This window comes from Leucoraja erinacea, chromosome 12 (genome assembly GCF_028641065.1).
Source record: "Leucoraja erinacea ecotype New England chromosome 12, Leri_hhj_1, whole genome shotgun sequence".
NCBI classification, from domain to species: domain Eukaryota; kingdom Metazoa; phylum Chordata; class Chondrichthyes; order Rajiformes; family Rajidae; genus Leucoraja; species Leucoraja erinaceus.
Genome location: NC_073388.1, coordinates 2459016 through 2529715, shown reverse-complemented (window position 1 = coordinate 2529715; position 70700 = coordinate 2459016). Strand labels below are relative to the sequence as shown.

The window sequence follows — 70700 nt, the reverse complement described above, 5'->3', positions numbered from 1 at the left end:
GGGGGTTCAGTATTGATGTGGATAGAGAACTGGCTGGAAGGCAGGAAGCAAAGAGTAGGAGTAAACGGGTCATTTTCACAATGGCAGGCAGTGACTAATGGGGTACCGCAAGGCTCAGTGCTGGGACCCCAGCTATTTACAAAAAATATTAATGATTTGGACGAGGGAATTGAATGCAACATCTCCAAGTTTGCGGATGACACAAAGCTGGGGGGGTAGTGTTAGCTGTGAGGAGGATGCTAGGAGGCTGCAAGGTGACTTGGATAGGCTGGGTGAGTGGGCAAATGCTAAATGGTCACCAATGTCCTTATCCTTAATTGGCGGAATCAATGCTATTAAAATGTTCATTTTACCTAAATTTCTGTATTTATTTCAGACGATACCAATTTCTATTGCCAAATCTTTATTTGATATTATAGACTCCAAAATTTCTTCATATATATGGCAAAATAAAAATCCCAGACTAGGTAAAAAATACTTACAGAAATCAAAAAAAGATGGTGGTTTGACTTTATTACTGGGCAGTCAATGTTCGTTATTTAACATTTTGGTCAAAAGATTTAGAAGATACCCAATGTCCAGGATGGATAAACCTAGAACGTGATTCCTTACAAGGGCTATGATTGGCTTCTATTCTAGGGGCCTCGTTACCTTTTACAATTACGAGATTGAATAAATATATGACTAACCCAATAATAAGACATACTTTCCGAATATGGTTTCAATTTCGTAAGTTTTTTGGACTAAATGATTTTATCTTATCTAGTCCTATTTTATCCAATTTTCTCTTCCAACCATCTAGTACTGATCAAGTCTTTTTATTATGGAAGAGGAAGGGATTAGTAGCTTTTCGTGATTTGTTTTTGGAGGGTTGTTTTATCGAACAACTCCCCAATAAATATAACTTACCTAATTCACACTTTTTTAGATATTTTCAAATTAGACATTTTTTGAAGGCTACTCCCCATTTTTCCGCTACCACATCAAACATTTTAATACAACATAACTCCCTCTTTAACCGTTATAAAAATTATTTTACCTCTATAGGGTGGAACGGACTTGACGACAAACAGACTTAAATTGTTGAAATTCTCAGTTCAGATTCGGTTTTGCTTTGCTTTGTTTTTTAATCTATTTTATTTTTATTCGTATTTTATTATTATTAATTTTTTTTTTAATTCTTTCTTTAGTTTAGGGGGGTTTTGTTTTTTTCCTTTTTTCCGTTTTCTTTTTGTCTTTTTATCTCTGTTTTTTTTAACATTTATAAGTTTCCTTTAAAAAATTTAACTATATGTACATGGAGACCAGGGAGGTCTATATTCATTGTGTATTTTGACACTGGTCTCATATTAGGTTATACCTGTTATTAATGTAATCCTGATCCCTATGTATCAATATCATTGTTATGTTTATCATTATTCTTTTTGCTCTGTTTTTTTTAATGTTTTATTTTTACTTTTTTTAGAAAAAAAACAATAAAAAGATTTTAAAAGAAAGAAAGAATTTTTCGCACGGTTCACGTTTTGTATATATTTATTACCTGAATAAAGTCTATTTTGAAATTTTAAAAAAAGAAGAGGTAGTTGAGGCAGTTACTATAACAGCATTTAAAATACATTTAGACAGGTATACAGATTGGAAAGGTTTAGGGATATGGGTCAAACAAGGGCAGGTGGGACTAGCGTAGATGAGGCGTCTTGGTTGGCGTAAGCAAGTTGTGCCAAAGGACCTGTTTCCGTGCTGTATGACTCCATGACATACAGAGGGATCTCATGGTGCAAACTCACTAGTGGAACTATGAGTAGAAAGGATGGTAAAAAAAGGCATGTCACATATGCGGCTTCATTGTTTGGGACTGAGTATGCAAGTTGGGAAGTTTTGCTGCAGCTAATTAAACCTTGATTGGAGTATTTTTTGCAGTTCTGGACCTATTTGGGAACTTTGAAAAGGGTGTAGAAGTAATTCATTGCGATATTGCCAGAATTAGAGCAGGCAATGCGATTAGTTTAAATTGGTGACATGGTTGACACAGATACTGTGGGTCAAAGAGCCTGATCCTGTGCTGTACTGTTAGAGGTTCTATATCCCAACAAACTACATCATGTTTATAAAATGCAAATCAAGTACTGATATTTATAGTTGGTGAGTTGTGCTGAACAAGTTCTTCCTCCCAGGCATTCCACTAAGGCTGGGAACATTGGCCTCTGGACATTTCTGAGGTGTCTGAAGAATCGCATGAGAGATTTTCAGCTCGTGTCACAGATGGGAGGTGTGGTGTCTGATGGGGTGAGTGAATCAACTGCAAATGTTGTTAACTGTTTGCATTCCCATTAAAATCTTAAGACTAGACTAAGTGGGACCCATTGGGTCCCATTGTCACACGGGAGGCCGAGTCACACAACGCAATATTCCACCTCTCCACCAATTCCAATATTCCACCACTCACGCATAGCCCCCAACTGCGCAGGCATGGCTGACAGGTTCCCGTTGTAACGCCCCGGATCCCCCTCCTTCCCTCATCCCACCCCCACCTCCGCCCCTCGCCCTTCCCTCCCCCCCTGAACCACCCCCCCCCCCCATCCACTCTTAGCGACTCTCCGGCGGTACAGCCATTCCCTCCCATTGGGTTCCCATTGTGACATAGAACACGCAGGTATTACAGCACAGGTGCAGCTGACGGGCACGGCAAGTGGAAGAGGGATATATTAAAGCTTAAAATGTGAATAACTCAAAATATAACAACAATTTAAACTTTAAAGAGGAGATTTATTCAGTCTATTCTTTCTTGTTGTGTCTCTTGTTGCATTCTGTAGCTGGTGGAGAGGGTCGGCTTCATGCGGGGGCTGTCGGGGGCCGGTGGTGGAACATCCTGCAGACTGGGGTGGGGCACAGCTTCAGGCGGGGCTGCCAGGGGCCGGTGGGGGAGGGGGGAGCGTCCTGCAGTCAGGGGAGGGAGATGGCTTCAGGCGGTGACCAGTGGGGGGGACTGGACTTTCTGGAGGTCTAGTATGGGTGTTGTGTGCTGAAGGGACTAGTTTCCAGTGGGCTAGTACGGACATTGTGGGCCGAATGGATTATTGGGCTCACAGTTCACTCACTCACGGCTGGTGGGCTCACAGTTCACTCACTCACGGCTGGTGGGCTCACAGTTCACTCACGCATGGCTGGTGGGCTCACAGTTCACACGGCTGGTGGATCCCTGGACGTAGGCTTGACTTCTGGACTCGGCGCGACTTTCAGACTCGGTGCGACTTCCGGAATAAGCGCGACTTCCGTAATCAGCACAACCTACAGAATCAGCGCGACTTCCGGACTCAGCACGTCTTGTGGACTCACATTTCTGGACTCAACTCTCAGTCATGGCTTCCCAGCTGACTGACTCATGCCCGGCCTCCAGGGCATTATTCTCCTCGCCCCCAGAAGGGGCGTTACCTTTTTGGTGACTGACAGGCGAGAAGACCAATCTGCTGATCTCATGATAATTTAAACCTTCATAACTTTTCTACTATTCCACCGTTGGAACAAAATTTGGTGTGCCTGGAGCAGAGGAGGACGGTAAGTAAGGTGGCAAAAAATCCTAGCAATATAGGGTACCTTTTTTGTGCAAATTTAAAAGCAACGCAGACTGGAAGTGGTCAAGATGAGGGTTTTAGTAATAGTATAGATGCTTTGGCACTGAGCTGACCAAGTATTGGCAAGTGGTCAGACTAGACATTGAGACCTGAACATCATTCTGGTCATGATATTTTTAAAAGGACCCAGGACAGGAGAGGTACAAAAAAATTACTACTGCAAAGACAAAGAACAACGAACAGTTCCACATCAAGAAAGTTTCAGTTTCATACTGGGTCTCTTTGTTCTTGAAGAGAAAGCAGGAGACTGCTGGAGGGGCTGTTGGAATTAACAGTGATGTTTTATCAGTTCCCCTGAGACTTGTAGAAAATGTATTAAACGTGATTGTCCTTCCATAAAACCATATTGTTGATCATGATTGTCCCTCACATTGTCCCTGACATTATTTCCTAAAGTGCCAGAATCCTGTTATGTTACCTGCATCTCTCCTTTTTTGAATAAGGGTGTTGTGTTTCCAATTTGCTGGGTCCCTAGCAATGTTCAGAGAACTCTGGAAGATCACAAGCGCTTAATTCACCATCTTAGAACCTTTAACTTTAGTTTTCAGGTCCAGGGGATTTGTCAGCCTTTAATTCCATCACTTTTTATCTATTAATCATAATTGTGTTAAGTTCCTCCCTCCTTGGCCCTCCGCATTTTATAATGGCATTTTACACTGTGAATGTTTCAATTATAATCACGATTTGTCTTTCCACTGACTAGTTAACACGCAGCAAAAGCTTTTCACTGTATCTCTGTACACATCATAATAAACCAAACTAAACTATCAAAACAATTGTGTTTTTAGTTTCACTTGCTGTGAAGTGCACAATGTTTAGTTCATAAGTCTTCGGAGCAGAATTAGGCCATTCAGCCCATCGAGTCTACTCCACTATTCAATCATGGCTGATATATCTTTCCCTCTCAACCCAATTCTCCTATCCTTAACCTTTGTCACCCTTAATAATCAAGAACCTGACGATCTCCCCTTTAAAAATACCCCTAAACGACCCTGACAGCTGTGTGACAATGAATTCCACAGATTCACCACCATCTGGGTAACTCAATTCCTCATCTCCTTTCTACAGGTACGTCCATTTATTCTTGCCCTCTGGTCCGAGACTCTTCCACTAGTGGAAACAACTTCTCCACATCCACTCTATCCAGGCCTTTCATTGTTTAAATCTTCATTTAGACAATGAATGTTTGAGGTCTCTGTCATTACCAGTATTTCTCACCATCTCAGCCTCTAAAGGAGCAGCATGTGGGGTTCTGGATGTTGACAACTTACCATCTGATTGCTGTAAACTGAGAATAGCTCAGTGTGTGAACAGTGGGTGGGAACTGTTCTCATTGCTTGAGGTCCGACAAGGTGAAACTCCCACGATTCCATTGTCTGTTTCTCCCCAGTCTGCCGCCGATGGACACGTGGGTGAAAGTGACGAGAACGTGGAGCGAAGCAACTGGTCCTCGAAGACCGACTACCTGCTCTCAGTGATCGGCTGTGCTGTGGGTCTGGGCAACGTCTGGAGATTCCCTTACCTGGCGTACAGGAATGGAGAAGGTACTGTAGAGGTTTCACAATACTCAAGAAAAAAGGGCAGAAAAGGGCAGGTCAACAATATATTGATTTATGATTAGCATGAAATTCAAACATAAATGTATTATGCAGGGTAAAAGTGTGGTTTCAATAATGTTGATAAAATCTCACAACTTTAAACCGTACATTTTTACATTAGAAACATAGAAACTAGGTGCAGGAGGAGTCCATTCGGCCCTTCGAGCCAGCACCGCCATTCATTGTGATCATTGCTGATCGTCCCGAATCAATAACCTGTGCCTGCCTTCTCCCCATATCCCTTGATTCCACTAGCCCCTAGAACTCTATCTAACTCTCTCTTAAATCCATCCAGTGACTTGGCCACCACTGTCCTCTGTGGCAGGGAATTCCACAAATTCACAACTCTTTCGGTGAAAAAGTTTTTTTCTCACCTCAATCTTAAATGGCTTCCCCTTCATTCTAAGACTGTGGCCCCTAGTTCTGGACTCGCCCAACATTGGGAACTTTTCCTGCATCTAGCTTGTCCAGTCCTTTTATAATTTTATATGTTTCCATAAGAACCCCCTCATCCTTCTAAACTCTAGTGAAAACAAGCCTAGTCTTTTCAATCATTCCTCATATGACAGTCCCGCCATCCCAGGGATCAATCTCGTGAACCTACGCTGCACTGCCTGAATCACAAGGTTGTCCTTCCTCAAATGAGACCAAAACTGGACACAAAACTCCAGATGTGATCTCACCAGTGCCCTACACAACTGCAGAAGAACCTCTTTACTCCTACACTGAAATCCTCTTGTTATGAAGGCCAATATTCCATTAGCTTTCTTCACTGCCTGCTGTACCTGTAAGCCAACTTTCAGTGACCGGTGTACAAGGACGCCCAGGTCTCGCTGCACCTCCCCCTTACCTAACCTAACCCCATTGAGATAATAATCTGCCCCCTTGTTTTTGCCGCCAAAGTGAATAACCTCACATTTATCTATATTATACTGCATCTGCCACGGATCTGCCCACTCACTCAACCTGTTCAGGTCACCCTGCAACCTCCTAACATCCTCTTCACAGTTCACACTGCCACCCAGCTTTGTGTATACATGGTAAACAGTTGCGGCCCCAACACCGAGCTTTGAGGCACTCACTCGCCACTGCCTGCCATTCTGAAAAGGACCCGTTGACTCCAACTCTTTGCTTCCTGTCTGCCAACCAATTTTCTATCCATGTCAACACCCTACCCCCAATACCATGTGCTCTAATTTTAATCACCAGTCTCCATTGCGGGACCTTATCAAAGGCTTTCTGAAAGTCTAGATACACTACATCCACTGGCACTCCTTCATCCATTTTACTTGTAATATCCTCAAAAAATTTCAGAAGATTAGTCAAGCATGATTTCTCTTTCATAAATCCATGTTGACTTGGACTAATCCTTTTACTACTATCCAAATGCCCCATTATTACCTCTTTAATACTTGACTCCAGCATCTTTCCCACCACCAAAGTCAGGCTAACTAATTCCCCGTTTTCTCTCTCGCTCCTTTCTTGAAAAGTGGGATAACAATAGCTATCCTCCAATCCACAGGTACTGATCCTGAATCTATTGAACATTGGAAAATAATCACCAATGCGTCCACTATTTCTAGAGCCACGTCCCTGAGGACCCTGGGATGCAGACCATCAGGCCCAGGGGATTTACCATTCTTCAGTCCTATTAGCCTACCCAATACTATTTCTCGCCTAATGAAAATTTCTTTCAGTTCCTCTACCTCCTTCGATCCTCTGTCCTCCAGTACATCTGGGAGATTGTTTGTGTCTTCGTTAGTGAAATCAGATCCGAAGTACCTGTTCAACTCTTCTGCCATTTCCTTGATACCCATAATAATTTCACCCATGTCTGCCTTCAAGGGACTCACATTTGACTTTGCTACTTTTTTTCCCTTAACATATCTAAAGAAGCTTTTACTGTCCTTCTTTATATTCCTGGCCAGCTTCCCTTTGTACTTCATCTTTTCAGCCCGTATTGCCTGTTTTGTTTCCTTCTGTTGACCTATGAAAGTTTCCCATTCCTCTGGCTTCTGGCTACTCTTTGCTGTGTTTTACATCTTTTCATTTAGTTTTAGTCTATCCCTAACTTCTCTTGTCAGCCACAGTTGCCTCCTACTCCCCTTAGAATCTTTCTTCCTTTTTGGAATGAAATGATCCTGTTACATTCGAGTTACATTCTGTCGAGTTACTTTTTGAGTTACAATCATTTCAACGTCATATGGGAGTAATCGCATTGTGAAATAAATGTGTTGTCTACCAAGCCAGATGAATTAAAAAATGGGTAATCAAAGTGACACCCTTTAGTTTATTAACAACAAAAATATAACCAGAGTTTTTTTTGACATTCAGTGTAAATTGGATATCATGAGGTGAAATTGATGAAAATGAGATTGAATCTTACTGAATCTAACCTAAATAAGTGCAAGTCCCAGGTAAAGTATGTGATTAAGTAACATTCTTTCATTTTTTTTTCCATTTTTTTATTATTTATTTAATTTATTCCGAACAAGTAAAGACATTAAAGATATTAATAGTAACAAAATCGAAATTATCAAACAATTGGACATTACAATCAATATTTACAAGCAATGAAAAGAACAAAAAGCAAATTTCCAATGTCCTGTGTCTGTACAAGCTCGAAAAGGAGTGAGAAGAAGAATAACTTATTAAATCTCACCCCTTTTCCCCAACACTTCTACCATATTTAAAAATCAATTAATTAATAATAATAATACTACCCCAGGCAATTTCCCATAATACCTACAGACATCTATATACATACAACTATTATACACATACAAACTTCATATATGAAGTAACCAAACATAAGTAAACAATTGTAAAGCAATAGACAAACATTAACCCCCACTTGTCAACCATCGCGGTACCCCTTGAAAATTATTTTTTTATATATCATTTTAAAATGATTCATGTTTGTACATTGCTTTAATTCCTCGTTCAATTTGTTCCACACTCCCACTCCACAAACCGAAATACAAAAGGTTTTTCTAGTCGTACGGACTCTTTGTTTCTTAAAATTAAATATTCCTCTTAAATTGTAACTCCCCACACGCTCGTTAAATAATTTTTGAATGTTTCCAGGTAAATTTTTATTTTTGGCCCTAGACATTATCTGAGCTGTTTTGAATGTAACCAAATCTTCTAATTTTAATAATTTTGACTCTAAAAATAATGGTTTTGGATGACCCAGATACTTGGCATTATGTATAATACGAATTGCTCTTTTTTGCATCATAGTTAATGAGTGTATCGGATTTTTATAGTTATTGCCCCAGACTTCTGCACAATAATTTAAGTAGGGTAAGATTAATGAACAATAAAGAATACGGAGTGATTTATAATCCAGAGCCTGCTTGGCTTTGTATAATACAGAGATACTTTTTGACAATTTTAATTTTACATGTTTAATATGTGATTTCCAGCTTATTTTATCATCAATTATAACCCCAAGAAATTTATTTTCATGCACTCGTTCAACTTCCACCCCATTTATCTTTATACTTACTAGTTTATTTATTCTGCAATTACCAAATAACATTATTTTAGTTTTACTCAAATTTAATGAAATTTTATTCCTATCAAACCATATTTTCAATTTACCCATTTCTTTTATTATTTTATCCAATAGCTGTTTTAAATTCTCCCCAGAACAAAAAATATTTGTATCATCTGCAAACAAAACCAGCCTCAAGGCATTGGACACATTACAAATATCGTTTATGTACATGATAAATAATTTTGGGCCCAGCACTGACCCCTGTGGTCAAGAGTCAAGAGTCAATTTAATTGTCATTTGGACCCCTGGAGGTCCAAACGAAATGCCGTTTCTGCAGCCATACATTACACACAAATAGACCCCAGACACAACATAATTACATTTTACATAAACATCCATCACATAGCTGTGATGGAGGCCAAAAAAACTTATCTCTCCACTGCACTCTCCCCCCCCCCCCCCCCCCCCCCCGATGTCAGAGTCAAAGTCATAGCCCCCGGCTGGCGAGGGCGATTGTCCCGCGGCCTTTTGCCACGGGGGGTGCTAGGACTTGGACTCTGACATGGGGGGGGGGGGGGGGGGGGGAGAGTGCAGTGGAGAGAGAAGTTTATTTGGCCTTCCATCACAGCTATGTAGTGTTCTTTGTCTCCCCTTTTGAGATGAAGTATTGTCTTTAAACATCTCCGCATTGGACCGTCAGACATTTCGAAGTTCACAAAGGGTCTGAAGAAGTGTCTCGATCCGAAGCGTCGCCTATTCCTTCTCCACATAGATGCCGCCTCATCCGCTGAGTTCCTCCAGCATTTGTTCACACTCAAAGTTTAAATGATAATTGTACCCGCATCAGACAGTTTTAAGAAATTCTCCCGTGAATTTTATTGAAAGGAACGTGTCATACTTGAAGCAAGGTCAATTCACACAATTATATTTACTGAGGAATGCATATCGACGTATCGGTTGGTGACCATTATAATAGTGTGTTACAATACGATGTTAACAGTAGCAGTTAACTAACAGCTAATGTATGGCTGCAGTGACAGTTAGCAGTGACAGTCTCAATCAGAGGAATGAAGTGACAAACGACTTGAATCATTCTGCAGTACACTACTTATTAAACCCAACATAATAATTTACAATACAATACAACACATAATCCTCCGCCATTTCCGCCACCTCCAACGTGACCCCGCCACTCGCCACACCTTCCCATCTCCCCCCATGTCTGCCTCCCGCAAAGACTGCTCCCTCCGCAATTCCCTTGTCAATTCTTCCCTTCCCTCCCGCACCACCCCCTCCCCGGGCACTTTCCGGTGCAACCCCAAGAAATGCAACACCTGTCCCTTCACCTCCCCACTCGACTCCATTCAAGGTCCCAAGCAGTCGTTCCAGGTGCGACAAAGGTTCACCAGTATCTCCTCCAACTTCATCTACTGCATCCGCTGCTCTAGATGTCAGCTGATTTACATCGGGGAGACTAAGCGGCGGTTGGGCGATCGTTTCGCCGAACACCTCCGCACAGTCCGCAATAACCTACCTTAACTCCCGCTGGCTCAGCACATCAACTCCCCCTCCCATTCCCAATCCGACCTCTCTGTTCGGGGTCTCCTCCATTGCCAGAGTGAGCAACACCGGAAATTGGAGGAACAGCACCTCATATTCCGCCTGGGCAGCTTGCATCCTGATGGCATGAATGTTGTATTCTCCTAATTTTGCTAGCCCTTGCTGTCTCCCCCCCCTTCCTTAACCCTCGAGCTGTCTCCTCCCATCCCCCCGCCCTCGGGCTCCTCCTCCTCCCCTTTTTCCTTCCTATCACCTCCCACCCCCCATCTGTCTGAAGAAGTGTTTTGGCCCGAAACGTCGCCTATGTTCTTCGCTCCATAGATGCTGCTGCACCCGCTGAGTTTCTCCAGCAATTTTATGTACCTTCGATCTTCCAGCATCTGCAGTTCCTTCTTGAACACAATAATTTACAAAGCTTGTAATGAATATGGAATGGATGAGCATTTATCATTAACAAGGGATGACATTTTCAGAGCCCTTTCTTTTCAGTCTGATTCTTTTCTGAGCCAGCTGACCATGCATGCGGCCGGGCCTCCACAGCGCGCGGTTGGATGGGAACTGATTGCAAAATACATGTTTCATAAAACATGGGGGGGATTGCCCCCCACCTCGCAAAACACAGGGGGGCACGCCCCATGTCCCCCTGGGAATTCTGCCTGAGGCAAGCAAGCGAGCTGACCTGGGCGCTTCAGCCAGACCTGCCAGCCGACCAGGGAATTGCGGCCAGTCCCGGGGCACAGAGGTGACCTGCAAACTGCAGCCAGACCTGGGGCATGCAAGCCGACCTGGGACTGGCTGTAGCCCCCACCTCTCAAAACATGGGGGGTAGGGGGGGGGGAGGGGAGTGGGACAGGTCCCTCCGTAGGTATGTTACAAAACTTACCTTCAGCGGAGCTGCAGTTCTGCCGCTGCCCGTGTGCGCGACTTTGGCGCCTTTGAGAGGGGGGCGGGTTTAAAATGCGATTTTTCTGCAGCCCATTCAAATTGATCTCGGTTAGGCTGTTTAGTTGCAAAAGAAAAATTGCTTCGACTGCTGTTTTATTAAGTTTATTAAAATTAACGCTGGATAATTTAATTGTTAGAGGGAATTAAAAATCATCTTCTAAAGCCGTGAACGCCGACAACCGGACGGATCTCACGTAGGGGACAAGGCAAGGTAGGCTGTTTATTTTTACAGTAGAAAGTACTTCTTAAGATGCCTTTAATCAAAATTTTAAGTTGCGAGAAGGTGACTTGGAGTCCATCCGAACCGGCAGTATTTTTCATGCCGACATGGAGTTCAAATTCACCGCAACTGCAACGTTCCAAACCAGCGCGTTCCACAAAATCCCACTCGCAAGATGATTTAAATGGCCATTAATTTACAGCAATTAAACACTAAATTCCTTCCATTTGACCTATAAATTTATGACAATGAGATTTTTAAATCATGCTATATTGTGAATTATTGTGTGAATGTTATTTGAACATTTAGGCTATTTAAAAATGTAAATCTTTTCCTAAGAAATGGTTAGATGTTTAGATCTAGTAATTGAATTTTGGAATTAGCTACAATGGGGTAACTAACTAATTATATGCTTTAATTTCAGGTAAGGTTGGTTAATATTTGTTTCAGAATGCTTCAATCTATAATAACTGATTTTTTTTCAGTTCTCTTAATTTTTTAATAAAGTTATGGCCATTTGACTGTCCTTGATCACAGCTTTTGTGTCAAGTCAGTGGAAAAGCAATGGGGAACAAGATGCTGATTTCCGAGTATGAAAATGGCCATAACTTTTTAAATACTGAAGATATGAGAGTGAATTATGTGTCAAATTAAACTTCTTTTCATGCTTTATCTGATGGGATAAATTGTAGACTTGATTTTTAAAATCTCAAAATGTTGTAACATTGCTACTATCCGTCCTCATCCCCCCCCCCCCCCCCCCCCCCCCCCCCCCCGGATTTCCTCCCATGAGGGCCTGACTGCTCCGCTCCCTGAAGCATACTGGGTGTGTCCGGGGAAAGAAAGATGTCGTTGTGAGTCAGGAATCAGAATGAATTAACCATCACAACCTCCTTCCCTGCACTACCGATCTCTGTTAGTGAACATTTTGTGGCCTTAAACCAACCTGCCCCACTCACAACAATCCTCTGCCCTCCCTCCTCCCCCCCTCTGCCACAGATCTCCCTCAACTCGACACCTCATTTCCCCTTCCACCCACCAACACCCTCCCATCTATCTTTCAAGCAACATAATGAACCTGTATCTGAGACACCTCACACATTCTTCAACAGTCCACTAACTTCCAAATCCTCGGCCTCCACTTTTCCATGGACTTCCAGTCCCGTTACACCTCATTCCCCACCAGGAATGTCACAAGGCACTCCAGTCCTTCCTTGAATGGGAAGCTAAGAGAGGAGAAGTTGCCGCAGAGCCAACGGAGATGCCGGTCAATTCAGCATGGGGTTGAGGTGCAGGGAAAGCCGTCTGGGCATTGGTGGCACTTTGGTGTGATGCTCTGCGGAATTCTACAGGCAGTTTTTGTCTCTAAATCTGAAGAAGGATACATTGCCTGGTTCAGTGACTCGAACACCCAGAAACCAAGGAGATTGCAAAATGTGCTGCCCAGTCCATCACAGGCACTGACCTTCCCACCATGGAAGGGATGTACAGAAGGTGCGGCCTCAACAAGCCAGCAACATCAAAGACCTACACCACTCTGGCCACAATCTCGCGGGCCGGGGTGGAACCTCACGGGCCAGGCCTCCTGGGTTGGAGGTGTAGCCTCGCGGGTCAACGGAGCCCGCGGCCATCGGAAAATCACCAAACAAATTGCATTGGAGACAAAATGAACTGCAGATGCTGTTTAAAAATAAAAAACCCATACAAAGTACGGGAGTAACTCAGCGGGACAGCAGCTGGAGAACATGAATAGGCGAGGCTTCAGGTCAGGACCCTTTTTCATTTCTGGACATTCCCTCCACAGATGCTGCCTGCCCAGCTGAGTTACTCAAGCAAATATAGTTTTTTTTTTGTAATTCAGTCCAGCACCTGCAGTTCCTTGTGTCGCCAGGGAGTTTGTTTTGTACTGTTCCAGTCATAAGGCTTGCAATAGGAAGTTTTGCCTTGCAGATTATTTAATGAAGACTAAAACAAGATGCCCCTCTCCCGCACAGGGGCGTCTGTGGATGGATTGCGGACGATGTGACGCTGGAGGCAATCCATGCCCGGAAGCCGTAGAACGCAAATATCCTATAGCGGAGCATAGTGGTAGAACGATCAGTCTGAAGAAGGGTTTCGGCCCGAAACGTTGCCTATTTCCTTCGCTCCATAGATGCTGCTGCATCCGCTGAGTTTCTCCAGCTTTTTTGTGTAACCTTCGATTCTCCAGCATCTGCAGTTCCCTCTTAAACATAGTGGTAGAAGGTACTGGCCTTATTTTTAATGGGGCAGGCGTGGCTTGCTAAAGATTTACGACTCAGCCATCCTGAAATGCACGTTCTTGCTGCGACCACGTTGACAAACACAAGCCACTCTCCAGAATGGACAGGGTCGATTTGAGTTTGACACAGTGCGAGCGCCCACCACGCTCGGATGAGAACGCAGTGAGTACCTAATCCGAGGATCAGCCACAACTTGGAGACCCGTGAACGTGATGGACAGACCACGTTTCGTGTCGGCACCCTTCTTTAGGCTCTCACACCCGCTGAGTTCCTCCAGCTCAAGGCTCCAGCATCTGCAGTTCCCGGTGTCCCCAACTTGTCTGCGAAAAAATAGGGTGGACCTGCCCTGCTCCTTCCCAGCCCTCCCCCCCCCCCCATCCCTCCCCACCCCCCACCCATCCCTTCCCACCGCAAACAGTCTGTAGAAGGGGCCCGACCCGAAAGTCACCCATCTATGTTCACCAGGGATGCTGCCTGACCCGCAGAGTTACTCCAGTACTTTGTGTCTATCATCGGTGTAATCTTGTACTTTGGTACAAATGCAGTTCCTTGTTTCTTTGTTGCTGTTCCTTAGTTGGGAGTTTTCCAATAGCGAACCGAGCGGTGGGTGGAAACTGTCCGATAATCTCCCTCCTTCTCCCCCAGGCCGCCACTGATGGAGATGTGGGTGAAAGTGACGAGAATGTGGAGCGAGGCAACTGGTCCTCGAAGACCGACTACCTGCTCTCAATGATCGGCTTGGCTGTGGGTCTGGGCAACGTCTGGAGATTCCCTTACCTGGCGTACAAGAACGGAGGAGGTACTGTAGATAGTCCACGGGTCTAAGGCACGGACGCGGAGTTCAATAGGTTTGGTTAGTTGAGCTTTCATCGTCGGCAGTTAGTGTCAGGAGCCCAGCAGATCGCGTGTCACCAGAAGACATCATTCCTCTGACTTCACCCGCTTTAGGGCATTGGACCACATTGACCTAGGAGAGATCAATGGATTCCAATGAGATACACATTCCCGGGATAACATAGCTATTAAAACCAGTGATCCTCGTCCAGAACGCCGTCGGTCCATTTCCCTCCATAGATGTTGCCCGAGTCGCTGAGCTCGTCCAGCGGGTTGGGTTTTAAGGATTCCAGTAGCTGCCATCTCGTGTGTCTCGCTTCTCCCGCCCACCATCCCCAACCCGTCGCCCCTCCCGAAATCCCAATCTCCAATCTCCCCTGGAGGAACATCCCCGTCCAAACGGCAAATCGATGACACGCGACGCCGGTGTCCATCCTCACCAGAGTGTCTACCTCCCCTCTGTCCATCCACTTTCACAACATTGCTCCAATGTGTCCATCCCCTTCTCACGGCGGCGCACTGCCAGAGACCCGGCTTCCTTCGGGCAACAAAGAGTCTGTACGGAGTTTGCACGTTCTTCATGTGACCGTGTGTTGTTCCTCCGGGTGCGTTGGTTTCCTTCCACATTTGTAGGTGAATTGGCTTCTGTAAATCGTCCATTGTGTGTAGGGTGGTGCTAGTGTACGGCGATGGACGGCGCGGACTCGGTGGGCCGAAGAGCCTGTTTCCGTGCTGTACCTCTAAACTTAACTAATCACCTGCCCAGTCCCTCTCTCCTACTGGCAGTTTTAGCCCAACCCTTCACCGCAGTCCCACATCCCGCTGAAATACTCTCAGGTGGTCGACCTGCCCCTGCCCACAGCGCCGCTCCCACGCCCTCTCCTCTCGGGCCATCTCGGAATGCCTGGGGACTCTCCACGCTGCTCATATCCCTCTCTTCCCAACGCCCATCCCAACCACATCTCCGATCTTTCTTCCCTCTGCCCAAGATTTCAGTTCAAGGCCCATCCACAATCACTCAGATCCTCGGGACTCCCATCGCTGCAGGGATCATGGCCCTAGTTCCATCCACTGTACCCTGCGCTTCAAGTCTTCTGCAGACCCCTTCTATAGCCCAATCCTTGTCATCTCTGATGAAATTGGCCAGACCATATTTACTACTTTGTGTGAAAGTAGCTAGTGTGAATTCAGGAATTGCAAGTTTCCACACTGTTTCGCAATGTGTCTCCTGCAGAAGTTTGACGGTATATAGAAAAACATCAAACATATGAATCTACTTAAGTCTTCCAATAAACATGTATTTACTATATATTGAGTTATTATATTAAACTTCACAATCATAAGTAGACTTGATGGACCAAATGGCCTAATTCTGCTCCTATCACATGGCCTTATGACCTTGTCACCTAATCTAATCACAACTCAGCACGAACGATCCTGGTCACATTAATGTGCAGACAAAGTTTCCAAGCTTTCTTTTATTATTTACAGGTGCGTTTCTTATTCCTTATGCAGTCATGTTGGCACTGGCGGGAATGCCCATATTTTTCTTAGATTCTTCCTTTGGGCAGTTCGCCAGCCTGGGACCTGTTGCAGTGTGGAAAGCCGTGCCAATTCTACAAGGTGAGTGGTGATAGCACAATCTAAGCAGTCATTTTAATCAGACACAGTGGGTGTGGAGGGTGGTGGATTCTGCCCTGTCCAACACAGGCACAGTCCACAGTCCCACCATCGAAAGCATCTACTTGAGGAACAGCATCTATCATCAAGGTTCCTACCATCCAGGCCATGCCCTCTTCTTGCTTTAACGTCGGGCTTTAACATATAGTAGCCTGAAGTTCCACACCATCAAGTTCAGGAACAGCCACTTTCCTACAACTATCAGGCATTGAACCGACACGCACGACCTTAATCCTACCTCAGCTGCGGAACACTACGCACCACTTCTTTCACTGTACCTGCACCTCTCTGTACTCTAGCTTGACAACATCTTTCCTATAACATGGTGACCAAAACTGAACACAATACTCTAAATGCGGCCTCACCATATATAACTGCAACTGAGCTTTCATATTCAATACTCAGACTGATGAAGGCCAATGTGCCGAAAGCCTTTTTGACCTCCATCTACCTGTGATGCTACTTTCAAGGAACTATGTACCCGCACTGCCAGATCCCTCTGTTCTACCCAGAGCCTGAACATTCACTGTGTAGGTCCTGCCCATGTTAGCCAATCATCTTTTGAAACTTCAAAGATGAACATAGAATTTATACATTTACATATACCAATGGGGCTTTTTGGATTATGGAATGTAATTGAATAATGTTAAACAGTCATTTGGGAGATGTCAAGATTCAAGATTCAAGATTCAATTTATTTGTCATTTGGACCCCTTGTGGTCCAAACGAAATGACGTTTCTGCAGCCATACCTTACAAACAAATAGACCCAAGACACAACAACACAACATAATTTACATAAACATCCATCACATCGCTGTGATGGAAGGCCAAAAAAACTTATCTCTCCACTGCACTCTCCCCCCCCCCACCCCCCGATGTCAGAGTCAAAGTCAAAGCCCCCGGCTGGCGATGGCGATTGTCCCGCGGCCATTAAAGCCACGTCGGGTGGTGCAAGGTCACACACCGGGTCTTGATGTTGGAGCCCCCGGCGTGCGCTCGCAGAGTCCCGCTGCCATTCCAAGCCGCGCGGGGCGGTGCTGTAAGGCCCCGCTCCAGGAGTTCTTCGACCCCACAACTCGGGCGGGAGAAGTCGCGTTGCAGGAGCCCTGAAAAGCGGTCTCCCTCCAGTGACCCGCGGGCTCCCGGTGCCGCCGTCTGCCAGAACCGCAGTTGCAGCCTCCAAATCTCCGGAGGTCGGGCCGCAGCAGCAGCAGCGCTCCACCGCCGCTCCACCCGCTCCGGACTCGGCCAGCTCCGCGACGGTGAGGTGAGTCGTCGGCACCAGAGCCCCCGGTCTTCTCCTGTTGGAGGCCGCTCCTCGTTGCAGCCCCAACGACAACGGAGACCCGACAAAGAAAAGGTCGGGTCTCCCGTGCAGGGAGAGATGCAGGGAGAGACCCCCCCCAACACACACACCCCAACAAAAAATAACAAAAACTACATAAAATCGTAGACAAAAAATAATAAAATCACAGACGGGCTGCAGAGGCCGCTGCTGACGAGAGTCGCGCCGCCTACCGTATCGTGTTTTAGTTTAGAGATCGTGTTTTAGTTTAGAGATACAGCCGAGGAAGTGGTCCTAATCCCTCTTTGGATTCACACCCTAAACACGAGGGGGCAATTTACAGAGGCCAGTTAACTTACAAACCTGCATGTCTTTGAAATGTGGGAGTAAGCCAGTGCAGCCAGAGGAATCTCACATGGTCACAGGGAGAACGTGCAAGCTCCACACAGACAGCACGAGAGGTCAGGATCGATTCCGGTTCTCTGTCTTGGTGTAGCATCAGCTCTACCAACTGGCCCACTGCAGAGGAGTGAATTCAGTTTTAATTATGAGTAAAACACAAAGTGCTGGAGGAACTCAGACGGTCAGACAGCATCTATGGAGGGAATGGACAGACTACGTTTCCGGTTTGTAGGTTAATTGGCTTGGTATAAATGTAATATTGTCCCTGGAGTGTGTGGGAAAGAGGTAGCGTATGGAGATCGCTTGTCGGTGCGGACCTGGTGGGCCGAAGGGCCTGTGTCTGCGCCGTGTATCTCTAAACTAAAGTAAATCACAAGTAGAACTGCAAACTTTATAGAGGCTTCACTTGAGGACAGGATCAAGCCCATGTTACTGGGGATGTGAAGTAGCAGCTATACTAGATGTACCACTGTGCATTATTAATGCAAGTAATAATAATGGTGAATAATGTAGACAATACAAAGAGAGTTTAGTTTAGTGATACAGCGCGGAAACGGGCCCTTTGGCCCACTGAGTCTGCACTGACCAGCGATCCCCACACATTAACACTATTGTACACATACGATGACCATTTACATTTATACCAAGACAATTAACCTACTAGTCTGTACGTGTTTGGATTTCAAGCTGGGCGCCACCTTGGATCATTATTCCCATGTCCTAACTTGCTGCTGTTTTATTTCTATGCCTAATTTATCTGATTTTCCTTACTCCACATCCGTGTAGGAGCCATCAATCAAAATATGTTTAGTCATTGGAATCCGTGTGAAATACTTTCTACAATAATTGCTTGTCTGTTCCGTTTCTAGGCGTGGGAATCACCATGGTCCTTTGTGGGGCAATTGGTGACATTTACTACAGCTGCATCATCGCCTACAGCCTATACTACCTGTTTGCATCCTTCCAATCCCCCCTGCCGTGGTCAGACTGCTTCAGCTGGTGGGGTGCAGATGAAACCTGCAGTCGGACACCCAGAGGTACACAGCTAACTCTGTTGGGTAAATTGTCAGATCTGCAGTATAATGTGGATAAATGTGAGGTTATCCATTTTGGTGGCAAAAACGGGAAAGCAGACTATTATCTAAATGGTGGCCGATTGGGAAAGGGGGAGATGCAGCGAGACCTGGGTGTCATGGTACACCAGTCATTGAAGGAAGGCATGCAGGTGCAGCAGGGAGTAAAGAAAGCGAATGGTATGTTAGCTTTCATTGCAAAAGGATTTAAGTATAGGAGCAGGGAGGTTCTACTGCAGTTGTACAGGGTCTTGGTGAGACCACACCTGGAGTATTGCGTACAGTTTTGGTCTCCAAATCTGAGGAAGGGCATTATTGCAGAGAAGGTTCATCAGACTGATTCCTGGGATGTCAGGACTGTCTTATGAAGAAAGACTGGATAGACTTGGTTTATACTCTCTAGAATTTAGGAGATTGAGAGGGGATCTTATAGAAACTTACAAAATTCTTAAGGGGTTGGACAGGCTAGATGCAGGAAGATTGTTCCCGATGTTGGGGAAGTCCAGGACAAGGGGTCACAGCTTAAAGATAGGGGGGAAATCCTTTAAAACCGAGATGAGAAGAACATTTTTCACACAGAGAGTGGTGAATCTCTGGAACTCTCTGCCACAGAGGGTAGTTGAGGCCAGTTCATTGACTATATTTAAGAGGAGGTTAGATGTGGCCCTTGTGGCTAAGGGGATCAGGGGGTATGGAGAGAAGGCAGGTACGGGATACTGAGTTGGATGATCAGCCATGATCATATTGAATGGCGGTGCAGGCTCGAAGGGCCTAATGGCCTACTCCTGCACATAATTTCTATGTTTCTATGTTTCTTTGTCAGTCTAGGAATGGTTTTACTGTGGGATTGACGGTTTAAGGCACTGATATTAAATTAGCACCAAAATGAAGACTGCAGATGCTGGAAATTTGAAATAATCAGCTTCTTCCCCTCCATCCATGTCACCAGGTTTCTGAATGGTCCTTCCACAAGCTGGGGTACTGTCCAATTCACCTCTATCCCATTGTAGACATTGACTTTGTCTCTGGAAGAAAACTTATCACTGTACCTCAGTACAAGTGACAATAATAAACCTAAACCTAAAAACAAAGCCAGAAAATAAGCTCAGGCTGCATGTGTGGAGAGAGAAACAGAGTTAATGTTTCAGGTTCATCAGAACTGGTGTTAAATGTTGTGTTTGAACAATGAATTGTTTAAAATAAATTGGTTGATGGTATTGCTCACAGCAAAATAACAGATTATAGCTTGTTTTTCTAGTAATTCTTAACTATTTTCTAATTCTTTTTTGTTTCCATGTTAGTTTGATTTGTAACTGGCTTCATGCCATTGTGATTATTTCTGACATTGTCTCCATTGTCCGTTGACTATGTATTGGCCGTAGCTTCTATGGCTATGTATTTTAATGTTCAATCACTGAAATATAATGTTTGTATTACAAACATAGCATCAGCCGTATTCTCCCCCCATTTACACCTTTATTGCTCCCCTTTAGGTTTAGGTTTATTATTGTCACGTACTGAGGTACAGTGAAAAGCTGCATTTGCATGCTAGCCAAGCAAATCAGATAATGCTATACACAAATGTAATCAAACCAAATTCCAATACATTAGGTAGAGTAAAGGGGAATATACGGAGTGCAGAAGATAGTCCTCAGCATTGTAGTGCACCAGTTCCATAGACAAAGTCCAAAGTCCGCAATGAGGTAGCAGTGAATTTGGCTCTATGCTTATGGCAGAACCATTCAGAAGCCTGATAACAGATTCTTCTGCCCGATAGGAGCAGGGAGAGGAAGGAATGACCAGTGTGGGACAAGTCCTTAATGACATTGGCTGCTTTTCCGAGGCAGCATGAAGTGTAGATGGACTTAATGGTGAGGAGTATGGTCTGTGTTTATTTTCATCAAAGCTGAATATGAATTTCTTAATAGTTTTTCACAATATTCTCTATGCTTTGTAATCCTCAAGCCAATCGCAACCTTCTCTTTTCCCAAGGCTTACTCCTCTGGGGGTCAGCTCAGTGGCTGTGTGTGCTCACTCTGAGCATGTTCTGGCTCAGTTGAAACTTCTGCTGTGTCCCCAAACAGCTCAGCCTGTATCTGTGAACCTGAGCCTAAGTGTAAATGTCTTCACTCATGAAGGTGTGTACTTTTAAACCGCACTTCGTATTTTCCAGATCCCCTCTGCAACCTCACGCTGGACGGCGAGTATTCTGGGATCGTTAATACAACTTGGCTGCAGGCAAACAACAAAACCTGTTCCAATGGATCAGTAATCCATGTTCCTCACCAGGGTCCAAGCGAACAATACTGGGAGTAAGTAACTTGCTGTACAGAGCACACATGGTACACTTTGTAGGGAAAGATTAGAAGTGACTCTTGATTAGTACGGGTGTCAGAGGTTATGGGGAGAAGGCAGGAGAATGGGGTTAGGAGGGAGAGATGGCTCAGCCATGATTGAATGGCAGAGTAAACTTGATGAGCCGAATGGCCTAATTCTGATCCCATCACTTATCTTTCTACTATATTACTAAAACTCTCATCTTGTTTGTTGCTATGTCAGTCTTTCTGTGTGGAGTGTGGTCCTGAAAATACACCAAAATGGTACAAGATAGCGCTACATTTCTTGGCCCACCTTATACATCATTGCTCTGAGGTGTGGTGTATCAAGTTTCGTTCAGATTGATGTTATATTTTACAAGTTATTCCCATTTTTAAATTTACAAAAATGACTTTGACAAAAATCTCTTTCCTCTGCACTTTACAATGGGATCTCATTTACATAAACTGCCCAGTCACCAGTGTTCCACCCCACAATGACATCACAATAGGATCTAATTTACACAAAAATAAACACAGCAGCTTCCACCTCACTATGACGTCGGGGGGGGGGGACGGGAGGGAGGGGAAAGGGGTTTTGGAGGGAGGGGGTAGTGACTGAGGGTAGGGGAAAGGAGAGGGAGGGAGAGGTGAGAGAGGGAGTGCAGGGGTGGAGGAGGAGTGGGGAAAGAAGAAGGAGGGTGAACAGGAATTGGAGGGAGTGCTGGGAATGAGGAGGAATGGGGAAGGATAGGGCTAGGAAGAGGGATGGCGAGATACGGTTGGGGAGGATTGCCGTGACTCACATCACAATGGGGATCTCTGGCGTCACAACGGGAACCGTGGTGGAATATTGCGTTCGGGGACCAGCCCTCCTGTGTGACAGGTACCCAATGGGTCCCACTTGGTCTAGTGATGTTATAAAGGGTGTTGGGTGAATGTCCAGTTTAACAAGTAAAATGCTGTAGGGTGCCACAGTGGCACAGCTGACTTTCAACGCTGGTGACTAGGGTTAATTCCTGACTCGGTTGCTGTCACTGTGGAGTTTTCAAGTTCTACTTGTGACCTCATGTCTGTTCTCAGGGTGCTCTGGTTTCCTCCTACATTCCAAAGATGTGTGGGTCTGTACATTAATTTAGTTTACTTTAGAAATACAGTGCGGAAACAGGCCCTTTGGCCCATTGAGCCCGCACTGAAGCAATCCCCGCACACTAACACTATCCTACACATATTAGGGACATCTTACAATTTTACCAAGTCAATTAATCGACAGACCTGTACGAATTTGAAGTGTGGGAGGAAACCGGAACTCCCGGAGAAAACCGACGCAGGTCACGGGGAGAAGGTACAAACTCCATAAAGACAGCACCAGTAATCAGGATCGAATCTGGGTCTGGTGTATTAAGTCAGCAACTCTACCATTGTGCCAGCCCTAGACCGCAACTTAAAAGCGGTTAGAATGTGTAGGAAAGAACTGCAGATGCTGGTTTACATTGAAGATAGACACCAATTGGTCTCAGTTAATTGTCGTAGGGATTGGATGAGAAAGTGGGATAACACAGAAATAGTGTGAATTGGTGATTGATGGTCAGCTAGTCATGACATCAGTCTAGAGGGTTTCGGCCCGAAATGCCACCCATTCCTTCTCTCCAGAGATGCTGCCTGTCCTGCTGATTTACTCCAGGATTTTGTATCTAAACACAATGCTTTAGACAATAGACAATAAACAATAGGTGCAGCAGGCCATTCGGCCCTTCGAGCCAGCAGCACCATTCAATGTGATCATGGCTGATCATCCACAATAAGTACAATGTTCCTGCCTTCTCCCCGTAAGTTTAGTTTTTCAGTTTAGTTTAGTTTTTTGTCACGTGTACCTTGGAACAGTGAAAAGCTATTGTGTGTGCTATACATTCAGCAGAAAGACAATACATGATTACAATCGAACCATTTACAGTGTATAGATACATCATAAATGAATAATGTTTAGTGCAAGTTAAAGCCAGCAAAGTCTGATCAAGGATAGTGCAACGGTCACCGATGAGGTAGCTCGTAGTTATACACTTCTCTCTGGTTGTGGTAGGATGATGCAGTTGCCTGATAACAGCTGGGAAGAAACTGTCCCTGAATCTGGGGACTTTTACACTTCCATACTTTTTGCCTGATGTGAGAGGGAGAAGAGGGAGCGGCCAAGGTGCAACTCGTCCTTGATTGTGCTGCTGGCGTTGTCGAGAAAGCGTGAGATATAAATGGAGTCAATAGAAGGAAAGTTCATTTGTGTGATGGTCTGGGCTGCATCCACAATTTGATGCAAATTCTTGCGGTCTTGGATGTAGCTGTTCCTAACCAAGCTGTGATGAATCCTGATAAAATGCTTTCTATTGTGCACCTGTAGAAAATGGAGAGAGTTGCAGGGGGCATGCCGAACATCCTACGTCTTCTAATGAAGTAGAGGCGTTGGTGTGCTTTCTTGGTCGTTGCTTCAATATAGGTGGTCCAGGAGAAGTTGTTGGTGATATTGACTTCTAGGAATTTGAAGTTTTCAACCATCTCTAGTTTAGCGCTGTCAATGCAAACTGGGGTATGTGTAACGTTTGCTTCCTGGTCGATCATTATCTCCTTTGTCTTTCTCTTGTCATTCAGTAAGAGGGTTCTACATCGGTCAACGTCAATAGATGAGATGGGAGAGATTGTTTGGAACCTGGCTCTCTGTCTACTTCTAGCCTGGATCATCATCGGGGCCTCTCTGTCTCAAGGAATCAAATCTTCAGGAAAGGTAAACTAACCAGCAACATAAAGAGCTATTCTTCTTGCGTATGGTGTGCATAGCCTAAAGTTGTAGGACAACCTGTTCTATTTGATCTTATTTGATTGTGCGCGCCGGGTTGATTGCATTTGTCGAAACAGGGCGGTCCACGTGAAGGTTGCAATCTTCCACCCCACATAAAGAGCTGAAGCAGCAGTGAAAAAATGCTAACTAGTACAACAATTCCACGAGAATGTACCTGGGTGGCACAGTGGCGTTGGTAGTTGAACTGCTGCCTCATAGCGCCAGAGATCCCGGCTCGATCCAGACTTCAGGTGCTGTGTGTGGAGTTTGTACTTTCTCCCTGAGTTCCATGTGGGTTTCCTCCCAGTGCTTTGGTTTCCGACCACAACCCAGAGATGTGTGATTTTGTCTGTAAATTGTCCCAAGTGTGTAGGGATTGGATGCGAAAATTGAATAACATAGAACCTGTGCAAATGGGTGATCGATAGTTGGTGTGCACTCGGTGGGCTGAAGGGCCTGTTTCCATGCTGTATCTCTAAACTAAGCACATCACATTATGGGGACTGGTCTATCTGACAACAATGTTGGCCATGTCTCTGCGAGGATCAACAATGCATGAGTAAGGGTGACAACAGAGTTTGCTACCCGTGTGAAGTAACAGCAGCAACTCCCCACATGCCTGGAACAGAGAGCTCACTCTGTCACTAATACAGGACTTTGGCTGAATTTTCAGAGGCAGCTTGAAGAAATCTGAAGAACACTAACCTCCAAATAAGCTCCAAACTAGACATGGGCGCTTTGTTTTGGTTTTGTACTATTATTGTTTGTTTGTGTAAATGTTTTTTGATATTTATTACAGTTTACAGAATACTAGGTTTACATATCTGATGAGTTGCTGCTAGAAATAATTTCATTATTTCATTTTGAGACAAATGCCAATAAAATACTCTTGGCTCTTGAAGGGTCTCGACCCGAAACGTCACCCTTCTCTCCAGATATGCTGCCTGTCCCGATGAGTTACTTCAGCATTTTGTGTCTACCTTTGACTACAGTTATACTGGAGTATATTGCATGCAGTTCCATAGAGAGGAAGGATGAAGAGAGCATAGATAGAGTAGACAGTTAATACATTTTCCCAGGGTAAAATTGGATTATAGATTCTAGAAACATAGAAGGTAGGCTGGAGAAGCCATTCAATATGATCTAAGCTCGGTACAGAGGAGGTTTACTATAATAATGCCAGCATTAGAGGGTCTTAGCAGCCTGTCCGCGTTTTTATTATTTTTTGTCTATGTTTATATGTAGTTTTTGTTATTTTTTGTTGGGGGGGTGTGTCTGTGGGGGGGTGGGGGGGGGGGTGGGGTGGGAAGGGGGGGAAACTTTTTAAATCTCTCCCTGCACTGGAGAGACCTTTTCTTGTCGGGTCTCAGTTGTCGTTGGAGAACTTGGAATGGTGCCGACTTCACCGTCGCTGGAATGCCGAGTCCGGAGGTTGAGCGGTGGGGAGACCTGCTTAAAGTATATGAAAATGAAGAGAGGCATAGATAGAGTAGACAGTTACTTCTACATTTTCCCAGGGCCTACATCAAAATTGGATTATAGACGCCGCCGGGGGCTCCAACATCAAGACCCGTAGTGTGCGACCTCGCAACCCGGCGTGGCTTTAGAAAATAGATGCCAGCCGGGCGGAGTAGGACATCATTCAGCCCTTCCATCAAGCAATGTGATGAATGTTTATGTAAAATGTAAATTATGTTGTGTCTGGGGTCTATTTGTTTGTAATGTATGGCTGCAGAAACGGCATTTCGTTTGGACCTCCAGGGGTCCAAATGACTATTAAATTGACTATTGACCTGAATCAGTACCCCAATAGCAAGGAGAGACATTAGCTTGGATGCTGTATAATCGGAATGGGTAGAACTGCGAAATAGCCAAGGGCAGAAAACGCTTGTTGGAGTTGTATACAGACCACCAAACAGCAGGAGGGAGATTGGGGATAGCATCGAGCAGGAAATTAGGGATGCGTGTAGCAAAGGTACTGCGGTTACCATGGATGACTTTAATCTACATAAAGATTGGGCCAACCAAATTGGTAACATTGCTGAGGACGAGGATTTTCTGGAATGTATAAGGGATGGGTTTTTTAACTGACTAGAGAGCAGGCCATCCTAGACTGGGTATTGTGTAATTAGGAAGGATTAGTTAGCGATCTTGTTGTGCAAGGACCCCTTGGGCAACAGTGACCATAATATGGTGGAATTCTGCATTAGAATGGAGAGTGACACGGAGAATTCAGAAACTAAGGTCCTGAACTTGAATAAAGGAGACTTTGATGGTATGAGACGGGAAGTGGCTAGGATAGACAGGCAAATTAAACTTAAAGGGTTGATAGTGGATTTGCAATGGCGAAGATTTAAAGAAATCTCCAGATATTGTTCATTCCTGTCTGACGAAAAAATATAACTGGGTAGGTGGCTCAACTGTGGCTGACGAGGGAAACCAGGATAGTTTTAAAGCCAAGGAAGAGGCATATAAATCGGTCAGAAGAAGCGGCAAACCTGAGGACGGAAGACATTCAGAACTCAACAGAGGAGGACAAAGGGCTAATTAAATTGGGGGAAAAGAGCAAGAAAGAAAGTTTGTGTGGAATCTAAAAAATGATTAAAAGTTTTTTTTAGTTATGTAAAAAGGGAAAAAATAGTGAAGCTGAATGTAGGTCCCTTGCAATCAGAGACAAGTGAATTGATATTGGGAAACAATGAAATGGCAGAACAGTTAAATGAGTACTTTGGTTCTGTCTTCACTAAGAAGGACACAAACAATCTCCAGGAAATACAAGAGGACCGAGCATCTAGTGGGAGGGAGGAACTGAAGGGAATCCATATTAGTCAGAAAATGGTGTTCGGTAAAATGTTGGGACTGAAGGCAGATAAATGCCCTGCGCCTGATGGTCTCCATCCCAGAGTACTCAAGGAGGTGCCTTAATAATTGACTCGAGCATCTTCCCCACTACCGATGTAAGGCTAACTGGTCTATAATTCCGTTTTCTCTCTCCTCTTCTTAAAAAGCAGAGTTGCATTGGTTACGTTCCAGTCCATAGGAACTGATCCAGAGTCTATCGAACATTGGAAAATGATCACCAATGCATCCATGATTTTTCGGGCCACCTCCTTGAGTACTCTTGGATGCAGACCATCAGGCCCTGGGGATTTCTCTGCCTTCAGTCCCAATAGTTTACACAACACTGTTTACTGATAAATGTGAATTTCCTTCAGTTCCTCTGTCACTGGATCCTCGGTCCCCTAGTATTTCTGGGAGATTGTTTGTGTCTTCCTTTGTGAAGACAGAACCAAAGTCCCACATAGGAGATTAGTGGGCAAAATTAGGACACATGGTATTGGGAGGTAGAGGGCTGACATGGATAGAAAATTGGTTGGCAGACAGGAAACAAAGAGTAGGGATTAACAGGTCCTTTTCAGAATGGCAGGCAGTGACTCGTGGGTTACTGCAAGGCTCGGTGCTGGGACCGCGGCTATTTACAATATACATCAATAATTTAGATGAAGGGATTCAAAGTAACATTAGCAAATTTGCAGATGACACAACGCTGAGTGGCAGTGTGAACTGTGAGGAGGATGCTATGAGAATGCAGGGCGACTTGGACAGGTTGGTTGAGTGGGCAGATGCAGTTTAATGTGGATAAATGTGAGTTTATCCACTTTGGTAGCAAAAACAGGAAGGCAGATTACTATCTAAATGGTGTCAAGTTGGGAAAAGGGGAAGTACAATAGGATCTGGGGCTCCTTGTTCATCAGAACATGAAAGTAAGCATGCTGGTACAGCAGGCAGTGAAGAAAGCAAATGTCATGTTGGTCTTTATAGGAGTTGAGTATAGGAGCAAAGAGGTCCTTCTGCAGTTGTACAGGGCCCTAGTGAGACAACACCTGGAGTATTGTGTGCAGTTTTGGTCCCCTAATTTGAGGAAGGACATTCTTGCTATTGAGGGAGTGCAGCGTAGGTTTACAAGGTTAATACCCAGGATGGCTGGACTGTCATATGCTGAGAGAATGGAGTGGCTGGGCTTGTATACACTGGGGTTTAGAAAGATGAGAGGGGATCTTATTGAAACATATAAGATTGTTAAGGGTTTGGGCATGCTAGAGGCAGGAAACTTGTTCCTGATGTTGAGGGAGTTTAGAACCAGGGGCCACAGTTTAAGAATAACTGGTAAGCCATTTAGAATGGAGATGAGGAAAGACATTTTCTCACAGAGAGTTGTGAGTCTGTGGAATTCTCTGCCTCAGAGGGCGGTGGGGGGCGGTTCTCTGGATACTTTCAAGAGAGAGCTAGAATATGGGGGAAGGCAGGACTGGAGTACTGATTGGGGATGATGAGCCATGATCACATTGAATGGTGGTGCTGGGTTGAAGGTCCGAGTGGCCTACTCCTGCACCTATTGTCTATTGTCTCCTCATTTAACTGTTCTGCTATTTCCTTGTTCCCCATTATAAATTCACCTCTCAGATTGTAAGGGATCCACATTTGTCTTCACTAATCTTTTCATTTTTACATATCTAAAGAAGCTTTTACAGTCAGTTTTTATATTCCCTGCAAGCTTCCTATCATGCTCTTTTCCCCCCTCTAATTTAACCCTTTTGTCTTCCTCTGTTGAGTTTTTAATTTCTCCCAGTCCTCTGGTTTACTGCTTCCTCTGGCCAATGTATACCCCTACCCTTCATTTCCTTTGTTAGCCACGGTTGAGCTGCCTTCCCTTAGTTATTTTTTCGCCAGACAGGGATGAACAATTTTTGGGGTTCATTCATGTGGTCTTTAAATCGGGTCCAGGATGGTGGGCGGTAGAAGGTCAGTCTTCTGTCAGTGGTGGGAAAGATGCTCGAGTTGATTATTAAAGATCTCATAGCAGCGCATTTGGAAGGCAGTGACAGGACCGGTCCAAGTTAGCATGGATTTATGAAGGGGATATCACGCTTGACTAATCTCCAGGACATTTGTGCGAATGTTACAAGTAGAATGTATATAGAAACATAGAAAATAGGTGCAGGAGTAGGCCATTCTGCCCTCGAGCCTGCACCGCCATTCAATATGATCATGACTGATCATCCAACTCGGTATCCTGTACCTGCCTTCTCTCCATTCCCACCACTTGATCCCTTTAGCCACAAGGGCTACATCTAACTCTCTCTTAAATATAGCCAATGAACCGGCCTCACTACCTTATGTGGCAGAAAATTCCAGAGATTCACCACTCTCTGTGTGAAAAATGTTCTTCTCATCTCGGTCCTAAAAGTCTTCCCCCCTTATCCTTAAACTGTGACCCCTTGTTCTGGACTTCCCCAACATCGGAACAATCTTCCCCATTATCCCTCTCCCTCCCTTTTTAAAAAGTGGGGTTACATTAGCCACCCTCCAATCCTCAGGAACCACTCCAGAATCTAAAGAGTTTTGAAAAATTATCACTAATGCATCCACTATTTCTGGGGCTACTTCCTTAAGTACTCTGGGATGCAGCCTATCTGGCCCTGGGGATTTATCGGCCTTTAATCCATTCAATTTACCTAACACCACTTCCCGGCTAACCTGGATTTCAATCAGTTCCCCCATCTCATTTGACCCCCAGTCCCCTGCTATTTCCGGCAGATTATTTATGTCTTCCTTAGTGAAGACAGAACCAAAGTAGTTATTCAATTGGTCTGCCATGTCCTTGTTCCCCATGATCAATTCACCCGTTTCTGACTGCAAGGGACCTACATTTGTTTTAACTAATCTTTTTCTCTTCACATATCTATAAAAGCTTTTGCAGTCAGTTTTTATGTTCCCTGCCAGTTTTCTTTCATAATCTATTTTCGCTTTCCTAATTAAGCCCTTTGTCCTCCTCTGCTGGACTGCAATTTTCTCCCAGTCCTCTGGTAGGTTGCTTTGTCTGGCTAATTTGTATGCTTCACCTTTTGTTTTGATACTATCCCTGATTTCCCTTGTTATCCACAGATGCACCACCTTCTCTGATTTATTATTTTGCCAAACTGGGATGAACAATTGTTGTTGTTAATCCATGCAGTCTTTAAATGCATTCCATTGCTTCTCCACCTTCAACCCTTTAAGAATCAATTGCCAGTCTAACTTGGCCAATTCACGTTCCATACCCTCAAAGTTACCTTTCTTTAGGTTCAGGACCTTTGTTTCTGAATTAACGATGTCACTCTCCATCCTAATGAAGAACTCAACCATATTATGGTCACTCTTGCGCAAGGGGCCACGTACAACAAGATTGCTAACTAACCCTTCCTCATTACTCAATACCCAGTCTAGAATAGCCTGCTCTCTCGTTGGTTCCTCTACATGTTGGTTTAGAAAACTATCCCGCATACATTCCATGAAATCCTCTTCCTCAGCACCCCTGCCAATTTGATTCACCCAATCAATATGTAAGTCGCCCATTATAACTGTTTTACCTTTGTTGCACGCATTTCTAATTCCCTATTTGATGCCATCCCCAACTCCACTATTACTGTTAGGTGGCCTGTACACAACTCCCACTAGCATTTTCTGCCCCTTAGTGTTTCGCAGTTCTACCCATATCGATTCCACATCCTCCAAGCTAATATCCTTCCTTTCTATTGTGTTAATCTCCTCTCTACCCAGCAACGCTACCCCACCTCCTTCTCCTTTTCTGTCTATCCCTCCTGAATAGTGAATATCCCTGGATGTTCAGCTCCCAGCCTTGGTCACCCTGGAGCCATGTCTCGGTGATCTCAACTATATCATAGTCATTAATAGCTATCTGCACATTCAACTCATCCACCTTATTACGAATGCTCCTTACATTGAGACATAACGCCTTCAGGCTTGTTTTTACAGCACTCTTACCCCTTATACAATTATGTTGAAAAGTGGTCCTTTTTGATTTTTGCCCTGGATTTGTCTGCCTGCCACTTTTACTTTTCTCCTTGCTACCTATTGCTTCTACCCTCATTTTACACCCCTCTGCCTCTCTGCTCATGCTCCCATCCCCCTGCCACGTTACTTTAAATCCTCCCCAACAGCACTAGCAAACACTCCCCCAAGGACCTGTGTTCAAGAAGGAACTGCAGATGCTGGAAGATCGAAGGTACACAAAATTGCTGGAGAAACTCAGCGGGTGCAGCAGCATCTATGGAGCGAAGAAAATAGGCGACGTTTCGGGCTGAAACCCTTCTTCAGACTGATGGGGGGTGGGAGGGGAGAAGGAAGGAAAAAGGGGAGGAGGAGGAGCCCGAGGGTGGGGGGATGGGAGGAGACAGCTCGAGGGTTAAGGAAGGGGATGAGACAGCAAGGGCTAGCAAAATTGGGAGAGTTCAACATTCATGCCATCAGGATGCAAGCTGCCCAGGCGGAATATGAGGTGCTGTTCCACCAATTTCCGGTGTTGCTCACACTGGCAATGGAGGAGACCCAGGACAGAGAGGTCGGATTGGGAATGGGAGGGGGAGTTGAAGTGCTCCCCAAGGACGTTGGTTCCATTCCAGCCCAGGTGCAGACCGTCCTGTTTGTACTGGTCCCACCTCCCCCAGAATTGGTTCCAATGCCCTAGAAATTTGAATCCCTCCCCCTTGCACCATTTTTCAAACCATGTATTCATCTGCAATATCCTCCTATTTTTCTACTCTGACTAGCACATGGCACTGGTAGTAATCCAGAGATTATTACCTTTGAGGTCCTACTTTTAAGTTTATCTCCTAGCTCCCTAAATTCACCTAGTAGGACCTCATCCCATTTTTTACCCATATTGTTGGTGCCAATGTGCACCACGACAACTGGCTGTTCACCCTCCCCTTCTAGAATGTTCTGCAGCCGCTCAGTGACATCCCTGACCCTTGCACCAGGGAGGCTGCATACCATCCCGGAGTCTCGTTTGCGGCTGCAGAAATGCCTATCTATTCGCCTTACAATTGAATCCCCTATTACTATAGCCCTTCCACTCTTTTCCCTCCCCTCCTGTGCCGCAGAGCCACCCACGGTGCCATGAACTTGGCTGCTGCTGCCTTCCCCTGATGAGCCATGTCCCCCAACATTATACAAAATGGTATATCTGTTTAGGAGGGAGATGACCGCAGGGGACTCCTGCACTACCTGCCTAATGTTATGCTGGCTATTGGCCACCCGTTCCCTTTCTGTCCGCTTAACGTTTACCTGCGGTATGGCCAACACACTGTACGTGCTATTCACGACTTTCTCAGCATCGTGGATGCTCCAGTATGAATCCAACCACAGCTCCAATCATTCAATGCGGTCTGCCAGGAGCTGCAGCTGGACACACATCCTGCTCATGCAGTCACCAGGGACACCAACCATATCCCTGATCTCCCACATGCTGCAGGATGAGCAAACCATAATGTGGTTAATGTGGTGTATTTGGACTTTCAAAAAGCCTTTGATAAGGTCCCACACAAGAGATTAGTGTGCAAAATTAGAGCTCCCAGCCTTGGCCATCCTGGAGTCATGTCTCCGTAACCCGAATTCTATCATATCCGTTAACAACTGTAGATTATATGGTATAGGTTTAAGATGAGAAGGGCAAAGTTTAAACGAGATGTGCAGGGCAAGATTTCTTTTACGCAGAGCAAAGGAGAAAAATCAATCACATGCAGACAGATGAGTTTATCTTGGCATCGTGTTCAGTATAGATATTGTGGCCAACGAGCCCATTCCTGTGTTATATTTTCTATGTTCTATGTCATTTTTGCTTCAATTGGATTGAGTGGTGTAGATGTTGTCCAACAACACAGGACAATCTAACAATCCCTCTCCCTGACCAGGTGGTTTATTTCACCGCAACATTCCCGTATGTGGTTCTGACTGTACTTCTGATCCGAGGACTGACCCTGGAGGGAGCCTGGAAAGGGATTGAATTCTACATTGGAAGCCAGTCGGACTTCTCAAAGCTGGCTGATGCTGAGGTAAATCACTGAATGACCCATCAAGTTCTAGATGTGCTTTTATTGTATGAACTATTTCTTTCTTCCCTTCATTGATTGTGCTGAACGTTATTTGGGAATTGGTGCTCATGTGTGAGATCTAATTCCAGTTGCTTCTGTCGCGCTGCAAAAAGATTTGGCCCGACTTTGTGATGAATTATGTGAGCAGGGAAGGATGTGATGAAGTCGGAAGCATTTAGACTCCATGGTATGAAGTGGGAATTGAAGGTGTAGAATAGATCTGTATGGAACATTTGGAAAGGAGGAATGAAATAAAACTTTAGACTTCACTTTAGACTTTAGAGATACAGTGCGGAAACAGGCCCTTTAGCCCCCCCGTGTCCACGCCGACCAGTGATCACCCCGTACACCAGCAGAAACCTACATACTAGGGACAATTTACAATTTTACTGAAGAAAATTAACCTACAAATATGTACATCTCTGGGATGTGGGAGGAAACTGGAGCACCCGGAGAAAATCCATGTGGTCACAGGGAGAATGTACAAACTCTCTAGAGACAGCATCCGTTGTCAGAATTGAACCCGGGTCTCTGGTCCTGTAAGGCAGCAACTCTATTGCTGCGTGACTGCCATTTCTTTTGACGAAATGGAATTTTGAACAATGGTTGCTTTAGAGTTGTGTTTAGTTTATTGTCAAATGTACCGATGTACAGTGAAAGGCTTTTGTTGCGTGCTAACCTGAGCTGAGAGACAATGCATGATGGGAATTGAGCTATCCAGTGTACAGATACAGTATAAAGGAAATAATGTTTAATGCAAGGCAATGCTGCCAGTAATGTCCAATCAAAGATAGTTGCCAATCAGGTAGATAGAAATACTCAATCTGAAGAAAGGTTTCAGCCCGAAACGTTGCCCCTTTCCTTCGCTCCATAGATGCTGCTACACCCGCTGAGTTTCTCCAGCTTTTTTTGTGTACCTTCGATTTTCCAGCATCTGCAGTTCCTTCTTAAACAGATAGAAATACAGGAACTACTCTCTAGTTGTTGGTTCAGTTGCCTGATGTGAGACGAGGGAGTGGCCAGGGTGTGACTCATAGACAATAGGTGCAGTAGGGCATTTGGCCCCTCGTGTCAGCACCGCTATTCAATGTGATCATGGCTGATCGTCCACAATCAATACCTCGTCCTTGATTATGCAGGTGGTCTTGCCGAGGCAGCATGAGGTATAAAATGAGTCAATGGAAGGGAGGTTGGTTTGTGTGATGGCCTGGGCTAAGGCCTGCAATTCTCTGCAATTTATTGCGGACTTGGATGGAGCCGTTCCCAAACTATACTGTGATGCATCCTGATAAAATGCTTTGTATGGCACATGTGTAGAAGTTGGTGAGAGTTGTTGGGGACGTGCTGAACTTCCTAAGCCTTCTAAGGAAGTGGAGCTCAGTAAACAATGTATATTCCTGTTTACTTCAGATCCATCAGTGAAGTTTATGGTAATTATCTATGTCTGGGTCATTTTAACCTTTACCATTTGTGGATATGAAAGTTATGACACAATATTGCTAGATGCTGAAATGTTATACTCTAATTTGTTTGTTTTTGTTGGGTGTATCTTGGGGTAAATAACTTCTCTTTCAAGTTTTGGAGGCTGAGGGAACATGTGATCAGTGTATATAAAATGTTGCGAGGCATAGACAGGGTAGACAGTCAGAACCTTTACCAGAGGGCATGGCTGCAAGGTGAGAGGACCAGAGTGGTGAGTGTCTGCAATGTTCTGCCTGGGCAGGGATGGTGGTGGAAGTAGATACGATGGTGGTGTTTAAAAGACTTCTACATGGGTACATGGATATGTAGGAAATGGGGGGATATTGATCATGTGCAGGTGGATGTGATTAGTTTAGCTTGATGCTGACGTGTGCAGTTAATTAAATTTTTGTTCTTTGTGCGGTTGAATGAGTTTTGCAATGCTAACTAATTTTACCATCTGTGCACCAGGTCTGGAAAGATGCAGCAACACAGATTATTTATTCGCTTGCACTGGGTACCGGCAGTCTAATAACCCTATCATCCTACAACAAATTCCACAACAACTGTTACAGAGACACCATCATTGTCTGTGTGGTGAACGGTGCCACGAGTGTGTTTGCTGGATTTGCCATCTTCTCCGTCCTGGGACACATGGCTCACGTACAGGACAAGCCTGTTTCAGAGGTCGCTCAGTCAGGTAATGCAAATTCAGCGAAGATCACCCAGGTATGGCCCTCGTTCTGAAACCAATCCGAGGGCTTGAGTAACAGAGATGGGACGTTCTAAAATTATGCTTTCAGTATCAGTCAGAGAGAGATTCTCTCAATATTTAATGGACCATTTCCATTGTTTCACTGTTCAGGTTTCGGTTTGGTTTTCATTGCCTACCCAGAGGCTCTTGCGCAGTTACCATGGGCTCCTCTATGGTCTGTTTTATTTTTCTTCATGCTGATCACGCTGGGACTCGACAGTCAGTTTGCAACTGTGGGTAAGAGGCATGTACTTCACTGAGCCAGTGGTTTTCTGGCTTTGCAAAGGTCTGATATTGTTGATTGGAAGCAGAAAAGTGAAGAGGTACTGTGAATGATGCTGGTGGATGAATGATGGGCCAATAATCTCTTTTGCCCACCACCATCAAGACACAAACCCATTTAAGACTTTAACAGCCACCCCTAGCTGGAGAATCTGTCACAATGATTTTGGGCTTTGGAGATCAAATAATGAGTATATCAACTCCCTGGGTTATAGAAGACCTGATTTATAGACGTTTGAATTTACACAAATGTTAAAGCATTTTTGAAGACAGAAACATCAGTGACAGAAATGCAAACATCTTCACAAGTTATGGAATGGTAGTAGCAGCTGGTCCATTTAACAGATAACTTGTCTTCAAAATAAAGGGATATATAGCAAGCAAGTGGATGTGGCACATTCTGATTTTGTACCATTGTAACTTTACAGGGGAAGACAATAAATAAATGTTAATCAATCATTGAAACTGCTGGTTTCAGACTTTTGGAAAATTCAGTTAACGGATGTTCTCAAGAACAGATCCCTTAAATAACACTTACTCAAGAACAGAAACCACATGACAGCTCATCTTGGTTTGTGACACTTTTAGTTCTGCAGTGGGGACAGGATGAATGGAACCAGGAGTAGTTTGAAGTATCATTATATTAACTGAGGAAGAGAAGAATTATGCTCAGATAAAACAGGAAGCATTGATAAACATGTTTGGGAAAACCAGCTTCTACCAGTTCTTTGCTAGTCCTTGTTCATTCTTGGACTCAAACCACAGTTTCCACAATGCCAGCCTCAAGCAAGCAGCATAGGAGCTTCCTCATGTGGAGTGAGCAAGACTGATGCATGAAGATCCAGCGTTAAAGCAGGAATCTGAGTTTACATTTAGTGGCTAGAGTGGTTTGGAAGCATGCTTAGATCATATGTTTTTAGATCAATCTTCAATATTTAATTAAGGAACACTATTTATATTAGGAGGGCCACAGGTAACACTATGAGATCAGTTTCTCTGGTTCCGAATCAAAATTGCATTAGAACCAATTTGCCCCTCATAATACAAATAATGAGCACTAATTCATCGATTACATTATATCCAATTTGTGTCATGTGTTACAAACAATTAATCAGTCTTCTCATTTTATACTTTCTTTCATCAGAAACAAACATAACAATTCTGCTGGACATGTTCCCTTCATCTCTTCGGACAAAGCGCCTTTCTTTGACGATAGCCATTTGTTTGTCATTCTATGTCCTTGGCCTTGTATATGTAACACAGGTATGTTTTCTCCATGATCATTTAAACGCTAAAGAACAAGTAGCCAAAACTAGGTGGGTTTGGATTTGATGGGTTGGATTTGAAAGACGAGCCCCATAGAATTTTACCCCACCACCATTGTGACACGTTGAGTGGGGACAGGGAACCATCTGCCCCATGAAGTGATCCACTTTACACCACTCAATCTGTCAATGCCTCGTGATGTGTCCATCCGTCCCCATAATTTACCCCAAGCCCAGCTCTGACAATCCCTCCGGATGCATCCATCCAAACTCCTAGTGTCAGCTCCCTGATTCCCCTCAGGACTGAACTGAGTCTTTGTTCAATCCCTCACCCCCACTGTCAGCCCACATCTCCCCTGTGACCTCACCAATGACCCTTTGGACAGGGTGCAGAGGAGGTTTACCAGGATTCTGCCTCGATTAGAAGGTTTCAGCTGCAGGGAGTTGGATTACTTTCTCTGGAACGTCAGAGGTTAAGGGGAGACTTGATAGAAGTATATAAAATAATGAGAGGCACAGATAAGGTAGACATTCAGAACCTTTCTCCCATGGTGGACATCTCCAACACTGGAGGGCACAGCTATAAAATGAAAGGGGGAAAGTTTAATGTGAATGTGGGGGGCAAGTTTTGTTTTACACAGAGGGTGATGGGACCTGGAACAATTTGTCAGGGGTGACAGTGGCGACAGATGATAATGGTGTTTAAGAGGCTTTTAGATAGTCACAGGGAATATAGGAATATGGATCATGTGTAGGCAGGTGAGGCCAGTCCAGCTAGGCATCATGTTTAGCACAAATATTGTGGGCCAAAGTGCCCGTTCCTGTACTGTACTTGCCTATCTATGTATCAAATTTCACGTTTAATTTTAGGCTGGGATTTACTGGATCAACTTACTTGATCATTTCTGTGCCGGGTGGATTCTCATTACAGTGGCTCTTCTGGAACTCATCGGCCTGGGCTGGATCTATGGTAGGTGTGCCGAGACAACATGGGAAACGACAAAACAAAAACAAAGTAATTTGTCTGAAAAAAAACAAGAAGAGCATCATTGAGTTTCTTCAAAGGAAACAAAGTTACTAGGGTGATGTTGAATGGTTCAGTGCTACTTTATTGTGGGGAAAAAAGAGTAACTTACCAGGGCAGGCAGCATCCCTGGAGAACATGAACGTTTCGGGTCTGGACCCTTCCTCATACTGATTATAGGGGGAGGGGGGAAAGCTGGAAGTGAGGGGGGGGCAAGCTGGAAGAAAGGAGGGGCAGGAGATCCATTTTTGAGACATGCTCCTCAGTGCAGTGAAATTCCTTTTTTTGCTTACAATTCAATAAAAATCTTACTATACATAGCACAATCATACTTAATCAAGAGAATGTGCATAGTAGATTACACAGAGACAGTACACGCGATGTGAATCAACTCAACTTCATCTACAGAATGCAAGTATTGTCCTCAACCGCAAAGGCCTTTCGCCATTTCATTCCATATTCACAAGACACAGTAGATCTTCTGCGTCCTTTGCTCATGACCCCTTGTATTGCTGAGGTACTGGATATTTTTACTGAAGCATTTGCTGCTAATTGATTTCTGGTCACATAGACCAAACAAAGATATGGTGAATACAGAGTCTTTTACCAATAGTTGAGGAAACGAGAATCAGAAGACATATAGAAAGGAAGGACATTCGCAATAGAAAGGAAGGACATTAGCTTTGAGTATGTAGAATCGATATGGGTAGAGCTGCGAAACACTAAGGGGCAGAAAACGCTAGTGGGAGTTGTGTACAGGCCACCTAACAGTAGTAGTGGAGTTGGGGATGGCATCAAACAGGAAATTAGAAATGCGTGCAACAAAGGTAAAACAGTTATAATGGGTGACTTCAATCTACATATAGATTGGGTGAATCAAATTGGCAAGGGTGCTGAGGAAGAGGATTTCTTGGAATGTATGCGGGATAGTTTTCTAAACCACCATGTAGAGGAACCAACGAGAGAGCAGGCTATTCTAGACTGGGTATTGAGTAATGAGGAAGGGTTAGTTAGCAGTCTTGTTGTGCGAGGCCCCTTGGGCTAGAGTGACCATAATATGGTTGAGTTCTTCATTAGGATGGAGAGTGACATTGTTAATTCAGAAACAAGGGTCCTGAACTTAAAGAAAGGTAACTTTCAGGGTATGAGATGTGAATTGGCCAAGATAGACTGGCGATTGATTCTTAATGGGTTGATGGTGGATATGCAATGGAAGGCATTTAAAGACTGCATGGATGAACTACAACAATTGTTCATCCCAGTTTGGCAAAAAAATTAATCAGGAAGGTAGTGCATCCGTGGATAACAAGGGAAATCAGGGATAGTATCAAAACAAAAGATGAAGCATACAAATTAGCCAGAAAAAGCCGCCTACCATAGGACTGGGAGAAATTCAGAGACCAGCAGAGGAGGACAAATGGCTTAATTAGGAAAGGGAAAATAGATTATGAAAGAAAACTGGCAGGGAACATAAAAACTGACTGCAAAAGCTTTTATAGATATGTGAAGAGAAAAAGATTAGTTAAATGTAGGTCCCTTGCAGTCAGAAACGGGTGAATTGATCATGGGGAACAAGGACATGGCAGACCAATTGAATAACTACTTTGGTTCTGTCTTCACTAAGGAAGACATAAATAATCTGCCGGAAATAGCAGGGGACCAGGGGTCAAATGAGATGGAGGAACTGATTGAAATCCAGGTTAGCCGGGAAGTGGTGTTAGGTAAATTGAATGGATTAAAGGCCGATAAATCCCCAGGGCCAGATAGGCTGCATCCCAGAGTACTTAAGGAAGTAGCCCCAGAAATAGTGGATGCATTAGCGATAATTTTTCAAAACTCTTTAGATTCTGGAGTGGTTCCTGAGGATTGGAGGGTAGCTAATGTAACCCCACTTTTTAAAAAGGGAGGGAGAGGGAAAACGGGGAATTACAGACCAGTTAGTCTAACGTCGGTAGCGGGGAAACTGCTAGAATCAGTTATTAAAGATGGGATAGCAGCACATTTGGAAAGTGGTGAAATCATTGGACAAAGTCAGCATGGATTTATGAAAGGTAAATCATGTCTGACGATTAAGGGAGAACCAGTGGATGTGTTATATCTGGACTTTCAGAAGGCATTCGACAAGGTCCCACATAAGAGATTAGTATACAAACTTAAAGCACATGGTATTGGGGGTTCAGTATTGATGTGGATAGAGAACCGGTTGGCAGACAGGAAGCAGAGTAGGAGTGAACGGGTCCTTTTCACAATGGCAGGCAGTGACTAGTGGGGTACCGCAAGGCTCAGTTCTGGGACCCCAGCTATTTACGATATATATTAATGATTTGGACGAGGGAATTGAATGCAACATCTCCAAGTTTGCAGATGACACGAAGCTGGGGGGCAATGTTAGCTGTGAGGAGGATGCTAGGAGGCTGCAAGGTGACTTGGATAGGCTGGGTGAGTGGGCAAATGCATGGCAGATGCAGTATAATGTGGATAAATGTGAGTTTATCCACTTTGGTGGCAAAAACAGGAAAGTAGATTATTATCTGAATGGTGGCCGTTTAGGAAAGGCGGAGATGCAACGAGACCTGGGTGTCATGGTACACCAGTCATTAAAAGTAGGCAAGCAGGTGCAGCAGGCAGTGAAGAAGGCGAATGGTATGTTAGCATTTATAACAAAAGGATTTGAGTATAGGAGCAGGGAGGTTCTACTGCAGTTGTACAGGATCTTGGTGAGACCACACCTGGAGTATTGCGTACAGTTTTGGTCTCCTAATCTGAGGAAAGACATTCTTGCCATAGAGGGAGTACAGAGAAGGTTCACCAGACTGATTCCTGGGATGTCAGGACTTTCATATGAAGAAAGACTGGATAGACTCGGTTTGCACACGCTAGAATTTAGATGATTGAGGGGGGATCTTATAGAAACTTGCAAAATTCTTAAGGGGTTGGACAGGCTAGATGCAGGAAGATTGTTCCCGATGTTGGGGAAGTCCAGAACAAGGGGTCACAGTTTAAGGATAAGGGGGAAATCTTTTAGGACCGAGATGAGGACATTTTTTTCACACAGAGAGTGGTGAATCTTTGGAATTCTCTGCCGCAGAAGGTAGTTGAGGCCAGTTCATTGGCTATATTTAAGAGGGAGATAGATGTGGCCCTTGTGGCTAAAGGGATCAGGTGGTATGGAGAGAAGGCAGGAACAGGATACTGAGTTGGATGATCAGCCATGATCATATTGAATGGCGGTGCAGGCTCGAAGGGCTGAATGGCCAACTGCTGCACCTATTTTCTATGTTTCTATAAGTTTATGGTGAAAGGGTAAGATTTCTCAATGGGTTAACATTTTCACTCAGAGGATAGTGGGTTTATGGAGCGAACTGCTGGAGGTAGTTGAGACAGGTACTATAACAGCTTTAAAAGACACTTGGACAAATACATGGATAGGAAAGATTTAGAAAATAGGCCAAACGCCGGTAAATGGGACTTGGCTGGCGTGAATGAGTTGGACTGATGGTCTGTTTCCTTTCCATGCTGTACGACTCAATTACTCTAAACTTCCCCTAAAGACAAGATGATACATTATTGAGTATCTCTACATTCCTGCTGTCCACAGGGGTGAACAGATTCATCAGGGACATTGAGACGATGATTGGGGAGAAGGATTGGATGTTCTGGCTGTGGTGGAGAGTGTGCTGGTGTTTTATCTCACCGTGCTTGTTGGTGGTAAGAGTTTAAATCTTTTATTAATGAAAATCACCAATTGTCTAACTCATTGCATCTCTGACATCTTTCTGTGCAATTATTTGAAACAGGTGGTCTTAGCTTGGTCTTTGGTCACATTCACCCCACCAACATACGGACTCATCGAGTACCCCACCTGGGCAATAGCTCTCGGCTGGTGTACAATCATCTTCAGCATTATGTGGATCCCCATCATTGCCATTGTGAAAGTTGTCCAAGCTGAGGGCTCCACATTGTACCAGGTGAGGACACAACTTGGTAAACAGAATATGAAGTATCCTCACTCCTTAACATATCATGTTGCAAGATTCCTGGAAAGTTAGAGATCATAATTGAGACGTTTAGTTTTATTATGGTCACGTACACAGAGAAACGCTTTGTTTTAGACAATAGACAATAGGTGCAGGAGTAGGCCATTCGGCCCTTCATAGAAACATAGAAACATAGAAATTAGGTGCAGGAGTAGGCCATTCGGCCCTTCGAGCCTGCACCGCCATTTAATATGATCATGGCTGATCATCCAACTCAGTATCCCGTACCTGCCTTCTCTCCATACCCTCTGATCCCCTTGGCCACAAGGGCCACATCTAACTCCCTCTTAAATATAGCCAATGAACTGGCCTCAACTACCCTCTGTGGCAGAGAGTTCCAGAGATTCACCACTCTCTGTGTGAAAAAAGTTCTCCTCATCTCGGTTTTAAAGGATTTCCCCCTTATCCTTAAGCTGTGACCCCTTGTCCTGGACTTCCCCAGCATCGGGAACAATCTTCCTGCATCTAGCCTGTCCAACCCCTTAAGAATTTTGTAACTTTCTATAAGATCCCCTCTCAATCTCCTAAATTCTAGAGAGTATAAACCAAGTCTATCCAGTCTTTCTTCATAAGACAGTCCTGACATCCCAGGAATCAGTCGGGTGAACCTTCTCTGCACTCCCTCTATGGCAATAATGTCCTTCCTCAGATTTGGAGACCAAAACTGCACGCAATACTCCAGGTGTGGTCTCACCAAGACCCTGTACAACTGCAGTAGAACCTCCCTGCTCCTATACTCAAATCCTCTTGCTATGAAAGCCAACATACCATTCGCTTTCTTTACTGCCTGCTGCTTCGAGCCAGCACCATGATTCAATGTGACCATGGCTGATCATCCCCAATCAGTACCCCGTTCCTGTCTTCTCCCCATATTCCCTGAGTCTGCTATCTTTAAGAGGCCTCTCTAACTCTCTCTTGAAAGTATCCAGAGAACCGGCCTCCACCGCCCTCTGAGGCAGAGAATTCCACAGACTCACAACTCTCTGTGAGGAAAAATTGTTTCCTCGTCTCCATGGCTTACCCCTTATTCTTAAACTGTGGCCCCTGGTTGTGGACTCCCCTAACATCGGGAACATGCTTCCTGCCTCTAGCGTGTCCAAACCCTTAATAATCTTATGTTTCAATGAGAGCCTCTCATCCTTCTAAATTCCAGAATGTACAAGCCCAGCCGCTCCATTCTCTCAGCATATGACAGTCCCGCCATCCCGGGAATTAACCTTGTAAACCTGCGCTGCACTCCCTCAATAGCAAGAATGTCCTTTCTCAAATTAGGAGACCAAAACTGCACACAATACTCCAGGTGTGGTCTCACTAGGGTCCGGTTCAATTGCAGAAGGACAACTTTGCTCCTATACTCGACTGCTCTTGTTATAGAGGCCAACATGCCATTTGCTTCCTTCACTGCCTGCTGTACCTGCATGCTTACTTTCATAGACTGATGAACAAGGACTCCCAGATCCCGTTGAACTTCCCCTTTTCCCAACTTGACACCATTTAGATAGTAATCTGCCTTCCTGTTTTTGATACCAAAGTGGATAACCTCACATTTATCCACATTAAACTTTATCTGCCATTCATCTGCCCACTCCCCCAACTTGTCCAAGTCACCCTGCATTCTGATAGCATCCTCCTCACAGTTCACACTGCCACCCAGCTTTGTGTCATCTGCAAATTTGCTAATGTTACTTTGAATCCCTTCATCCAAATCACTGATGTATAATGTAAATAGCTGCGGTCCCAGCACTGAACCTTGCGGTACCCTACTAGTCACTGCCTGCCATTCTGAAAGGGATCCGTTATTCCCTACTGGGATGTCAGGACTTTCATATGAAGAAAGACTGGATAGACTCGGCTTGTACTCGCTAGAATTTAGGAAATTGAGGGGGGGATCTTATAGAAACTTACAAAATTCTTAAGGGGTTGGACAGGTTAGATACAGGAAGATTGTTCCCGATGTTGGGGAAGTCCAGGACAAGTGGTCACAGCTTAAGGATAGAGGGAAATCTTTTAGGACCGAGATGAGAAAAACATTTTTCATGAGTGGTGAATCTCTGGAACTCTCTGCCACAGAAGGTAGTTGAGGCCAGTTCATTGGCTATATTTAAGAGAGAGTTAGATGTGGCCCTTGTGGCTAAATGGATCAGGGGGTATGGAGAGAAGGCAGGTACGGGATATTGAGTTGGATGATCAGCCATGATCATATTGAATGGTGGTGCAGGCTCAAAGGGCCGAATGGCCTACTCCTGCACCTATTTTCTATGTTTCTATGTTTACTCTTTGTTTCCTGTCTGCCAAGCAATTTTCTATCCATGTCAGCACTCTACCCCCAATAACATATGCCCTAATTTTGTCCACTAATCTCCTATGTAGGACTTTATCAAATGCATCCAATCAGATCAGATGTACCATACACAAATACAATCGTCAAGATCATACAATAGGTAGAATGAAGGTGATGATAGAGTGCAGAATATAGTACTCAGCATTGTAGCACGTCAGTTCCATAGACGAAGCCCAAATTCCACAACAGGGTAGAGGTGAATTGGACAGTACCCTAGTTTATGGAAGGACCGTTCAAAAGCATGCAAACAGAGGGCCAGAAGATATTATTGAGACAATAAGATATAAAATCCACTCGGTCCCTCAGGTCCGCACTTCTATTCAACAAGACTGATTTGACTTTCAACTCCCCATCTGATCTCCATCTACACGTCACTGAGTCTTGCTGTAGTAGAGAACTGCAAATATTCACAACCTTCATAGAGATAAACGGTCCTCCTTATCTTCCTCTCATGGTTGAGCCCTTGCCCTGAGACTACATCCCATTGTTCTAGAATCCTCTCTAGGAGGAAAATCCTTACATCATCCACCCTGCCACGTTCCCTTACAATCTTACATACTTTAATGAGATCTCTCATTCTGCCCAACTCCAGCGAATACTAGCCCATTATTCTCCATCCTTCCAGTTACCAATGTGTGGGTTCATCACTGCACCAGCCCAAGGCAAATATAACCTTTGTGAATTAAGGATACCAAAACTAAACAACACTCTTTATGTGTCAGTAAACATGGTATCCCCCTGCTGTGGTGGCTAATCCCTTACCCAAGCCTTCTTTGTGGCTCCAGTTCCCCGCCAGACCGAATACAGATGGAGTTCCCCTGGTCTTCACTTCTCACCCCACCAGACTAGGTATCCAACGTATCATACTCTGACAGTTCTGCCACGTTCAACATAATCCCATCACCAGTCACATTCTATTCCAACCTTTGACTTTTTTCTGCAGAGAACACTCCCTCTGCAACTCCTTGGTTCTCCCTTTCGGGGGGTGAATTTTACCCAGAGTAGAGGAATCAAGAACCAGAGGACATAGGTTTAAGGTGAGAGAGGAAAGATTTAATAAGAACCTGAGGAGCAACCTTTTCACTCGGACGATTGTGTGTGTATTGAATGAGTTTCTTAATACAATACTTAAAAAAAACATTTGAGCAGGTACATGGATGAGGTTAAGAATGATATTGGCCAAACACAGAGAAAAGGGACTAGTATGGATAGGGTATCTCAGTTGGCATGGACAAGTTGAGCAGAAGGGCCTGTTTCCATGCTGTATAAGTCTATAACTATAATTTACAGATCACACAGATTACCCAAACATCTCCTCAAGCTGAACCCACCATCTATCCACGCCTCAGTGACTTATTAAAGCAATGAAATAGTTCTCAACATCTTCTGAGTTCTAAATGTAGTTCAAGGTTTTTCCATTGACTTTCCAGGTCTCTGAGTAACACAAACTCGCATGGATCTTATGTCTTCCACCTCCAAACTTTCAACTCTGTGATCCAGAGCAGATAGTTCCTTGAGTTAAATTTGCTTCACATATTGAGCCTCCTGAACCCATTTAAAGAATTAATTAATGAAATGTGTTTTTTTTCCTTTCCACAGAAGATTTCTGCTGCTTGTGTGTCAGCTCCTGATTGGGGTCCATACTTGGAACAGCACAGAGTGGAAAGATACAGAAATAAGTCAGATTTTGCCGAAGCTCTAACAGTGTGATACCTCTTGCTGCATTTGAGACATGAAAATTTAAGGCAAATTTTCTGTTTGCATTGATCATGAAATTCACATCATAAATTCTTTTTTTTTTTTTTATTTATTTTTGTTAGAAGTAAGTACAATAATGTGGCACCACAGTACCTAATACATTGAGATATTACATTTCATATACAACTTCTTATTTTTAATATAATAATAAAACAGGGGTAAGTAAGAAAAGAATAGAAAAGGAGAGATTGACAGAGTGGTGCGTGAAATAGTAAGATAGCCCGAAAGAAGAAAGACGTAAAAAGAAAGAAGAAGAGGAAGTAAAAAGAGAAAGAGAAAGAGACGAAGTAGAGCAAAAAAAGGAGATTGAATGCGATATACCTATTTAATGTTCCTGGCCACCCGTCACCTGATTCTGAAACATTTTATTTCTAGGATTGTGTTGCACCATATGCTTGTAAGAAGTCGATAAAATGAAACCAAATCACTAAGAATTGGTCTACTTTATCTGCTAGGTGGAGTCGCATTTCTTCAAGAAATGCCGTTTGTGACATATTTGAAATCCACATTTTGAGCGTTGGTGTTGGCGCCCTTTTCCAAAATTTAAGTATGTTTTTTTGTCATTATTAAACCATAATTAAGGAGAGATTTTGAAACATATTTAGTTTATTCCCATCTTCCATTGATCCAAAGATAATCATTTCTGTATTAGGTTCAAGTCTTCTATTAATAGTTTTGTAAAAATTAAAAAAATTTAGTTCCAGAATTTATGAAGTTTTATACAGGAGACAAAAGAGTGTGTTATAGTGGCATTTTCAGATAAGCATTTATCACAGATGGGAGAGATATTTGGATAGATTTTATTCAGTCTAGTTTTCGAGTAGTATAATCTAGGTATGTTGCAAAACCTACCTGAATCGTCGCTGAGAATCTGCCCCATCCCGTGTGCGCGATTTTGGCGCTGTTTAGAGGGGGCGGGTTTAAAACGCGATTTTTACTAGGCTGTTCCAATCGAAGATGTTCAGCCTAGTAAATCATTAACGAAAAATCGCTGATAGACCCCGTCGCAAAAGGTATTATTAGTTTTATAGGCCTCGAATAATAGTTATAATAGTTTTAAAATCACTCTCTCAACCCGCGAACTCTCGCAGCCCCAGGGTTTTATAAAGCAAACAATTAAAGGTATGTACCTTATTTTTACATTAAAAGGGGCTTCTTAAGACCCCTTTATACAAAGTTTACTATAGCGAGTTGTTCATTTTGGGCTCTTTATATCCCGCAGTATTTTTCTGGGCATTTGAGGGCACAAATCCAGCGCAATGTGAATGTTCTAAACCAGCGCGTTCACAGGAACCCACTAGAAAGCTGATTTAAAATGGACTTTAATTCACAGCAATTGAACACTAAATTCCTTCCATTTGGCCTATAAATTGATGTAAATGAGATTTAAAAATCATGTTTTATTGTGAATTATTTGTGAATATTATTTGGACACTTAGGCTATTTAAAAATGTTAATCATTTATTAAGAAATGGATAGATGTTTAGATCTAGTAATTGAAGTTTGAAATTAGCTACAATTGGGTAACTAACTAATTATATGCTTTAATTTCAGGTCATCCAAGTAAGATTATTTTATATTTGTTTCAGAATGCTTCAATCTATGATAACTGAAAATTTCATTCAGCTTTTTTGTTATGTCCATAGAAAATCAATAGGGAACAAGATGCTAATTTCCGAGTATGTAAATGGCCATAATTATTTTATTACTTGAGATATGAAAGTGAATTAGGTGTCAAATTAAACTTCTTTTTATGCTTTATCTGATGGGATAAATTGCAGACTTGATTTTTTAAATCTCAAAATTTTGTAACATTGCTATATAATCTATGTAAGATATTAAATTGAATTAGATTGTGTCTTGCATTAATCGAACATTTATGTATGTATATCATGTATTTTTCCCATGTTTCTTTCAAAATTTTCATCAGTAATTCTCGTTCCCAATCTGCTCTGATTGACTGTCGGTGGTAATTCTATATTTAACATGATATTATATAAATATGATATTAAATTGCTTGAATCTGCCTTAATGTTCATTGCTTCATCTAATAAATCTAGGGTTAGAATTTGATATCCTTGTATGTGTTTTTTCGAATAGTCTCGAATTTGAAGATATTTAAATTATTAGTTACTTTTCAAGTTGTATTTTAATTGTAATTGTTGAAATGATTAAAAAATTCCCATTTCATACATGTCTCCAATCCTTTTAATTCCTAATCTTTCCCAATAGGTATACGGTTTGTCAGTGAGAGATGGTTTAAATGAGGGATTATTAACTATTGGAGAGAAAAGCGATAAGTTTCTTCATTTCAGTTAGTTTTATTTGTTTCCAAATTTGTATTTTGTGGATAATTGGGTTCTTCTTATGTATTGTATTGTTTAATTTTATCGGGGAGAAAAGGATCGCTCCTATATTAAAAGGAGAGCAATCCTCTTTCTCCATTCTACCTATTGGGCAGAGCTATCCAACCAATAAATTACGTTTTTAATATGTACTGCCCAATAGTAGTATAAAAAGTTCAGGAGTGTCAGTCCCACAGATTCTTTAGGTTTACACAGGTGTTTTCTTTGGATTCTGTGGGATCTGTAGTCCCATATAAAGTTTGTAATATTGGAGTCTAATATTTTTAAGAAATGTTTTGGTAAGTATATTGGTATTGATTGAAATAGATATAATATTTGTGGTAGAAAAATCATTTTTATAGCATTTATTCTGCCTATTAAAGACATCGGCAGGGTTTTCCAGAATTTAACCAACGCATTCAATTAAGGCATAACATTTGCATTAAATAGTGATTTATATTTTCTAGTAATTTGGATAACCAAATACTTGAATTTTTCTGTTGCAATTTTAAAGGGAAATTTTAACAGATGTGTCGACTCTTGGGGTTTTAACGTCATAATTTCACTTTTATTCCAATTTATTCTATATCCTGAAAAGGAGCCAAATTCATCTATTAAATTTAGTATATTTGGTATACTAACTTGCGAATTTGTAATGTATAATAATATGTCGTCTGCGTATAGTGAAATTTTATTATTTGAATCTTTGGTATTATATCCCCGAATATTCGGATGGCTTCTTATACTTTCTGCTAAAGGCTCTATCACAAGGGCAAATAGCAGGGGTGATAATGCACACCCCTGTCTATTGCCCCTTGATAATTGAAATTTTGAAGATAACATGTTAGTCAGTATTCTAGCAGTCGGCTTGTCATATAATAATATTATCCATGAGATAAAATTCTCTCACTGTTAACTTTTTGCAATACTTTATACAGATATTGCCATTCTACTTGATCAAATGCTTTTTCTGCGTCCAATGAAATAATTGATACATTTTCTTCTTCAGTTTTTTGTGAATACATTATATTAAACAAGCGTCTCAAATTGTTGGCTGAGGATCTTTTAGGTATAAACCCCGTTTGATCTGGGTATATTAGTTTACTAACACATTGACAGTCTTCTCGCTAAAGTCTTTGCTAGTATTTTCTGATCTGTATTTAAGAGTGCTATAGCTCTATATGAACCTGGTTCTTCTAGATCTTTATCTTTTTTTGATATAAGTGTAATAGTTGATTCAGCTAATGTTTCTGGTAATGTGTTTTCTATGAGTGTATAATTTTTGTAGGCGCGGTTAAATTATCTCATGGAATCTTTTGTAGAATTCATTACTAAAACCATCTGGTCCTGGTGTTTTACCATTTTTCAACGAGTTTATTGTTTCTTCTATTTCTTTAAGTGTAATCTGAGCTCCTAACTCCTCTTGTTCCAACAAAGTAGATTTTGGAAGATTACACTTATCTAAGAAATTTGTAATTTTAATGTTATCTGCTGCGGTTTTAGATGTATATAAAGTTTGATAAAATTGAGCAAATCTTTTGTTAATATCTTTAGGTAATGTTAATAATTCACCCTTATCTGATTTAATGTTTGTAATTGTATTTTCCTTTTCCTGTTTTTTCAGCTGACGTGCCGGAAATTTATGTGGTTTATCGCCAAATTCAAAGTTTTCCTTTTTTGGTAATTTGAAATTATCTTATTACTCTTGCCGATAAAATTTTATTTAATTTAAATTTCAATAAAGTTATCTTATTGTGTTTGTCTATGGTTGGGTCTTTGGCATTATCTAGATCTAATTGTGTAATTTCTTGTTCTAACTGCAATTGTTTACGTTATTCTTTTTATTTTGGAAGGCTTGATATGAAATTATAACTCCTCTGATAAATGCCTTGAAAGTTTCCCATAATAAGGAAGGTGAAATACCTGTTGTATCGTTAGTCTCGAAGAAGAGTTTCATCCGTTGTTTTTAAATATGTACTACCTTGTGGGTTGTTTAGAATTTGGGGGTTGAACCTCCAAAATGATTTTTTATCCATCATTCCTAATTTTAATTAAAAAAAGTTAATGGGGAGTGATCAGAAATAATGCTATTATGATATTTAGGGTTGATTGTGTACGGAATTAATTTCGTGTCTACTAAGAAATAGTCAATTCGTGAGTAAGTTTTATGTACCCTTCTAACTGGGTTAGCAATTCTCCATACGTCTGTTATATTTGTATTTTTTTTATATATGTTTTAGATTTTATTCCTCCTTTTGTGTTTTGCAGATTTATCTAAATATGGATCTAAGACACAGTTGAAATCCACCCCTATTATCACATTTTGATAATTAAACTGAAATCATATCCAGAATTTTATTAAAGAATTGAGGGTTATCAAAATTAGGCGAATAAATGTTTATCATAGTTTATCAATGTTTATCATGTTTTTTTTTTTCTAATTTCCAAGATGGTGTCACGTGCACAACGCGAGGCTCTGCGCCTCCATAGTTTTTGTAAGTTAGTATTCTTTTTGTTAATAATGATCATTGTTTTTGCTTGGAACACTCGAGCGAAGACTCTGTACGACCATCAGGAGCTACTGGATCTCGGTCGTCTCCGCGCAACTAGTACTAGAAGCGACTTCCAACTACCGCCGGAGATCACCAGGACACCGCGGTCTACTGTGCCAGCTCCTCCGACAGGAAGTGCCCGGAGGCGGCGCAGAGACCATGAACAAAGACGTGGGAAGCGGGGAGGCTATCAGGCTAGGCTAAAACTAAACCCTCACCAGCCAGCTCTGCCCAGCATTTTCCTCGCCAATGTTCGGTCCCTGGTGAATAAAATCGACGAACTACAGCTGCGGATCACCACACACAAACGGATCGCCGACTGCAACTCCATGGTCTTTACCGAAACATGGCTCAACGATAACATCCCGGACAACGCCATCAAGCTGGATGGGCGCACTGTCTTCAACTCGTGGTGTACGGATGTTGTTAGGATTGGTAGTCACTGCTCTGCTGACCTGGAATACCTGATGATAAAGCGCAGGCCCTTCTATCTGCCCAGGGAATTTACATTGATTGTTATCACTGCAGTCTATGTACCCCCGGACGCTAATGCCAGGCTAGCAATGGAAAAGCTGCAAGCTGCTATCAGCAAACAACTAACTGCACACCCAGAGGGGGCATTTATTGTTGTGGGTGATTTTAATCACTCCAACCTTAAAACTGTACTCCCCAGGTTCCATCAACATGTCTCCTGTCCAACCAGAGGAGACAATATTCTGGACTTAGTATACACTAATATTACTGAAGCCTACAAAGCCCTCCCCCTCCCCCACCTGGGTCAGTCTGACCACCTCTCTCTGTTCCTGCTCCCCAAATACACACCTCTCATCAGACGTGTGAAACCAACCGTGAGGACAATGAAGGTTACACAGAAAAGCTGGAGAAACTCAGCGGGGGTGCAGCAGCATCTATGGAGCGAAGGAAATAGGCAACGTTTCGGGCCGAAACCCTTCTTCAGACTGATCAGGGGTGGGGGTGGGTGGGGACAAGAAAGGGAAAAGGAGGAGTAGCCGGAAGGCTGGAGGGTGGGAGGAGACAGCAGGGGAGCTGAGGAAGGGGAGGAGACAGCAAGGACTAACAGAATTGGGAGAAGTCGATGTTCATGCCCCCGGGGTGCAGACTCCCCAAACGGAATATGAGGTGCTGTTCCTCCAATTTCCGGTGCTGCTCGCTGTGGCCATGGAGGAGACCCAGGACAGAGAGGTCGGAGACGGAGTGGGAGGGGGAGTTGAAGTGCTGAGCCACCGGGAGGTCAGCTAGGTTATTGCGGACCGAGCGGAGGTGTTCGGCGAAACGATCGCCCAACCTCCGCTTGGTCTCACCGATATAGATCTGCTGACATCTAGAGCAGCGGACGCAATAGATGAGGTTGGAAGAGATGCAGGTAAACCTCTGTCGCACCTGGAACGATTGCTTGGGTCCCTGAAAGGAGTTGAGGGGGGGGGTAAAGGGACAAGTGTTGCATCTGCTGCGGCCGCAAGGGAAAGTGCCCGGGGAGGGGGTGGACCGAGAGGGAAGGGAAGAATTGACAAGGGAGTTATGGAGGGAGCGGTCTTTGCGGAAGGCAGATATGGGGGGAGATGGGAAGATGTGGCCAGTAGTGGGGTCACGTTGGAGGTGGCGAAACTGACGGAGGATTATTTTTTGTATGTGATGGCTGGTGGGGTGAAAGGTGAGGACTAGGGGGACTCGGCCCTTGTTGCGAGTGCGGGGATGGGGAGAGAGAGCAGTGTTGCGGGGTATGGAAGAGACCCTGGTGCGAGCCTCATTTATGGTGGAGGAGGGGAACCCCCGTTCCCTGAATAGTGAGGACATTTCAGATGTCCTGGTGTGGAACGCCTCATCCGTGGAGCAGATACGGCGTAGACGGAGGAATTGGGAGTAGGGGATGGAGTCCTTACAGGAAGCAGGGTGGGAAGAAGTGTAGTCCAGATAGCCATGGGAGTCAGTGGGTTTATAGTGTATGTCGGTTAGAAGTCTATCACCTGCAATGGAGATAGTGAGGTCAAGGAATGGTAGGGAAGTGTCGGAGATGGTCCAGGTGTATTTCAGTGCCGGGTGGAAATTAGTGGTGAAGTGGATGAAGTCAGTCAGTTGTGTGCGGGTGCAGGAGGTGGCACCAAAGCAGTCGTCGATGTAGCGGAGGTAGAGGTTGGGGATGGGGCCCTGGTATGTATGGAACAAGGATTGTTCGACGTAACCTACAAATAGGCAGGCATAGCTGGGGCCCATGCGTGTGCCCATAGCTACGCCTTGTATTTGGAGGAAGTGGGAGGAGTCGAACTCGAAGTTATTGAGGGTAAGGACCAGCTCCGCTAGGCGGAGGAGAGTGTCAGTGGCTGGGTATGGGTTGCTTCTCTGGTCGAGGAAGAACCGGAGGGCTGTGAGACCATCGTGGTGGGGGATGGAGGTGTATAGTGATTGGACGTCCATGGTGAAGATGAGGGGGTGAGGGCCTAGAGAATTGAATGCGCGGAGACGACGGAGAGTGTCTGAGGTGTCTTGGACATAGGTAGGGAGGGATTTAACCAAGGGTGATAGGATGGAGTCAAGGTATTTGGAAATGAGTTCGGTGGGGCACGAACAGGCGGAGACAATGGGTCTTCCGGGACAATCTGGTTTGTGGATTTTAGGGAGAAGGTAAAATCGGGCTGTGCGGGGCTGGGGAACGATGAGGTTGGAGGCTCGGTCGGGTAGGGCATTGGAGTGGATGAAGTTGGTGATGGTGCTGGAGATGGTGGCCTGGTGCTCGTCAGTGGGGTCATGGTCCAGGGGTAAGTAGGAGGAGGTGTCCGATAGTTGGCGCGTGGCCTCAGCTTTGTAGAGATCGGCGCGCCAGACTACCACGGCACCTCCCTTGTCAGCGGGTTTGATAACCAAATCTGGGTTGTTGCGTAGTGAGTCGATGGCAGAGCGTTCCTGTGGTGAGAGATTGGAGTGAGACAGGGGAGTGGAGAAGTTGAGGCGGTTGATGTCGCGACGGCAGTTATTGATAAAAAGTTCTAAAGCCGGAAATTGGCCACGAGGGGGGTTCCACGAGGAGGAGGGGGTGCGTTGGAGACGGGAAAAGGGGTCATCAGTGGGGGGCGAGGACTCCTTCCCATGGAAGAAAGCTGTGAGGCGGAGGCGACGGTAGAAGCGCTCCAAGTCGTGGTGTGCGCGGAATTCATTGAGGTGGGGACGGAGGGGGACAAAGGTAAGACCTCTGTTGAGGACGGACCGTTCGGTGTTGGAGAGGGGGAGGTGGGGGGGGATGGTGAACACTCGACAGGGATGGGGGTTGGGTCCGGAGGAAGGCAGGTGGGGACGAGGCGATGTGTGGTGGGGGGTGGTGGTGGGTGGTCAGGGGGTGGGGGGGGTGAGAGGGCTGTGGTGTGGGTGGGGAAGAGCAGGGGCCACACAGTTAGAGGGGGTGGGGGGAGGAGACTCAGTCGAACTGCCACTGAGGTGAGCAAGGCTGGGTCGACTAGCACTAGGACCCAGTGGAGTCAAACCCAGGAGAGAGGGAGTGAGCAGCGTGAGGGCTTCAGGCCCAGTGGAGAGTCCAGGCTCCAGGTAAGGCGACGGCTGTGGGTTGTAGGGGGGAGGTGGAGTGGCGGGGATCAGCGGACCCGATGGTGGTAGTCCAGAGGCGTGGGCCAACGGACCCGATGGTAAGAGTCCGGTGGCGCGGGTCAGCGGACCCGATGTTCGGCGTCGATGGTCGGTTGAGTCGGGGTCCGCGGGCGATTTGTGGGAGGTCCCGGTGGGCGGATGGGCGGCGGGGCGGCAAGGCTCGGCTAGCCCGGGAACGGGACGAGATGAGGGGGGTGCGGTGGAGCGGCCAGGCTGGGAAAGCCCCGGTCCCGCGGGGAGGCCCGGTAGGTCGGGGTCGGGTCCGGCGGCGATGCCCGGTGGGTCGGGGTCGGGTCCGGCGGCGATGCCCGGTAGGCCGGGTCCGGCGGCGTTATTGGGGAGGCCCGGTGAGACGGCGGCGTAGGGTAGGCCCGGTGCGGCGATGAGGCTAGGTTGTCCCAGAGAGCGGCGAGGGTCGGAGGAATCGGCGGGGAGAAGAAAGTCGGAGTTACCGTAGCGGCGAGGCTGGGCGTTATCGGTGGGCAGGTGAGGGTCGGCGGCGGCAGCATCAGCGCGGAGGTCGGTGAAGGCGGCGTCCTGGTGAGTGTTGAAGGCGCTCCTCGTGGCCAAGATGGCGTCGCGGGACTCGGGCAGGCGATGCAGGGCAGAGTCGGGGCCCGGAGTCTGCGGGTGTTGCGGGCCGTCGGGAGAGGCCTGGAGGCGGGATAATTTGAGGTCCTTGGTGTAGTTCAGATGGGCCAGGACTTGTTGATTGAAGCGGTGGATCTTCCGGCGGATAAAATATAATTGGGGTCCGTTGCAGGTCTGGGTAAGTGAGGCCTGAAGTTCAGGTAGGGTAGATGTGAGTTCCTGCTGGTGCCGACGCATCGCGGCCAGGGTGGATCTCAGTGCCCGGTTGGAGAATTGCTGGGTATGCCGGTGGATGGCCAGTCGGTACCGATGGTCCGGTTGGGGTCCGAACTGGGAGGTCGGGAACTGTAGCTGGAAGCCATGGGGTATGAGATGGAGGCGCAGGCAGGCCCCGAGGAAGCAGATGTGGCTGTGGTATCGAGTCTGGGTAAGAATGTGGTCGTACAGTTGGAGGGCAGGAGGGATCACAGATGGGGGACAGTTAGAGAGGAGGTTGTGAAACTGTCTCCGGAGAGAAGAGGAGAACTTCTTCAAGGTAGGCATATCTTGAAGAGATAACGCAGTAGAGTGTACACAGTGTTAAAGAGGGAACTGCAGATGCTGGAGAATCGAAGGTTACACAGAAAAGCTGGAGAAACTCAGCGGGTGCAGCAGCATCTATGGAGCGAAGGAAATAGGCAACGTTTCGGGCCGAAACCCTTCTTCAGACTGATCAGGGGTGGGGGTGGGTGGGGACAAGAAAGGGAAAAGGAGGAGTAGCCGGAAGGCTGGAGGGTGGGAGGAGACAGCAGGGGAGCTGAGGAAGGGGAGGAGACAGCAAGGACTAACAGAATTGGGAGAAGTCGATGTTCATGCCCCCGGGGTGCAGACTCCCCAAACGGAATATGAGGTGCTGTTCCTCCAATTTCCGGTGCTGCTCGCTGTGGCCATGGAGGAGACCCAGGACAGAGAGGTCGGAGACGGAGTGGGAGGGGGAGTTGAAGTGCTGAGCCACCGGGAGGTCAGCTAGGTTATTGCGGACCGAGCGGAGGTGTTCGGCGAAACGATCGCCCAACCTCCGCTTGGTCTCACCGATATAGATCTGCTGACATCTAGAGCAGCGGACGCAATAGATGAGGTTGGAAGAGATGCAGGTAAACCTCTGTCGCACCTGGAACGATTGCTTGGGTCCCTGAAAGGAGTTGAGGGGGGAGGTAAAGGGACAAGTGTTGCATCTGCTGCGGACGCAAGGGAAAGTGCCCGGGGAGGGGGTGGACCGAGAGGGAAGGGAAGAATTGACAAGGGAGTTATGGAGGGAGCGGTCTTTGCGGAAGGCAGATATGGGGGGAGATGGGAAGATGTGGCCAGTAGTGGGGTCACGTTGGAGGTGGCGAAACTGACGGAGGATTATTTTTTGTATGTGATGGCTGGTGGGGTGAAAGGTGAGGACTAGGGGGACTCGGCCCTTGTTGCGAGTGCGGGGATGGGGAGAGAGAGCAGTGTTGCGGGGTATGGAAGAGACCCTGGTGCGAGCCTCATTTATGGTGGAGGAGGGGAACCCCCGTTCCCTGAATAGTGAGGACATTTCAGATGTCCTGGTGTGGAACGCCTCATCCGTGGAGCAGATACGGCGTAGACGGAGGAATTGGGAGTAGGGGATGGAGTCCTTACAGGAAGCAGGGTGGGAAGAAGTGTAGTCCAGATAGCCATGGGAGTCAGTGGGTTTATAGTGTATGTCGGTTAGAAGTCTATCACCTGCAATGGAGATAGTGAGGTCAAGGAATGGTAGGGAAGTGTCGGAGATGGTCCAGGTGTATTTCAGTGCCGGGTGGAAATTAGTGGTGAAGTGGATGAAGTCAGTCAGTTGTGTGCGGGTGCAGGAGGTGGCACCAAAGCAGTCGTCGATGTAGCGGAGGTAGAGGTTGGGGATGGGGCCCTGGTATGTATGGAACAAGGATTGTTCGACGTAACCTACAAATAGGCAGGCATAGCTGGGGCCCATGCGTGTGCCCATAGCTACGCCTTGTATTTGGAGGAAGTGGGAGGAGTCGAACTCGAAGTTATTGAGGGTAAGGACCAGCTCCGCTAGGCGGAGGAGAGTGTCAGTGGCTGGGTATGGGTTGCTTCTCTGGTCGAGGAAGAACCGGAGGGCTGTGAGACCATCGTGGTGGGGGATGGAGGTGTATAGTGATTGGACGTCCATGGTGAAGATGAGGGGGTGAGGGCCTAGAGAATTGAATGCGCGGAGACGACGGAGAGTGTCTGAGGTGTCTTGGACATAGGTAGGGAGGGATTTAACCAAGGGTGATAGGATGGAGTCAAGGTATTTGGAAATGAGTTCGGTGGGGCACGAACAGGCGGAGACAATGGGTCTTCCGGGACAATCTGGTTTGTGGATTTTAGGGAGAAGGTAAAATCGGGCTGTGCGGGGCTGGGGAACGATGAGGTTGGAGGCTCGGTCGGGTAGGGCATTGGAGTGGATGAAGTTGGTGATGGTGCTGGAGATGGTGGCCTGGTGCTCGTCAGTGGGGTCATGGTCCAGGGGTAAGTAGGAGGAGGTGTCCGATAGTTGGCGCGTGGCCTCAGCTTTGTAGAGATCGGCGCGCCAGACTACCACGGCACCTCCCTTGTCAGCGGGTTTGATAACCAAATCTGGGTTGTTGCGTAGTGAGTCGATGGCAGAGCGTTCCTGTGGTGAGAGATTGGAGTGAGACAGGGGAGTGGAGAAGTTGAGGCGGTTGATGTCGCGACGGCAGTTATTGATAAAAAGTTCTAAAGCCGGAAATTGGCCACGAGGGGGGTTCCACGAGGAGGGGGTGCGTTGGAGACGGGAAAAGGGGTCATCAGTGGGGGGCGAGGACTCCTTCCCATGGACAATGAAGGTTTGGCCTGAGGGGGCTGTCTCTGTACTACAGGAACAGTTTCAGCAAACAGACTGGAGTCTGTTTTCCACCCAGGCCACCGTTAACTCCCAAGTGGACATTAACACATACACCTCATCCGTTTTGGACTATATAAAATTCTGCACTGACAACGTCACTACCCACAAACAAATAAAGACCTTCCCTAATCAGAAGCCATGGATCAGCAGAGAGGTCAGACTCCTGCTGAAGGCTCGTGATGCCGCTTTTAGATCTGGCGACGCTGAGGGATACAGCTCATCCAGGGTCAATCTGAAAAAGGGAATTAGGACTGCTAAACTCAATCACAAACGGCAGATCGAGGAGCATTTCCAAAACAACTCCGACCCCAGGTGCATGTGGCAAGGCATCAAATCCATTGCTGACTACCATAAAGTTAACACCCCCCTCCCAGTCAACGCCTCCCTTCCTGACGAGCTAAACTACTTCTATGCTCGTTTCGACCGGGACAACAAAACACCAGCCATCAAAGCTGCCCCACCCCCGAACGAACAACCCCTCAGTCTCTCCACCTCTGCTGTACAAGGCGCACTGAGCAAAGTGAATGAGCACAAAGCTGCCGGCCCCGATGGCATCCTCGGGCGGGTGCTCAGGACATGTGCTGTACAACTATACCTGGTCTTCACTTACATTTTCAATCTGTCACTGGCCCAGAGTGTCGTTCCCCACTTGCCTCAAGACATCAACCATTGTGCCAGTGCCCAAACAATCAGCTACAGGGAGTCTCAACGACTTCCGCCCAGTGGCACTCACCCCTGTCATCGCAAAGTGCTTTGAGCGGCTGATCTTGGCTCACCTCAAAGCCAGCCTCCCCCCCACACTGGTACCCCATCAGTTTGCCTACCGGCCCAACAGGTCTACAGAGGACGCCCTACACTCTGCCCTGACCCACCTGGACAGCAATAACACCTACATCAGGTTGCTGTTCATCGATTTCAGCTCCGCCTTTAACACTGTCATCCCCGCTAGCTTGATCACCAAACTCAGCAGACTTGGCATCACCACCTCCCTCTGCAATTGGACACTGGATTTCCTCACCAACAGACCCCAGTCTGTTAGGATCAACAACCTCACCTCCTCCACTATAACACTGAACACCGGCGTGCCACAGGGCTGTGTGCTCAGCCCTCTCCTCTACTCCCTCTTCACCCATGACTGCGTCCCTATGTATGGCTCCAACGCCGTCATAAAATTTGCCGACGACACCACGGTGGTAGGACTGATCAGTGACAACGACGAGTCGGCCTACAGGGAGGTCCAGCACCTGGTAGCCTGGTATGCCAATAATAACCTCGTCCTCAACTCCAAGAAGACGAAGGAAGTTATTGTTGACTTCAGGAAGATCAGAGGGGGCAGACATATCCCCATCCATATAAACGGGACTGAGGTGGAGCGCGTCTCCAACTACAAATTCCTAGGGGTACACATCTTGGAGGATCTGTCCTGGTCCCTCAACACCTCCAAGCTGATCAAAAAGGCGCAGCAGCGCCTTTACTTCCTCAGGAGGCTCAAGAAAGCTCACCTGTCCCCACAGATCCTGAGCAACCTTTACCGCTGTACCATCGAAAGCATCCTGACCACCTGTTTCACGGTATGGTACAGCAGTTGCACCGCAGCTGACAGGAAGGCACTACAACGGGTGGTGAAAACAGCTCAGCACATCATCGGTGCCCCGCTCCCTGTCATGGATGCCCTCCACCGAAAACGGTGTCTGAGACGGGCCGGCAAAATCATCAAGGTCCCCTCCCACCCTAACAATGGACTGTTTGCCCTCCTCCAATCAGGGAGGCGGTACAGGAGCTTCAGGTCTCGCACAAGCAGGATGAGGAACAGCTTTTTCAATAACACTATTACACTGCTGAACTCGGAGTCCCGTCGCTAGATATCTTTAGTCTCTCCCATTTGTATACAGTATTTGCCTATGTACCTGTTTTTTTTCTAATCCATCCACATTCCACACATTGTTAAACAGTTCTCTTTTACTCTATTGTATGCTTATTCTGTATTTTTATTTTCTACTTCTACTATCTTGCACTATGACTATGACCAGACGCTAAACTGCATTTTGTTGTACCTATACTTGTATCTGTGCAATGACAATAAAGTTGAATTTAATTGAATTGAATTGGAGTGGAGTGAATTTCTCCCGTATCTATAACATACCTCCCCTCTTCATCTGATATGATGTTCTTGGGTATACCTTTACGAATAATGTGTGGAGTGTGTGGAGAGGGTCAACACCTTCCGGTTTCTCGGCGTCCATATCACTGCTGATATCTCCTGGACAGACAACACGACAGCGGTCATCAAGAAGGCTCAGCAGCGGCTGCTCTTCCTGAGGGTCCTCAGGAAGCACAACCTGGACTCTAACCTGCTGCTGACCTTCTACCGCTCGTCCATCGAGAGCCTGCTGACATACTGCATTACAGCATGGTATGGCAGCTGCACCATGGCAGACAGGGAGAGGCTTCAGAGGGTAACTAGGACAGCACAGAAGATCATTGGCTGCCCTCTCCCCTCCCTGATGGATATTTACACCTCCCGCTGCCTTAGCAGGGCAAAGAATATCATCAAGGACAGCTCCCATCCTGCGTTTGGACTGTTCGACCTGCTGCCCTCTGGAAGGCGCTATAGGTGCATCAAATCCAGGACAAATAGACTCAGGAATAGTTGTTTTCCAAAAATTATAACTACTCTTAATTCAAATTCACACATGCACTGACTTCACAGCCCAACACCCGGTCTTCCATCTGTATATATGTATATAGCGCCGCAGAATTGTGCACCTATCTCCCCCCCCCCCCCCCCCCCCCCCCTTCTCCCTTCTGTTTTTGTTTTCTGTTCCTTGTTTTTTGTACTAAATTATATGTATGCACTGAGTACGAGCAGCTTTTAATTTCATTGTACATGTATAGTGACAATAAATGGCATATCTATATCTATAATAATAGCCGTTCCTGTAGATTTAGAAGTAAATGAGGAATAGTATGTTTGCCCGATCCAATTTGCCTTCAATGTTATCTGTGATTGTTGTCTCAGGTGTGTTTCCTGCAAGAACATTATGTCAGAATTAAGTGATTTTAATTGGGCGAAGATCTTGCCTCTTTTAATTGGTTCATTAGCGCCCCTTATATTCCAACTACAAAACGTGATTCCTCCAGTCTTCTTTTGTTTATCGTCTTGCATTGTGAATCATTTTGTTACCCTTAAGTCATATGGTGCAACCAAGTACCTCAGAGCTCTAGGTGTTGGGTGGTTGTCCAGAACTGTTGAGTTTATTTGACATCTCCTTTCCAAAGTAAACCGTAAAACCAACAAGAAGGAGTGATGTGATTGATGAAAAAATAATAATTTAAAAAAAGTGGTGTTAAAGTATCTAAAGAGGGATACTTTAATAGAAAGAAAACACCTAACGGTGGTAAATAAGTATTTATGAGCTTCCGTCGTTGTTATTATACATTCAGCTCCGCCCCCTTGCCCAAATATTGCAAAAAGGAAGAAATGCTGTTTGAAATAAATCCAAACGGAAAAAAAACCCCCAAAACACTTAGGTTCAAAATATCTATATGCATCTCCAAGTGGTCTAGCATTGAATATATATTAAAATTTACCGTATGTTAGTTATGTACCCATATATACCTATACCCCAACCATTATTACCTTAGATTCCCCACTTAAATCCAAAACTTTCATTTTAAACAACAGCAGGTTCCAAGGGGTTAACAGAGTTAGACTCCTGGATACCTTCCAAATGTCTGAATCTCCTCCCCCCTCTTTTACACAGAACTTAGGCTAGTTCTATTATGAACTTTTAATTAATTAATATTGTTGTTAGTATATATCTATAATTTTAGCTCATTGTCCTTAAACTTAGGGGTTAGTTAACATCGTCAGGTGGGCCCCCCTATTCTCACCTCACGGGAGTTAGTCATTGTTACATTCTACATTAAAAGTAGGTTAGTGTTATTGAGTTAGTTGGGTTGGTTAGTTATTTTATGTTAGTATATGATTTATTATATATTTTTTAATTCTTAAATCAAGCTTCTTTTATATTCGTCCATTTGTGTTATTTTTCCATGTTCTCAGGCTCGACTTTGTTTTCCATGTTCCCCGACTTTGTTTTGTTTTTCTTTAAGTCCTTCATTCAAGGTGACACATAGCGTGCGACCTCAAATTCACATTCCAGGGAGATAACATGTCTGGCCAACGCGCATGTAAAATTCCGCCATCTTAATTAGATTAGATTAGATAGCCTTTATTGTCATTCAGACCGAAGTCTGAACGAAATTGCAGCAGTCATACATATAATACAATAAAAACAACAATAAACACATATTAACATCCACCACAGTGAGTCCACCCAGCATCTCCTCACTGTGTTGGAGGCAAAAGTCTTAGGTCTGCAGTCTCTTCTCCCTCTGCGGTGAGGCGATACCCCCCGGGCGATGTTATAAATCAGTCCCGCGGCTCAAACACGCGGCCCGGGGTGGTTGAAGCTGCCGCCCAACAGTCCTGCAGACGCAGCCGCTGGCCCGCGGCCGAACCCCGGACTCAGGCCACCACCGCCAGAACACCGTCCCAGCCACCCTCATGTGAGTACCGCGCCGTCTTCAGCCTCGGGCTGGGCCGCCCCGACATGGGCGCCGAACCTCCCCCGGACCGGGCCGCCCCGACTTGGGCGTCGCTTCTCCCTCTAGCCGGGCTGCCCCAACTTGGGCGTTGCTTCTCCCTCGGGCCGGGCCGCCCTGACATGGGCGCCGAACCTCCCTCGGGCTGCGAGCGCCGCACCTCCCCGAGCTCGGCCGCTCCGACGGGAGCCTCGTTCCACCCTCGGGCTGGCCGCCCTCACGGGAGCGTCCCAACCTCTTCGAGCTCAGGGCGAGTCCTGACGGGCTCTGCCTCCGGAGCCTCGAGGTCGTCAGCTCCATTAGGCCTCAGCGCAGACGGAGGCAGAGAAGGGGAATACGACAAAAAAGTCGCATTCCCCCGCAGGGAGAGACTGCAAACCCCGTTTCAACCCCCCCCCCCCAAAACACAAACTAAAAACCAAAAACTAGACTAACCAAAACAAAATAAGCAACACAAAAAACACAAACAAACGGGACTGCCGGTAAGCCGCTGCAGCCAGAGCTGCGCCGCCACTCTGAATGAGGAAGTTCCTTTATTTTAAAAAAAGGTCTTATCTTCACCGCCTCTCCTCTGTAATATTCTAAGGGAGCAGTTCTTGGTTCTCAGTCTTTCTCCTTTACGATATCTTGTGCATATTTAAATGCCACTTCTGGGTCCATAAAGGCACGTTCCCTAGAGTTATAGGTAATTCTAATTTTTGCAGGATACATTATACCATTTCTTACACAGGGATTCCTCTCAAAATGTGTCTTGTTTTTGTGAACATATTCCTTTTTTTGACAATTTCAGCTGGATAGTCGTGGAAGAAAGGAATATTATCCCCTTCGTATGTCAGATTCGATCCGTACGGAATCTGTTTCATTATATCTTCCAATGCAGAGATGTCGAGAATCTGTGGAGAGATCACAAAAATCTGTCTGGGGGGGGGGGGGGGGGGGGACTCAGGTCCTGTCTGAGCACGACGAACCCGGTGAGCCATGTCTATTCTCGGATTTTCCGGCAGCTTAAAAACTTGTTTAATTAAGTTAGCAGCAAACTGTTGGGGGTGCTTTCCAGCCTCCCTCCCTTCGTTTACTCCAACAATTCTTAAGTTCTGCCTTCTCGATCTCGCTTCCAAGTTCAAGCACCAAGCTGACCTCCCGGTGGCTCAGCACTTCAACTCCCCCTCCCACTCCGTCTCCGACCTCTCTGTCCTGGGTCTCCTCCATGGCCACAGCGAGCAGCACCGGAAATTGGAGGAACAGCACCTCATATTCCGTTTGGGGAGTCTGCACCCCGGGGGCATGAACATCGAATTCTCCCAATTTTGTTAGTCCTTGCTGTCTCCTACCCTCCCTCAGCCCCCCTGCTGTCTCCTCCCATCCCCCAGCCTTCGGGCTACTCCTCCTTTTTCCCTTTCTTGTCCCCACCCACCCCCGCCCCCGATCAGTCTGAAGAAGGGTTTCAGCCCGAAACGTTGCCTATTTCCTTCGCTCCATAGATGCTGCTGCACCCGCTGAGTTTCTCCAGCTTTTTTGTGTAACCAAGCATTTGTCAGTCTTTTTACCAAGTTGCCCCCCAGTAGCTTCTTGTGCCTTTCTCAGTCTCTTTATTTCCTTAGACATCTCACTCAATGCAGCATCCATTTCTTCCATAACCGTGTCATACTTTTGAGTGGTCTTGAGAATAGAATCAAACTTCTCATTGCAGACTATTTCAACCCGCTTGATTTCTGAAGTAAACTCCTCCTCAACTTCTTTAACACGTTTCTTTAGAGTAGCAAATTGCTCAATCACTTCATCATTGACATGTTTAATTTTTTAGACAGATTTTCTCCACTGTAATGTTCCCATCCAGTATCATTTGAGAAATGTCTTTAGTAACTGAAGCACTTACCAATTGTTCCATTTGTTCCATCTGTCTCTCCTTCGAAGCCATTTCAAAGGGTAACCTTTGAGAATCAGCTTCTTCTTCCGAGCTTTCTGCTGCTGTTTGCAGGGTTTTGCCAAGTTCTTCAAGATGGCTTCTTGTGGCAGGTCTTTCAGGTCTCTGAGGAAGATTTTTTTTTCTCATTTAAAGCTGTCGTTAATCTCTGTTATTTCGCAGCGATTTCTGATGACGTCACTTACGCGACGTCAAACAGCTCCAGTGAGTATTTTTAAATCGACCCTGTCTTCCAAAACGGCTTTTTCGCGATTTTAATGGGAGCGGAGCTCAATGTAGTGCCTTTACTGCTCCATGGCGTCACCGGAAGTCCACATCATAAATTAATTGGAAATGTTTTACGCAGTTGATTATTCTACTGGTTATACTGGTTTCCTGAGTTTAAAAATGTTTCCAAAAGCACCAAAGTGGAGAGTATCACAAAAGGGGATACTTTAGTATAGTTTAGAGATACAGCATGAAAGCAAGCCCTTCGGCACACCGCAGACCACAGATCACCCATTCACATTAGTTTTATAGAATCCCATTGTCCCATCCACTCCCTATACACTAGGGACAATTTACAGAGGCCAATTAACCTGCAAGCCCACTTGACTTTAAGCCATGGGAGGAAACCCATGCGGTCACATGAAGAATGTGCATCTTCACACAAACAGCATTGAACCAGGTTTTTGACGCTGTGAGGCATCAGCTCTACCAGCAGTGCTGCCCAGGGTTGATAGGTTGAGTGTTGTTGCTCTGAGCACAAAGGCTCAGAATGATGAGAAAAATTGTGCTTTCAGAAGAGTTTATTGTATTTACAGGCCTTTTATGTACAGCAAATAAGAATTTCAAATATTAATTCCACCAGATTTTCCATTGGGAAACCAGGCCTAATTTAGTAACTTACTGTGAATCTCTGCACAGCAGAATAATTTTGTGCATTCATTTCTACAGTTGCTTGATTTTGGAGAAACTATTAGAACTGCGTGGCTCTTTCTACCAGTTCTGCTCTAACTGGGAACAACTTCTCTTTTGAGAAGCAAGGAGAGGGAAGAATTACATTTCCTGTTTTTCTTTCCTCCTTACAATGCTATGTACGACAGTGATCGCAACTTCTACTGTAGCGTGGATGTCTGTTGGCTTGCTAGAAGCTCATCCGCCCTTTGACAGGTGTTGTTTTTGGTCCTGCTGAGGGTCCACAGCCCCCTCCTCACTGAGCAAACCAGGTGCTGGAGACGGTCTAGTCGCCGACTATCCGACCATGAAGTAGGTAGCATGGGATTACATGGTACCCGTGGCGGGGCGAACTTCCCCCGACCTGACCAGTTCTGCTCTACTGAGTGAGCAAACTCTGAGTCACAAGGAACTGCAGATACTGGAATCTTGCATAGAACACAATGTGCTGGAGTATCACAATGAGTCAGGCAGCATCTCTGGGGGACATCAATACCTAACCCTAACCTTTGGATCTGACATTTTACTTGGATAAAACCTTTGACAAAGTTCCATAAGTGTAATGAGTCGACTCAAACACACATCAAGATACAACACATATTAATTAAATCTACATACAGCAAGGATCGGCAGCCATCAGATGTCCAAGCTGCTATTCATTCTAACTAGCGTAAGCAGGCTCTTGATAATATGAAGTACACAGTAGTCGGAGTCACTACTAACAAACACTATAATTCGCTAGTATGAAATAGCCAATCCACATCCTTCCTTGTTGAAGCAAAACAAGCATCGGTGACTAAGCAATATAGGACATTGTTAATAATACATTTGAAGAATTAAACAAAATCGCCGTATCTAACGGGTGGCCTGCAAACCCTTCCAGCCCATGTGTGGTACGATTCCGCCTCACCTCCTTTCATTGGAGAAGAAACCAGGGAGGGAAATGGGGAAGTGACCAGCGGCCCGACAGGCAGGGAGGGTGACGAGATAGGCAGCTAGGCACCATGCGCAGCGGGGAGACCGCAGTGGGAACAATAGGTGGTAGTGAGGATGCAGGTCCGACTGTGGGAATGAATACACAACGTGAGACATCAGGGTACGGAGTCGCAAGACGCTGTTCCTTCACTGGAAGGATATGTTGATGGTTGCATCAGTAGATGGCTCTGCCTGCTTCGACCAGATAAGAGCGCGGCTCTTTGGCAGGGCCGCAGATGTGTCCCAGATGTGCATAGCCCTTGTTTGTCTGGAGACAGACCACTTGTCTACGAGCGAGAGGTTTAAGTGGCTTGCTGGACTTGTTGAAGAAGTGTTTGTGCGCGTCACATTTGTATAGTAGTTGTTTCTGAATTGCAGTTGGAGAACGAACTTGTGGCTGCAAAAGCTGCTGGGACACATGCAGAGGAGCACGGGTTTGGCGAGACATCAGTCGTTGGGCTGGAGAACCCAGTACGGGGATCCCGCGCAATATTCCTTAGATTGAGCAAGTCCAGGTACACGTCTGATTTGGCAAGGTATGACCGCTCCATGAGTTGCTTTGCACTCCGGACCGCACGTTCGGCGAGTCCGTTGGACTGTGGGAATTCGGGTAATGCTGGTAATATGTCGAAAGTCCCATCATTATGCAAAATTTAAAAGCTTGGCTGGTGAACTGCCTGTCGTTGTCGGATTGGATATGTGCAGGGGAGCCGTGCATGGAGAGGTGTTGCTGCAGCTTTTCGATTACTGCTTCAGAAGTAGTGGTTTGAAGTAAGTCGAGTCGATTTCGAACCAGCCGGAGTAAGAGTCTACGAGGACCAGATAGTGTTTCCCATGCCATTCGAAGATGTCAATTTCTAACGTGGACCATGGGAGCAGCAGTAGAGGCTGCTTTTGCTGATGTGGCATCAGGCTTTTGAAGACTGTGCAAACTTCGGTATTTTCACGTATGTATTTGGTCATTCCGGGCCAGTAAAACATGCTTTGCGCCCTTTGGAGGGTTGCCTCCATGCCAGGGTGGTACCTGTGGATTTTGTCAAAGTATTTGTCCTTGAGGGCTGCTGGGACACTGTCTTGTGGCCCTTGACAATAATTCCGTCCCGTAGAAACATAGAAAATAGGTGCAGGAGTAGGCCATTCAGCCCTTCGAGCCTGCACCGCCAAATATAGCCAATGAACTGGCCTCAACTAGCTTCTGTGGCTGAGAGTTCCAGAGATTCCCCACTCTCTGTGTGAAAAATGCTTTTCTCATCTCGGTCCTAAAGGATTTCCCCTTTATCCTTTAACTGTGACCCCTTGTCCTGGACTTCCCCAACATCGGGAACAATCTTCCTGCATCTAACCTGTCCAACCCCTTAAGAATTTTGTAACTTTCTATAAGATCCCCCCTCAATCTTCTAAATTCTAGCGAGTACAAGCCGAGTCTAGCCAGTCTTTCTTCATATGAAAGTCCTGCCATCCCAGGAATCAGTCTGGTGGACCTTCCCTGTATTCCCTCTATGGCAAGAATGTCTTTCCTCAGATTTGGAGACCAAAACTGCACACAATACTCCAGGTGTGGTCTCACCAATTCCCTGTGCAACTGCAGTAGAACGTCCCTGCTCCTATATTCAAATCCTTTTGCTATGAATGCTAACATACCATTCACTTTCTTCACTGCCTGCTGCACCTGCATGCCTTCTTTCAATGACCTGTAATAATAGTTCATGTACTGTCCTGTAAAAATAGTTCATCGTGAACCAGGATGTATGGGCATATATCGAGCGGGGTGTTGTGTTGCTTATCCAGCCAGCTGCGCCGGATGACTGCAGACAGGAATTGTAAGGTCTCATCAGCAGCCGTGTGTTCTGCTAGGCCATTCAAACAATCAGTTGGCACAAACGGAACCTTCATTACTGAGAATTGGTTCTGTTGGACAGTTGTTGTTTGTTGGTTTTACGCGGGGCTCTAGATAGCGTGTCTGCTATGTGCATGTCCTTGCCTTGTCAACAAAGCTGAAATCAATTTGCTGTAGCTGCATCATCATTCACTGTAGTCGTGCTGGGGCAGCGTGGATGTTTGTTCTCAATGGTGACCAGCGGCTGGTGGTCAATCTCGATAGTCACAGACTTTCCAAAGATAAAGTCCTTGAATTTAGTGCAGGCAAAAACCACTGTGAGCAGTTCCTTTTTGATCTGGGCGTAACGCTGTTCAGTGTCAGTCAGCGTACGAAACGGGCTTGATATTGCCATCGGTAGTGGTCTGTAGGCACACTGCATCTAGCCCATACTGGGACGCGTCGCAGGTGAGCATTACTGGTAATTCCAAAGCAAAGTAGGCGAGAGTAGGTCAGCTAGTCAGCTGCAATTTGAGTGTGTCAAAAGCTGTTTGGTACTCCGGTTACCAGGACCACGACCGGTCCTTGTGTGTCAGTTCTCGCAAGGGGGCAGATATGTCGCTGAGGTTGGGAATAAATTTACCCAGGTAGTTGACCATTTCGAGGAACCTTTGTAAGCTCACGACATTAGTAGGAACAGACATTTCGCTGATAGCTGTAGTTTTCGACGGGTCTGGTTTGAGACCATCACTTATGTCCAACATAAGTAACCTCTGGAACTCAAAACCTGCACTTCAGAGGATTGAGTTTGAGATGAATATCTTTGGCACGGTCAAGTACTTTCTTCAGATTGGCGTCATGTTCAGCCAGATCGCGTCCGTAGTCGAGAGTATCATCAATAGTGATAGCGCATGGGTACTCTGCAAACAATTGTTCCATGGTGCGCTGGAAAACTTCGCTGGTGGAGTTGATGCCAAAGGGCATATCAGAAATTTGTACTGCCAAATGGGGTGCCAAATGTAGTGAGATTTGACGAGGCTGGAATCTGCCAAAATGAGCTTTTGGCATCCAGAACTGAGAATACTGCTGTGTTGCCTATCTGGGCAACAACTTCTTCTGTCATTCGCATTAGGTAATGCATGCTTTTGATGGCTGTGTTAAGATCTCTGGGGTTTATGCAGATACGGATCTCCTCATTCTGCTCCCTCTGGACTGCATGGCAGACTGCAGGAGTGGAGCGCCATTGTGTGTGGCAGTTCTCCCTGCAGTCTGCCCTTTCAACCTTTTATATTTTTATTTTTTGTCCTGTTAAAAAACAAAATGTTTGTTGGAGGTCTTCATTTATGTGCGGGGTGGGGGAGGGGAAGGGGGAAACATTATTTCTTAGTTCCGTGCCTGGTTGGAGAGCCGGCTTCCCTCCGAGCTGCTTCTTCGCCCCTTTCTCGCGGCCTACCATCGGACTGGAGCAGCGTTTCCTGTCGGGACCGGCCGGGACTACAGCTTCGGCGGTGGCACAGCGCTGGGTGTCATTTTTTCTTATTATTAATTTTTTTCTATGGATGTACGGAAACGTAATTATTTATTTTATGTAAAGCACGTTGATTTACACATTTATACCTGCTGTATAAATATAATGTACTTACTTACTTACTTACTCCTTGTTTTTTTTTTTTTGTTGCAACGACCATGGTGGAAACCCAGTCAGACGGGTTAGTAACTTGGGCAATAACACCCATGGAGACCATGCGCTTGAGTTCAGTGTGTATTCGGTCACGTGTGACCTATGGAACACGATGCGGTGCTCTGACCACAGGAGTAACTTTGGGATCAACAGCAACGTGCTATTGGAAGATGTGGTATGTGAACACATCAACATCAATGTGGTATGTGAAGAAGGGTTTTGGCCCGAAACGTTGTCTATTTCCTTCGCTCCATAGATGCTACCGCACCCGCTGAGTTTCTCCAGCAATTTTGTCTACCAGCAATGTGGTATTTGATAGGCAACGTGCCAAGCTCATTGTTAAAACAGTTCTTTATATTGAGATAGTAGCTGTAGTGTAGGCCTGTCAGTGAGACAGAGTTTATGGACCGCTCAGCCAAAGTAAACCAAGCCTAGATATTGGCATGCATTAATACCGAGCAAAGTTTCTGAATCTCCCTTAACAATATAAAATGGCATGGTATGGGTCTGTCTGTGGATGGTGCATTTTAAATCAGCTTGTCCAAGTGGGTGTAGTACTTCTCCCCCGAAGCATTGCAGGGGCCTTATCAATATGTTCAGCATTACGAATTTTTTAAAACTCTCTTAATGAGATGACGTTGCATTTGGCACCAGTATCTATCTTTGCGAACAAAGGCCTGTTATTCATAAACATGGTTACCTCATGGTCAAGTTGCTTGTTAGATGAAGGGAGGAGAGAGTGGATG

General features: G+C 45.2%; 1 protein-coding gene across 1 annotated transcript; it reads left to right on the top strand.

Moving 5' to 3' along the window:
- The first annotated feature begins 13374 nt into the window (after positions 1-13374).
- LOC129701993 (sodium- and chloride-dependent neutral and basic amino acid transporter B(0+)-like) lies at positions 13375-48057 on the top strand. The gene is made up of 14 exons (XM_055643456.1): positions 13375-13880; positions 14364-14517; positions 16044-16175; positions 18791-18958; positions 21168-21306; positions 23950-24082; positions 32890-33030; positions 35002-35230; positions 35396-35521; positions 36711-36829; positions 37702-37801; positions 41454-41563; positions 41653-41823; positions 45833-48057. Exons 1-14 carry the CDS (start codon positions 13818-13820, stop codon positions 45941-45943), a joined length of 1896 nt encoding a protein of 631 aa, XP_055499431.1. The 5' UTR covers positions 13375-13817; the 3' UTR covers positions 45944-48057.
- The last annotated feature ends 22643 nt before the right edge of the window (positions 48058-70700 follow it).

Excerpts from the sequence above, each read along its gene's own strand:
- LOC129701993 (XM_055643456.1), top strand. The coding sequence starts at position 13,818 with ATGGACAGGGTCGATTTGAGTTTGACACAGTGCGAGCGCCCACCACGC. Across the intron at positions 18,959-21,167 it reads CTGCAGTCGGACACCCAGAG|ATCCCCTCTGCAACCTCACG; the intron begins GTACACAGCTAA and ends CGTATTTTCCAG. Across the intron at positions 33,031-35,001 it reads CAAAGCTGGCTGATGCTGAG|GTCTGGAAAGATGCAGCAAC; the intron begins GTAAATCACTGA and ends TCTGTGCACCAG.